A 72,089-nucleotide genomic window follows, 5' to 3' on the forward strand; every position below is an offset into this window, starting at 1 on the left:
TCATTTTCTTAACATTCACATTTTTCAATGGTTGCACATTTGGGGTAGGTAATAACAGTGGTAATGCATTTTTTGCATTGCTCTTATTTTGGTTCTGATTAACAGACAGTGATGACGACGAAATTGGAGAATAACATCGAACAGGTATAGAACTAGTTTTAGACACTGGAAAATATCTTTCTTCATACAACTTAGCCAAAGCGACAACCCTCAATAAAGAAGTAGGAGCTTGGGCAACCACGTCTCTTCTAATTTCAGTATGCAAACCACTCCAAAAACAATTCAGCAGAGCATCATCTTGAAGACCAGAAGATCGATTTGCTAGAGACATAAATTTGAGATAGTAATCAGAAACCGTAACCGTTTGTTGCAACTTAAAGAGGTCTGCCATAGGGCAATCGAAGGGAGATGGACCAAATTGTGATTCCAACGCCTTGGTCAATTCTGTCCAAGAATGAATCGCTGACATCCTCTGTAACACTTGAAACCAAGGGACTACCTCCTTCTCAAAATGCATCGTTGCAATTTCGACCCTATCAGCATCAGGTGTGCGATGGTAGTTAAAGAATTTTTCGGCCTTAAAGATCCATTCCAACACTGAAGAATGCCCGTCAAAATGAGGAAATCCAAGGGAAATGTCCTTAACCATAAGAGCTATAGATAACGGAATAGCTCCGCAAAAGGAAGAGTTTGATGCTGAACCACCATGGGAATGAGATTGCACTGGTGAATTTAGCAAGAGATCCAAGGATTTTTGTATCTTATCCATATGATTTTGAGCTTCAGCTTGAACCGATTGCATATGAGCCCTCTGTTCACAATCACGAAGCTCCAACAGATCCATCATCCTTTTCAGAGCATCAACTTGTCCTTTAATCTCCGCTTGTAAATCATTTAAACGTGTATTCTCAGCCATAGCGTCAACGAAAGCACCAATGAAACAATATAGGTATTTGTATCTTTATAGGTGAAACAAGAATATTATATTGCGAATGATTACAACTATAGAATTAGAAAAAATGACTTGATCAACAACTCAGCAACATTCAGATCCTGAAGCAGAAGAGAAGAGCAGAATAAAATCAAAATTGAGAAGGTCTGAGAGGATAGAGTCCAAAGAGAATCAAGAAGGAAGAATTTCAAAACAGAATCATACCACACGCATAATCCCCTCACCGCACGTAGTCCTTCAATAAAACATTCTCCTTCTTTTGCCTCACGCTTTTTCTTTGATCCTCATCTTGCGGATTGCTCTCCACGTGTCCCTTTGCTCTAACTAACTTTCTTTTTTTATCCAGCTCATAGTCATTTCACGCGCACGTTACACATACTTATCCTACAAAACCAAAACCCATACGTACCTGTACCTGTAGAATTTTGCAAATAACTATCCAGATCCAAATATTTACATATTTGACAAGTAAAAATTCTATTTATAAAGTATATTTAGTAAGTACCCATTGAAGTGGAGTATAATTATCATTCTGGTTGTTACTTCCTACTCCAAAAAATTGCTTCCTACATCATTTTTGGCTTCAAAATTGGCAAATCCAAAATGTAAAATTAAGTTGTTCTACATTCTGGATTTTTTTATCAGTAGGAGTAGGATTTGAATATAGTACTAGAGAATTTTCAACTCACACACCCTCTTCAACTAACTGAATTAAATTCCCTTGATTTCTACATTCTGTATTAATTACACTTTTTATTTACATTTCAAATTGACCAACCCAAAAGGTTAAAAACAAATTCCAGAAAGGTGCAGAAAACAATTTTTGAGATGCAGAAAAAAATTCCAGAAAGGTGCAGAAAACAATTGTCTATACTAAATGTTGCATACCGAACAGTACAATTACGAAAATAAGAAATGTTGAACAACCAATGTAAACATGATACGAAGGATTTGTTGATTCCGCACATGACATATTTGTTGTGCATATAACAAAATGAGACTTAATATTTTAAAGAAATTTTGAAGCTACAAAATCTTTATTTCTGTACTTACAGATAAATCTTGAACAAATAAAAGTGGGTTTATACGCTGAATCTATAACACTCATTTAACTAATAATGCAACTTTCCCCCCACATTCACAGGCATACATCGTTACATTGTAACTTAGAAAAAAAAAATGTTAACACACTATTTTCGATTTCTTCCCATGTTACACTTTCTTGGCCTCTACAAACTTTTGCTTTTACAACAGGACACTAGACATGGGATTCCAGATATTACTATATAAAAAAAAATTATAAATGAGACTAAATGTTTGCTCAGTAACTTATTTTCTTCCATTCATACAAAATCTGAGGTCATGCTCTCCCTTTCCTTTTGTCATCCAATGCCTGTGTCCAAAATGTTTTGTTAGAGAAACTGTTAACAAACCATTTTACAGAATTTATTTAAAATACTTTCCTATACATGTTAAAACAATATAAAACAAGTGTACAGATACTGACATGGGAAAACAAAAACAGCCAAAGCAAGAAAAACAAAAAACAAACAAAACACAATTGGACTTGCGATTGTTGTTTAAAAAAGAGTATCAGAATGGTTCCATTATGGTAAATTGGTAAATGAAGGACACAATAATATAATATGCTTCAATTCAGTCAAAGGCAAGAACAAAGTCACTGAACCATCCGTAACACGTTCATTAGGTTAAAATTGATCAACACCGTGCCGATGTGTTCGAAAAATAATAGATATTTAAATCATTACATGGTCACCTAATATTACCATTTTTTGTATGATCTCATAACATCTTTTAGGTGGAAACCGTAGTTTCCAAACTCTGAAGAATAAAATAATACTAACAAAAATCCTTATTTTGGTGGAATTAATTACAAAGATCAATTCCAGTGGAGAGACAATTAGACTAACAGGTGCAAGGGTGGTCCAGTGGGAAAAGTAGATTAAAAAGTAACCTAAGAGTAGATGAAGATGAAAGAAAACCCCAGGAGTGACCATTAGAAAAGACTGTGCTCTAATATGTACTGCTAAAAGTATGATTTTTGGAGTCCAATTGTGTAATAAGGCCTAGTTGTACCAGTCATTGCAATTCAAATTTTCTTGTAGTGCCAATGTTTTGCAAAGTACTTTAATATGAAACAGCCAATTTCTTCAATAGAGCAATAATTTGAATATACTATTTGGATGGCAACTTTCTTAAATATTTACAGCTACCATTGACAATATTATGATTAATATTACTAGTCATTGCTATTGGCAAGCAATTATTAGCAAATGACAAATACCTTACTCTGGAAGAGTCGCATGGTTAACACAAGTGTGTCTCGCATTCTACAAAGAAAAGGGTAAGGAACAATGTTAATCATGTTTGTAAAATACAGTAACATTCAGATTTATATTTGTCGTGTAGGAAATTGAAATCAAATAGTATGAGCAAGAAATTCAATGTTGGAATCACTGAGCAGAATAAATATCAAAGGATGAAAGTAAATAAACTTTGGAATAATTGGTATAGAGTGAAAAAGAACTATACCAGCTACACAAGGCGCTAGAAAGATGAAAGAGAATTATAAGTATATTTACATTGCATAATAATTGTATCTTTTTTCCAATGACATTACAGCAACAATAACTAGTACCATTTTACCTGATGACTCGTCCATGGATGCTAAATGCAAGTCAGGCATCATGAAGGGCATTTTTAGAGTGTGACCAATGATATATTTTTACCAATATCATTCTAGCATTCTAATGTCAAAGTGAAACACAGCCAATGTTATTACCTGACGCTATATGTGCTTAGAGGATGAGAAGACCCATTTGAGCTTGTTAACACAAATTGCGCAGAGAGACCACATGGAACCTTAATCTGAGGAAAATCCATAAAACAAGTGTGATGTAAGTCTAAAAAAGAAATAACATCTGGCTGAAGAATTTTCAAATAAAATAGTGTTATTTGAATAATGTAATGAACCAAATTGGCTCTCAACTAATGCACATGTCAAGGTATATTTCACAAACAATAATTTAATATCATATTTATGCAAATATTTTCACGAGTGTTTTCCAGACATGCTATTACTTTCATCAATCCAATGACATTATAACCAGAAAGCTTCTATCGAATTATAAGAGAGAAAGAGAACTTCTAGTCCTTTTATGCAAAGGTGAGGAGGTTAGTGTTCAGCCCAACTCCAAGTTAATATACAATGTCGTTCTTGAAAGTGACACCCTGTTTATCTTTAGTTCCTGGAAGTATTGGCATAAACAATTTGGTCCATGGATGTGTTAATTTGATCATATTTTAATCTTTTTAGAGACTAATTAGTCCTCAAAAGTGTAAATATGTACAATTTGATCTCTGAATGTACAATTTGATCCCTGAATGTCTAGAGTTTGAGGGAATGTAAAGGGTCAAGGCTCAAGGGAGAGAATCCTTCATGTATAAAGTACCATAAATAGTTATATGTTGTATTTATAGTTATACTAAAGGAATGCGCCATACATAGTGATGGATCCCTAATATTGGCACAAAGAAACCAACCCCAAAAACATAGATTTGGCTCCAGAGGGAGGATTGAACTTTAGAGAGTAAAGGAGCTAATACCAGTGATTTTCAAAGCAACAGTTAAGATTATGAAATAATATGTGCACATGAAATATTCTACTCCATTGATTTTTCGATCAACAGTTATAATACCACACTTTACTGCCAAAAATGCAGGAGTCAAATGCTAAAAACATTTTAGCAGGATTGCAAATAGCAAGATGATCATTTTGCTGAAGATTATGGATACAAAAATAATTTATACCACATGCATAAATGCACAAAAAAAAAACTAGAAGTGACTAACTAGCTTCCACTAGAAGCTAGAGGAGACTCCAGTTGAATTGCAGCTCCTTAAATACTCTAATACCCCCCCCCCCCCCCTCTCAAACTCAATGAGGTTGAAACTAGGACATTGAGTTTGGATCTCAAGAAAAGAAATCTGGTTGGAGATAGAGCTTTGGTCAAGGTATCTGCCCACTGAACAAAGAAAATATCGATTTCCATGTGCTTTGTCCTGGAGTGAAGAACAGGGTTATGAGTGATGGCAACAGCACTTTGATTGTCACAGAAGATTGCTGGAGTAGTGAAAGGAACAGATAGTTCAGTCAGCAGAGTTTGAATCCACACTACTTCAGCTGTGGCTTGCGCTAGACTTTGATACTCAGCCTCAGTACTTGATCTTGCAACAATCTGTTGTTTCTTAAAATAAGATTAGGGCCAAAATAAATAGCAGCTCCTGAAGTAGATCTGCGATCATCAGGGTCAGAAGCCCAGTCTGCATCACAAAGGACCTTAATGGGAATGGGAATTCCAGGAGTAGCAGCTTTGAGAAGTAGGCCACGGTGTAAAGAGCCTTTGAGATACCTGAGAATTCTTTTCACTGCTGTCCAGTGAGATTCAAGAGGGTTGGCCATGAATTGACAGACTTTGTTTACAGCAAAACTTACTTCAGGTCTGGTTATAGTGGAGTATTGAAGAGCTCCAACTACTGATCAAGAGTAGGATCTGAGAAGAGGTCTGCTCCTGTTTTAGTAAGCTTGCATCCAGAAACCATTGGGGAAGCAATAGATTGAGCCTCAGCCATTTTAGTTTTCTGTAGGAGATCTCTTATATATTTGCCTTGAGTTAGAAGAATAGAGCCATCAGTTAGGGTCTTGACTTCAACTTCCAAAAAATAATCCAGTTTCCCAAGTTGTTTAAGGGGAAAATTAGAGTGAAGTTTGACAGTGAACTGCTGGACTAAGTTGACAGAACTGCTGGTGATTATAATATCATCAACATACACCAATAGAAAGATGATATGAGAGGTATCTTTGAAGTCAAAAAGAGATGGATCACACTTGCTTGCAGAAAAGCCAAGATGCAAGAGTGTAGATTTTAGTCTATCAAACCACTGTCTTGGTTCTTGTTTAAGCCCATATAGAGGCCTTACTCAATTTACAAACAAGAGAAAGATCGGGATTTTCAAATCCAGGAGGCTACTGCATATAGATGGTTTCCTCTAGAAAGCCATTTAGGAAGGCATTGTTAACAGCAAGTTGAAAATGTTCCCACTTATTGGTAAGGGCCAAGGTGAGAATCAACCTTACTTTAACAGGTTTGATAACAGGGGAAAAGGTTTCATTGAAATTAGAACTAGCCACTTGATGAAATCTTTTTGCTAACAGTCTAGCTTTGTATTTATTAACAGTCCCATCTGCATTTTCTTTGACCGTGAATACCCATTTGCAACCCACTGCTTTCCTATTGGGTGGAAGAGAAAGCAAATCCCAGGTCTTGTTATTCATCAGTGCCTCATATTATTGTTTCATTGCATTAAACCATTTTGAATCAACCAAAGCCTGCTTTACAGATTTGGGTTCACAGTGAGCAAGTAACAAGGTTGGATTAAGTCTTGGTAAATGAATTCCAGACTTTGATCTGGTCTGCATAGGATGAGAATTTACTGTAGGAACAGTCTCCAATGCTGCACTGTGAGATACTTCAGAGGGAGACAAATCTGATGACTGAGGAGAATTGTCTTGCACAGAAGTGGATCCAGCATCAATAGTAGGACTAAGAACCTCAGATGCAACAGTAGGACTAGACTCAGCATGGACAGAAGAACTAGAACCAGAATTTCAATCAGCTGTAGGATTAACATAAGTAGGACTAGCAACAGAATTGCTAGAGGGGGGAAGAGGAGAACTAGGTTGAGGAACAATAGGGATGGAGGGAATAAAAGAGATGGGGTTATTAGGATGTGAATCAGATTTAGAGGAAGACAAAAACAGATCTGAATAAGGAAATTTGACTTCATTGAAAACAACATCCTTAGAGAGAAAGAGCTTGCCAGTAAGAGAAAGGCATTTGTAACCCTTATGAGATATGGAATACTCAAGAAACACACACTCATGAGACCTAAATTCAAGCTTGTGATGATTGTAAGGTCTAAGGAAAGGGAAACAGGAGCAACCAAAGGCTTTAAGAAAGATATAATCTGGATTTTTGTTGAACAAGACAGTATAGGGGACATTAAAATGCAAAGAAGCAGTAGGCAATCTATTTATCAAGTATACTGCTGTAGTGAAGGAAAAATCCCAGAACTTGAGAGGCAGGGAAGCTTGTTTAAGAAGAGTGAGTCCTAATTCCACAATACATCTGTGTTTCCTTTCCACTACACCATTTAGGTGATGAGTGTGAGGACATATCAATCTATGAGTGATACCTTGGCTTGCTAAAAAATTAGTTAGAGGTCTGAACTCCCCTCCCCAGTCTGTTTGAACACTCTTAATTTTGGAGTCAAACTGAAGTTCAGCCATTAGCTTGAACTGTTGAAAAATGGTGAAGGTTTCTGATTTATGTTTAGGCAAATAGATCCAGGTGAACCTAGAATAGGCATCAACAAAGGTTATGTAATAGTAAAAACCATTTTTGGAAGGAATGTAGGCAGGACCCCATAGATCGCTGTATATTAGTTCCAAAGGTTTATTATAAACTGTTTCAGATAATGAGGCAGGTAATCTGTGAACCAACACAGCAAGCAGTACAAAATTCAAAGACATTTTTATTAGAGATTGGTATCTTACAATGATTAAGAACAAGTCTCAAAACATTAGAACCAGGATGGCTCAGTCAGGTGCCAAAGAGTTTGAGAGCCTGTGCTAGTACATGCACTATCAACAGAAGTGGTTTTTACAGCAGAATTGAGAGTATTTACATCAGAACAGACATTGGTTACAGAATTTAAAACAAAGCAAGAGGCTGAACTGGCAGGAATTGAGCCTTGGAGATGAAAATTTGGGAAGACATATAAACCATCAGGTCCAAGGGAGCCTTTAAGCAAGATCTCATTGGCTCCCTGTGATTTGACAAGACAATAATTAGGACGAAATTCAAAATATTCACCATTGTCTAGAGCAAATTTACTGACACTGATAAGATTTTTTGTTATAGAAGGCACATGAAGCAGCTGATTCAAGTACAGAGACACTTTAGAATTAATAGGAGAAATAAAAGTGGAAGAACCAGTGGAATGAATGGGCAAACCTTGTCCATTACCAATATAAATTTGGTCTGGACCTTCAACGAGACTGAGTTGCTGTATGTTCTGTGATTCCCCTGTCACATGAAATGAGGCACCTGAATCTGATATCCAAGTTGTAGGAGTACTGGTCTGAAAATTAGAGTTGGAGTTTGCAATCATTGCACTTGGAGACTGTTGATTCTGATTCTTTTGCATTGATCTGTTCTGTGTTGTCCGTTCCAGTAACAGCATTCCCACTTTTATTATCACTTCCGGTACTGGCAGGGGCAATAACAATGTTATTAACCGATCAAAACTTTAATACAACCTTTTCTGATCCCGCAGGAGGGGGAGACCCCATCTTATACCAGCATCTCTTTCGGTTCTTCGGTCATCCAGAGGTGTATATTCCCATTCTGCCTGGATCCGGTATCATGAGTCATATTGTTTTGACTTTTTCGGGAAAACCGGTCTTCGGGTATCTAGGCATGGTTTATGCCATGATCAGTATAGGTGTTCTTGGATTTCTTGTTTGGAGTAAACCAGAAAAATATAGGTAAAGCCGGATCTAAATGTTGGCTAGGTAAGCGTCCTGTAGGAGGAGTAGTTATAAACCCCGTAGACCATCCGCATGGGGGTGGTGAAGGGAGGGCCCCAATTGGTAGAAAAACCCTGCAACTCCTTGGGGTTTTCCTGCACTTGGAAGAAGAAGTAGAAAAAGGAAGAAATATAGTGATAATTTGATTCTTCCTCATCGTACTAAATAGTAGAGAAAATAGAAATTGTTTCTTCGTCTTTACAAGAAAAAGGAGTAATTAACTGTGACACGCTCGCTAAAAAAAATCCTTTTGTAGCGAATCATTTATTAAGAAAAATAAATAAAATTAACACAAAAGCGGAAAAAGATATAATAATAACATGTCGGAGACAGCGGGGCAGTCATTACACCATTCGTGCAGGTCGCTACTTATGCGACACGGAATTTCACTACCTTAGGACATTTAAAGTTACTGCTGTCGTTTACCGGGGCTCCCACGACCACAACTGCCACCACCACCCCCACGATGGCCACCACTATTAAAATTTCTACAACCAGACGAATCATACTGTTGCGAGGACTTGTTCGGCGCTGCATAAGAGTCAGAACCAAATGATGAAGAGGAGTTAGGATTCACCTGAGTAAGGTTGATCGAAGGCAATTCAGAAGTGTGTTTTCGAAACTTCAGCAATCGAGCTTCGTGAGCTAGCAATAATGCTTCAACTTCTTCAATAGGTAGCAGTTGAAATTTACTCTCTATAGCTAAGATTACTGAATGATAGTCTTGCGGAAGTCCTTCAAGAATAGCATCAATGTGTTCCTGAAGAGAAACTGGACTTCTGACAGAAGCAAGTGCATCGGGAATGGCTTTGAAACTCGCACATGGACTTATCTTCGAGAATCGTAGTGCACAACTCAGTTCGAAGTTGCCTTGCTCTGGCTCGTGTCTGTTTGTACTTTGTCGAAATAATCATGGATCTGTTCCCAAACCTCATAAGAATGAACGCATCCAATGATCCAAGATAAGATCGATGTGGACAGAGTCGATTGCAACCAGGCAAGAAGAACCTGGTCTTGTTGTTCCCACGACTCATATGCGGGATTCTCAATTCCTGCATTGCGATATGCTTCAGTAAGGAATCGTAAGGGAATTTGCAGATTTGCGACAAACCTTTAAAGTTTGTGCAACTTGATGACAGGTTCAATTTTCTGTCACCAAAGAAGAAAATTTGAATCATCAAGCTTCTGTGAGATCAAATTCGGAAAAGCAGAAGCGGAAGAAGAGATAGAGTTTGTTGCCATTGATGATCGATAAGCTCTAAATACCATCATAGAGTTTCTAGACTAAGAGAATTGGGAGAGAGGGAGAGAGAGGGAGAGAGGGAGAGAGAGAGAGAGAGAGAAGAAGTAAAATATCATTTATTGACTCAATGAACTTCAGGTTTACAAACAGTATATATAGACAATTCTGTTCGTCTCTAACAGAATTGGCTAACAACTAACTAACTACTTACAATTGACTAGCTTCTACTAGAATTAACTAACTAGCTTCCACTAAAAGCTAGAGGAGACTGTAGTTGAATAACTGCAGCTCCTTATAATACTCTAATAATTAATAATAAAAATAAAGTAAAACTGTACCTTACAAAACCATAAAATAAAATTTATAATGATAACAGTAATAATACAGTGATAAACTCATATTGGTGTTACAGGAAATGTGGAACTAGAGGTAGATAATTACGCAATTCAATCTTGTATTCCTTTTGAGCCCAGACATGGAAATGAGGTGCAGAATCTTGATCAGCAAGATGATGCATAGAACCATGAAAATGTTTCTCATATACAATATCTGATGGGCAGAGGCATATTCAACTATCTCAGCGATATGGGTAAGCAGACCTAGTTGCACCGTGCCACAGCCAATATTGGCAGAAAACGGATGTGAATGATAGATCCTAGTATCTATATTGAAGCTATTTCATGTTCAGATGAAGATAAGTGGAATGGTGCCATGGGTTAACAGATTGAGTCTCTTCATGGGAATTAGACACGAGAAGTTACTGCTTCCCCCAGCTTCTCTTATTCTAGAGCTTGAGTAGAAGTAGTGAAGATTGCATTCTTACTTATTGAGCTAGAGCAGCAGATTTACCGAGTTAGGCAGAGAGATTTCCACTCTAGGTATTCCAATCACATTTGTTTGCATAAGTTGTTATATGACTTGAACAAGCTTTCTAGGAAGTGGTATAAATGATTTTATACATTTATGATTGGTAATTTATCCATTAATAGCGCTTATGTAGTTAATTGTACTACTAGAAGTTTGAATAACATACCGATAATTCCTTTGAGAATTTCTCATCAACTACTGTAGCTTCAGTACCATTAATCTTAATTTGATATCCTGATCGTCTTAAGAATAGAGTTGCTTGTTCCCAATTCTCGGAAGAATCCCTCTGTCAGAATTGATTAGGAAAAATGTAAGGATGCATATTAAGATGCAAGGAAAACATGGCATATTCTGTATGCTTGAGAAATGGTATTGAACACCGAATTAGAATATAAAACGAGAGAAGAGGCCAAGATTTTCAATATTAAAAAGGTTTAATGAGTTCATAAGCATGTGAAATGTCAAACCTATTTAACTGATATAGTTTCAGTTTATTTTCAAAGGAAATTTCCATCGTGCTAAGCGTGCAATTGAGTATTCTACCTATGCAATATTTGAAATTTTGCATTATGTCAGAGATGAACTCAGCAGGTTCATGAGATATATTGTATTGCTCTGAGAACTCTTCTTAATGTACATGAACCAGGTAGATTATGCATAAATGTAATGAATAAGATCTAACCATAAAAGGATTTTCCAAATCAAACCAGACCTACCAAAAGTAGAACACTGAATGTGGCTTCTCCTTTAGACAGATTTGTGCCAATCTCATGTTTCATTTCTGAGTCTACAAAGTCAATCGACAGAACATTATGATTAGAAAACATTAAAGGAGGAAATACTAAAATAATACAACAGACAAATATTATACCACACTTGCTTGAATATAAAGCAATTTTATTAACAAGAGTTGGTGACTATGACAGCCAAATATCCTCCTCCATATAAACAAGGCAGATTCCATATAACAATGGTGAGTTATACCCACTATTAACAATAAAAAAACTTCGTACCCCATTGCCCGGAGGCTCTTCGCTATGCGAAGGTATGGGGGAGGGATATTGTACGCAGCCTTACCCTTGCATATGCAAAGAGGCTGTTTCCGGACCCACTATTAACAATAACTTATGTAAAATGCGATTTTCAGGGATCCAATTGTTGAATTATAATTATATATTACCTAGAAGATCCGTGCCAAATCTTGTAAAAATTGAGCAATAATAAGAAGATAATCAAAATTTAAAAATTGAACGATCGTGGGAGATTGTTAAAGGGCCAAAATACAAAAGGCTGGTAGGGTGTAATCAGATATATGCCTTGAAATATTGATCTAATGGTACACTAGTTCAGTATAAAACCAAGATGAGGGTGAAGGGATACACTCAAACATACCCTAGGATTTTCTCATTCAAAATTCAAACAAAAAATAATCAACTCCCAATTTAACTGTTCAAGTTCTAAGCAGAAAAAGCGATAACCAAGTGAACCAATTTTTTAAATATTTTTCAACAATCATTATTTAGAAGCAGTAATCTAATTTAGGCCATCAAAATATTATTTAGCATCAAATAGATGAAAAAAGTGCCAAATTAGAGTTGAGTCTTCTAGATTCAGCAGCAAATAAACTTACCACACGTTATTTTGTTCTGATCATTAGCAAAAAGCTTCACCAGTTCCCCCTAACAAAGAACAAATTTGACAAAGTCAGGAAAAAATTCACCTGAACAGGAGATATATCTGTCATTTTCTACAATATATTTGTGTAAAGAAGACCAAATTCAAATATATCAAATCTTGAATGATCCATAATTAAATTCATAGAGTAGACTATTAAATTTATGCTCAAAAGGAGGAAAATAGAAGTCAAGGGAACACCTTTAAAGTTTATACTAAACAACTTAGACCTGTGGAAAAATTTCATTTTACTCCTTGTCTTATTCAATTTAGGTCATTTGCAGTCGCCAAAGTATCAAAAGCCCTCATTATATTGAAATTATCCTCACAACACCCTGATTTTATTTTATGGTATGTCAAATTGTTGTTAGAAGAAACAACGAATTTGTAAAGAAATAACATCAATTGGACCAGACAAATGTTTAAGGATACCTATGCACAAGGGTTTACAAAGATTTCTAAACATAAATTGGTCCACAACCACATCTCAATGTGCTTGCCTCAGCAAGGTCAGAAATTGACTATAACAATAACTGAGAAGGAAATATGAAGATGCATATATCTATGAGCTCAGACAGAGAAGGAGCTACTGAATAGTAATTAGGGGTGGGAATGCCAGGCCAGGCCAGGCTTTAAAAGGCCTGAGTCTAGCCTACGATGAATTTTTGAGGCCTAAGCCTGGCCTATAGCCTATCAAAGACTTTTATTTTGACTCGGCCTGACCTTTTTAAAAGCCTAGCCTGGCCTGATAGCATTTTTAAAAGCCTTTTTATATTTGTTTGCTTTGGGATAGAAAAACGTAATAGGAAAGTTAATGGAAAAGGAAACGTTAATCAGAATAGGAAAGCCAATAAAAATAATGAGTAATATAAAGGGGCACATGACTCATACCTAAATTATAATTAAAGTCTTACTTGATTATAGGAATGGAAGTTATGGAGCAGTAACGTGTAATCAAAGTTTGTTGGTTTCATAAAAAAATTAATTGTACCCAAAAAATAATATAAGTATAAATTGGTACCAAAAAGTAATATATATATATAGGCCGGCCTATCAGACTTATAAGACTTTTTAACAAGCTTAAGCCTGGTCTATTTAATTTAATAGGCTTTTAAAAAAGTCTGAGCCTAACCTTTTAATTAAATAGGCCAGTTCAGGCCAGACTTTATGTAGGCCCCTGTAGGCCGGCCTGGCCTATTCCCATCCCTAATAGTAATAGTTTCCTTTATTAATACTTTAATAGTTTAGCACATAAAATAAAAATTACTTCAAAGTTCAAACATATATTCCACATTTTACTTTTGCAAACTGATAGAGAAGTCTTATCTGGCTAGCATATCCTAAATTAAAATTGTAAAATAAGATAAACTAATGGATATTTGTGTGTAAACCATGTGTTAGAGTACACAGCAAATGCTCCTTTATATAGATTAATTATAGGAGACATTGTTCCTACAATTTTGATAAGATAATAAATCCATCAGCCTAAGAAAATTCAAAGCATGTTCCAATCTTAAAACCAAGATTTGGAAGCTTTGAATGAACAGAAGACCCATAATTATTCAAACTTGAAAATAGGAAATAGTGGCAGAAACGCACAACCAGTGTAGACAAAAGTCACCGAGAAACACACTGGAAATGTACAGCTACAAAGGCAACTAGAAAGTTTTTCGCTCAAAAATGAGTGGCGAGCTGAAGGTGGTTGCCGGAAAACACTCTAAAAAAGAGACGGTGGCAAGATGGGCGACAAAAATTCTTTGCAAGTAGGTGGCGGTGGCAAACCACTGTCTAAAATTCTCACAAGAACCCGAATCAGCCATGAGAATGCAAGAAAATGACAAACAAACAGTACCTGCAACAAAGGAAAGAAGCTGGAAAACAAACAAGTTACAAAAGAGAGACCACGTCAAATGAGGTCAGAATGGCCCCAGACTGCAGTGGTAGGTGTGCGAGGAAGGGACGTCGCCAAAGGTGGAAGCATGCTGGCAAAGGCACCGTCAGGCACCTTCACGCGTCCGAGAATAGTGATGCGTGAGTGCTGTTTGGCTTGTCAAGGAAAGAGCGCATGAAATGCCGGATGGGGAAGCGGTTGTCGGAAACATGTAGATCAGCGATCCAAACTGTGGGGTCGTTGATAGGAACGATAGTTGGACAGCAGCGGCTGTGGCCGAAAAATTCCCCGGAAAAGAAGGAAAATCTGTCGGGAATGATATTGCGAGGATAAAGGTCCACCGGAAACCGGAAAAGTCACAACAGCTGATGGTGGCTGGAAATGTCGTCGGAAAAGGAGAAATGGATCGTCGGAAAAGGAGAAATGGATCGTCGAAAAGCGAAACCAGGTTGCTGGAATAACTGTGATGACTAGAAAGGTCCACTGGGGACGGGAGACAACTTTCGTTATTCCCTCAACCTAGCTCTAATACCATGTAAGAGAATGTGGGTTTGGGCCTAACTCAACCCCAAAAGCTAGCTCACGGGGTGAGGGTTACCCCATACTTATATATTCTTTGTCTTATCTCTAGGAAGTGCGGGACTTTGATTTTCCCAATATACTCCCTCACGCCCAACACTTTTGGGCTTGATGCATGGATAATATATTGGGTGACCCGTTTAATGGATCTAGGATAGGTTTTGATACCATGTAAAATAAGATAAACATAGGGATATTTGTGTGTAAACCGTGTGTTAGAGTACACAATGGATGCTCCTTTATATAGATTAATTACAACTAATTATAGGAGATATTGTTCCTATAATTCTGATATGATAATAAAGATATAATCTGAAATTGATCTTATTTTGATTCTCAACAAAAATAATATAACTCAATGCAATTATAGCATCCATAGATATGGTCATAAGTATGTCATGAAACGTACACAACATATATATGATAGACCATGCATTTATAACTAATTTATGTCAAACCTGACGGCCTTTATCATCCATTGGAATACATTCAACTGCTATCAATTTATCAACATCATCAGCTGTAACAACATACTCTGGATTTGTAGCTCCTGATATAAGAAAAACATACAAAAAGGCAAATATCATGTTGAACTTCTATCAGACCACTCCACTCAGAAAACAGGCATAAAATTATTAAAAAAAAGATACACTCAGAAGTTCAAGTCCAATCTACCTTCAATGTATTGTCTAGTGCCATCCTCAAGATGCCGAACCCACTGATGTGAAGCCAAGAATAATAGTGATATCAGAAATAGAAGAGGGAAATGGATGATATGATAAGTTAAATATTGATGGAAAGAATATTCACCTGAAACATACAAAGAGAAGTTCCACGGACTGGATATCCACATCCAAGAAGCTTTTCTCCAGGAATAGCATCACCAGAAACTTGAAAATTCTCAATGCCAGGGCCGTCTAGAAAAATGTCACTCATTAGTATAAAAGGATATACTTTCTATTATGTCTATTACAAAGAAAAACCTGAGTTACCCTCAGAAACAGAGGAAGCAGTCTCATCCAAATCAGGTGGATGTTGATAAAAGTTGCCATTGCCAAAATTTCTTTCCATGTTTTTGTCCTGCACTCCAATTTTATCAATTGATGCGTGTGGGAAAGAAGATATCCCCCTGCACAAATTGTTTTACGAATCAGTAGATATATCCAAACAAAATATGCCTCACATTATAAGCACAACTTGCATTTCTGGTAAACATTTCAGATATTCTTATAGATATATATCAGGAGCATATCAAGTGAGAAGAATGCTTATTGTGAAAGAATAACAAATCCTAACCATAAGATCATACATGTATGGTCAAGATGAAAACATAAAGTCATGTGACTTCTATAAATAGTTGTCACCTTAAAAAAAAACAAAAACTTCTAATCTTAACAATTCAAGTGAGATCAAATAGTCAAGTCTATGGTTGCCTAATTCTTGCTGTACTGCATGTATTAGGTCACCATAGCTTTGCATAGTATGGTGCAAGGTTGTATATACAATAGTACCTCTAGTACTGTACTTAACATTATATATAATATAATCATATTTTTGTTGATAAAAAAAAAGTTGGTTCCTCTCATCTATTGTGTGTGTGAATGTGTGTTTGTCAAAAATTGAAAGAGCAGATAGATAAATGTTAATGCATAAAATAGAAGCAAATATTTCCCATCATATTAGATCAAACCACCAGTGGAAATTTCTTGACCATTTTTTCATTTCTGTTTTCAAACTGCGAATGGAATTAACTAGATCATGAGATGACCATGTGGGTTTTCAGAATGTGAAAGTATAGTTCAAACTTCAAGATGTAATATACTAATGATGGATAAAGTGTATTCACTTGCAAAAAACAGAAGTGGCTAAACAGTACCGACCTATCAGCGTTAGAAGTCTGCTGATAGTTGAATGTTTTTAATCCCCAGTTTACATCAGAATGAAGAGCTGGGTGCATATATCCTGCAACATTGCTCATTGGTTGATGGCTTTGTTCATTCCCAATAAGATTTTGCTGGGGGAAGTTATGCTGAAACTGAATATATAGTCAAAATGTAATTAATGAGGATGAAGGATAATCTATGATGATGAACACAATTTGAATACAAAGCATGAAAGAAGATTACATGCCAACAGTACCATGAAATCATTATGAGTGTGACTTGTCAAATTTCCAGAACCTGGACTTTCAACAACGTGATTACCATTATCAGCACGGCTTTCTAGAACAGAAGTTAACTCTCCCATTCTATCCTGTCCAAAAAAGTAGTCATTGATTTTTTAAATAATCAATCAACAATTGACTGCAATAATGACTAATCAAATAGAGACTTCACTTAAAAAAAAAACAAAAAGAAGCATAAACCAAAACAAGGTATAATATTAAAATGAATAACTTAATGGAAGACTAAATGAGAACACAGTAAAAACAACCTATAACAACACACAGGCATGTAAAGAAACCTCTGGGGATGAAGACTACCAAAAACTTATGAAGCAAGGAACATGTAATGAACATGTGACATCATAATTTTCAGTTAGATGTTTAACACCACTAGTTTCACAGATTTGGCAAAGATAGTGATTGAAATTAAAATGATGAACGACACAAGTGACTCATCAGAAGTGTAGAAACTTACATGTGAACTTCGAATCCTCCATTGTAATTGATCATGTAAATGCTGGACAAGGACCAATACAAAACTTTAGAATATCTACAAAATATTTAGAGGAAGAGAATGATGTGTAATATATTAAAATCATTTATGTTAATTTAGGGATAATTTTGTTTCCATATTTTAAGGAATTGTGCCTTGACGGTAACCTTATCTTATGCTTAAGAATTTTATCATAGTCTTGTTTGGCTAAATTTCTTAGTAAGCACTTATAAGAGAAGAAAATAAAAAGACAAAATTAAATTAAGCTTTGCTCATTAGTTAAAACTAGCTTATTTATAAATTGAAAAAAAAAAAACTTTTGGAGATGTAAATGAGAGAGATTCTGTAAAAGTTGAAGTGCATAAATTAATTTTAGCTTATGTATTTTAGCTTCTTATTTTCTTCTCCTGTAAGTAGTTTTTGAGAAGTTTATCTAAACAAGGCCCAATTTTTATCAAATCATTTTGTTCCTTTATTGTGGTTATTCAGTTGTGTCTGTCCCAACTTTTTTTGTGCTTCTCTTTGCCTTAAAAGGAGATGCTAGACTGAACACAATTATAAAGAAGTTCTAAAAACTAAAAGTAGCCTTTTATAAAAAGAAAAGTAAAAAAGTAGAGCTTCCACAAAAGCTAATTGTATGAGTTTCTACCTCTAAGAAGGAGAAGCAAAAATAAAAGACTGAGTCAAACATTACCTTAATTAAGAATAGAACTCTAGTATTAATATGACTTATGTCTGAAGAAATGTAATATGATATGAGACGAGATATGAATTGTTATCAATGATTTGAATTGCTAGTATACAGCAGTATATAATTTGTCTTGGCTCCTAACATAATCATTGTTCAAACTGCAAATGAGGACACCAAATTGTGTTTTTATTTCATTATGAAATTTTTTGAAAAGCAGAGTCTCAGGCCAAATTTAAATAAAAATGACCAAGTACAATGGAAGTAATCATCAAGAAGGTAACTGACTCAGGCTGGTGGCAAACGGGCAAAGACATTCCCAGAAGGATGTCATGACAAATTAAGATCAGATCAAATCGAGATACAATTTGTTGGATTTTCTCTCCATCGTTAACAAATAAATAGTGGAATCCACCTATTATAAAACCTGATACTGCACTAGCATATTAAATTCTGAAGCAAACAGCTCTTCACTACACCAACTATGTATGAACAACCCATGGATCAATGATTCAGTCTCTAAGGATCATTCAACCATAATCCATGTCCTTGAATTTGTTGTCAACTCAAACAAAAAATGGCATTCAAGGGCCACTTCACATTTCTTGTAACTAGTGACATGAGTGCAGGACATAGCAAAGATCAATGCATTATGATGTATAACCTATCATATATGTGAGTGTATACTCTGTAAGTTAACTCTACTAGTTAGAGTTAATCCTTAGTCAGTTAGTACAGCTGTCAGTTAGTTAGAATAGTTAGTTAGAGTATCTGCTCTATATATATCAGATTGTACACAGACTAATTGGCCAATTGTAATTTCTCTTTCTGATATCAATAATATCAGTTTATCATATTTCATACCTTTACACAGCTGATCCATTTTCATGGCTTCCCGAACACGAGGCCAAAGGCCATATTCAGCGAGCAACCCCAGCATAGATGACATGAAGATGTATCTCTCATCATCTACAGCCTAGAAGTACATCAATAACAGCAACCAGAAGTCCATGAGTAAAGAAAAGTTATACACACACACACAGTATTAATAGATTTGGTATAATTAAGGAAATAATCTCAATCAATATATGACTTTAATTACATATTTTTGAGAAAATATCCTTTTTAAATGAATTGATAGTTTCCTTTATTATTTTAGATCTCTAATAGCAGATTTGGCTCAATTAAGTGAAAACTGAATGGAACATTTGAAGAAAGTTTCCTAGAATAAATCCGTGTTGTTTCTGACCCTGCAGTAATAAAAGGGAACTTGAGCAACAAATGTGAATAAAGTGATTCTGGCTTCCATTAGAAAACTAAGAAAATGATATGACTTTCATGTTCAGCTTGAAAGCTAATTCCATCATTCAATGATGCAAATCAGCATAAAAAACCTCAGGCATACTATTTCCCAGTAACTAGCATTGCCTGGCCGGGCAATCAGCCATAAACAGAAAAACAGTGTCATACTACCAGTAGTTAGATAACCAACTATGCTTAAAAGAAGATGGCTCAATTGTCTAAGAAGACGCATCAAACATATATTTGGCCTTGGACTGTTCACAGAAACTAATGATCCAGTGCCTAAAGGACTCTGGGGAAATTTAATTGTAAATATAAGACAAATGAAATAAAGAAGGTTTTGCTTTGTAGGATAGTAATTATAGCCATCAAAGATAAAAACCTTTAGAGGAGCATTAGCTCAAAGGGGGAGAACCATCAATGAACCACAGTGATCAAAACTTTGAAGCAGAGGAAGATAATGGAGAGTCAAGACATGAAAACAAAATATTCCATTTTTCAATCCCTTGACTCCCTTTATTACTATGCTTAACTTTTTTTATCATTGGCAGAAGGAGAACAATTATTTTTCCAGCCATTCTCCTTCAACTAGCATCCATTCATCATATCTCATCTCCATATAATATAATAATTAGCTTTATATTTTATTTGCCTTGACACAATTGTAAGGTTAATGCCTTGTGACTCGGAGGTCACAGATTCAAATCTTGGAAATTGGCTCTTCACTTCTAAAGGTAAGACCACATAGTACATACATCTATCTTCCCAAACCACACTAGGTAGGAGCCTCATGCATTATGTTGCACTATTTTATTTTATCTTATCGTACTTTAATTTTTTTTTCTATATGCCTTCATTTATCTTACTTTTACTTTGTTTATTTTATTTTATCTTAATCTTATCTTTCTTTTTTCTAAGCCTTCATAAATCTTGGTTTTATAACTTGTTTAGTTTAACATCATTTTTTAGAGGAATGAACTGTACTGCCTACACTATACTATACTACGACTTTGGTAAGCTTTAAACTATGATTAATTCCCTATATAATGACATACTTTTAAGTTTTTCTCTTATTATCCAGGAGTGATAGTATGAGTGCCCTGTACTCATTAACATCAGCCAGTCACACAATCTACTGTCTAATCTATGGACACTGGTGACGAATCATGGTTCTATCAGTGGGATTCTGGCAGTTATATTTTAATGTCATCCTGTCTCTTAGGTTGATCATAATGCTCAATGCCCAAAAACTGCATAATTTTTTCAAAAGGTTACAAGTCATTGACATCCCCAAAACTGCCCAAGATAGTTTTGCATAATTTTTGTAGCAAATTTTCAAGTTAATTTTTTAAAGTTACAAGTCATTATTTAATCTTTCAAAAATCTTAACTAAACTAGTTTTGTTTAAAATCTCATTATATTAGTCATTTAAAAGTTTTATCAGCAAAATAGTTGTTGGAAAGTTGCCTTAATTGTGGTCACCCCTAGCCTACCTTAGTTGTGGCCCCTTTGGGGTTGCCTTAATTGCAACCTCAAGGTTGGTGGTTTAGTCCCAAATTGACTAGACATATAACCTAAATAGAGCTTATAAAACTTGGGCAATCCTTGTTTTACAAGTTGGTTTTGTGGGGTTAAGTTAGGCCCTATGCCAAAATTTCAAAATGGTATAAGATTAAGAGCCTATCCTCGACCTATGGTTGACCACTTGTATTTGTCATGCTCCAGGTCGGTAGCCATGGGCATGAGGGGGAGTGTTGTGGCCTCCTTGCGGGTTGCGTTAATTGCAGCCTCAAGAGTACTGTCTAGTCTCACATCGACTAAAGATATGACTTAAATAGAGTTTATAATGCTTGGACAATTCTCACCTTGCAAGTTGGTTTTGTGGCGTTGAGTTATGTCCTAAGCCCAAATTCTAAGAATAGTCTCTATATTTAATTTATATTAAATTAGATCTTTAAAAACTTAAAACCATCATACTCATCATTATGGAAAGAGGGAGAGCCTTGACATTGCGAGCAGCCTTTGGGAACTTGGGTACGTTAGTTTTTTATTCATCATTATGGACACAACTTTTGAAAAATTAATATAATAATAATTAGATCGTTATAAAACTATTTAATAGTCTTTTTTTGTAAAAAATATTATAGTGATGCATATAATATAATGAATATCATTTTGATTTTTATTTCTCTAATAAATGCTATCAAGAATATACTTGTTAATATTTTTAATTCAAAAACAGACCAACTTCAACATGACGTGTGATTGTGAGATGATAATAATAAACAACAAAATAAGGTGAGAGTGTAAAATTGGCAGCAATGGCTTGGCTTATAAGTCCCAAAACCCTAATTTATTGCTACAGCAGCTGCGTGAGATAGTGTGGGATACTGGAAGAGTAGCAAAGACGGGGAAAGAGAAAACGGCGTCTTTACTGTCATGGACGAGAAACCACTCCAGGAGCAGGATTATGGCCACTCTGTCAATCCGACTGCTTCACCAAACCTAGACGTGACAGTCTTGGTATAGTGGCACATGGCTGCTCCACACCGCTCCAGCATAATCATGCCAAAAACAGATCACAATTGACTACTATGGTCCTTTATCCATCGTTCAGGCCTAACAGGCTTTCACTTTTGTGAGTGTGTAATGTATAAATATATAATGATCAGTCCTAAGCAAATACCAATGGGTGTAAGCTTTTGGGATACTTCATAACTGAAATGCTATGATAATTAAATGGTTAAAATAATCATTAGGTCCCTATAGGTGACACTCATCAAGGAATCAGTGCCTATATGGAAAAAAAAAACGTACAGTTTAGTCGATATATGCCCTTGTTAGTACACATTGGTCCCTGCTGTAACTATGTTTCTTTAGTTTTAGCCCCTTAAATAATGAAGTTTTAGTCCCTATATGTCCTTACAGGAACTAAAAAGTTTTTTTTTTTTCATATAGGAACTGAATCCAAAATGAGTGTCACTGTAGGGACCAAATGGTTAGTTTAACCTGATTAAATCTTTCTTTATGTAAATTGTTTTTATATCAATTTTTCTTTCAATCTAACTCTTTCACGCATTTTAATAAAAAATTATAACTCACACCAACAGAAACAAAATAAGCATGCAAATTGCGAATATTAAGTTTAGCAAAGATTATTTTGGGTCCTTCCTAAAATGACCATTCCAATAATTCCAATAACACTAAGTCATCAGTCTATATCAACAACCTCAGTAGAGAGTAGAGACACCAGCTAACGACAATTGAGGTGAAGAACATTTCATCAACCAAATAACAAAAAGAGCCATAAAACTAGCAAAACAATAAAATAACAAAAAAGAAGGACAATAAAATACTGATATCATTATGAAACTAGACTTACTTTCAAATCATGAGCAAGTTTTAAATTTTCTTCAAGATAACCTTTTCTTTGAACCAAATCATTAGAAGCGGATGAGATGGCTTCATTTTGCTTCTCATCAACTGCCTAATAAAAAATGGAACATTCAAAGTTTAAAATTAATGTTATTTAAGTAAGATGCTAAAATATAACAATAACTTACAAAGACATTGACTAACCATTCTTAGTTCAGAGAATTGCCTCTCTAGTTTGCATTTCTCATTCAACAGCTGCAGTTCCTGCTGCCATTAGATTTAGTTAATTTCCTTAAAAGCTAAAGATGTAGATATTACTTTTATATACTTGTAAATTTCGTACCTTCATACAGGCAATGCCAATCTGTTCACGGAGGGAGAGGATCTCCTCTTCTTGCTCCCTTGCTCGTGAATAAAGTTCCTGCAAATGAACTTATAATCTGATGCAATTGTATGAAACACCTTGTATCTTTCAAAGAAAAAAATAAATGCAAGAATGCATAGTGATGCCTTCTAGCAACTTTTTCATGTACCAGAATGTCCTGTATAAAAAATACTGTTTTACTTTATTACCATGGTGTTTTGTTCCTGTATGTGATTCTGAGTATCATTGCTTTTGAAATTTCTTTGAGCCAGTTGTGTTTCATATTTGTTCCTACAATGCAAACATCAACAAATTTATTACATCACAATTTGAATATAACATGTTGCAAGTTTCAACATAGCTCAAGCAAAATACTGAACACACCCAAAGAATAAGCAAAACATCAGGGACCAAAATTTTCCAATAAAAAACACCACAATCACTATTCTTAAGATAGATCCCATATCCTCCAATAATTTATAAAATATATTCTCTTTTTATTGTTAAGAAAATGTCATTGAATATGCAAGACATTTGATGAGTCAAGATAGGTCATAAGAACATCTCCAATAAGGGTATTCTCTTAGCCTCAAGATCTGATCTTGCTAAGATCCATTATTGGAGCATTTTCTTGGATCTCCACGTGGAGATCCAGTTCTTCTACCTATTTCCTCTAAGGCCCATTTCCTCTCCCTATTTGCTGCAATAAGGCTCCGAGGAGCGGCGCGCGGAGGGAAGGGGCGCACGGAGAGGGGAGCGGCGGGCGGAGGGGGGTGGAGGTGGGTGGAGGAAGAAGGAAAGGGTGGGGGGAGGTTGAGGACCGGGAAAGAAAAAAGGGGACAGAGGGAGGAGAAAGTATCGGGGCGGAGAAGGAAGGGAAATAAAAAAAATGCTGATGGAGGAGACGGGGTGGGGGGACGCGTACGGGGAATAGATTTTTCAGTAGTAAACGTTGCTGGTCAATAATAGTTGTTTCAATGACGTTGGTTGAATTTTTTAAGTTTCCACACAATATAAATGTACTTGTAAATTTATTATTAGTCTGACTTTTGAAATAACTTTTCACATTACAATATTATAGTTGAATACTATAAATTAGAAGTCTTCTCAAATTGGATTTATGTAAACTCTCATTGAATCATAACAAAAAATATTGAGTTGAATTTGGGTGTTTTTCTTTTCAATTTCAACTCGATCAAGAATAAGTTAAGTCGAATTGAATGATCATTATCATATTATTTAAAAAAGATTCAAAAATAATTTTCTTACATTTTTTAGAATTTACAATATAATTACTTGCAATATAGTTACATAAAAAATTTAACCACCAATTTCAATGCACATATTAACTAAATCATAAAATCAAATTGAAAACAAGTAAACAATAAACATTTAATTTATAAAGCAAATAATACTAAATCAAATTTCTACCATAAAGCAAATAATAAACTGTCATGCAAACTTAGTGTAATCTTATAAAGTATACATAAGTATAAAATAAACTTAAAATCATCCCAAAAAGTAAATAATACTGCAAATAGAAACACTACAATATAGAGATAATGTTGAACAATTGCTCAACCAATCAACCTCACACATAGAAACACTACCAGCAAAAGAACAAAACCAATTATTATATTAATAATAAGTTTAAATTATGTTGTGTAAAAAAAATGCCAGAAAAGAAATCATATCATAAACTAAGTTAAAAATATTACCTTAAGAACTAATGGTCCTAATTCCCAATACTAACACTCTCAAGAATAGTCCCAACAATAGTAATATTTAAAGTTAAACCATGCAACTCTAAAAATTTAAAGAAAATTTCATTATAACATAATATCAATTCAGATTGATATTGTAACAAATGAAAAAAAAAAAACTATTGTTCAATACTTGATTCAATCTTTTCTATTTCATCTAATTCAACTTGTAAATCACTGACATTTTGCTTATTAGTTTTGAGCTAATTTTGGACACAAATCAAAGCTTCAACAGTAATGGGACCTAAGGAACTACGAAATGGATCAAGTACTTGACCTCTCATGCTAAATGCAGACTCAGATGACACAGTAGACACATAAATGATCAATATATCTTTAGTCATAAAAGAAATAACATGATATTTGGATGCTTTCATTTTCCACCAAGCCAAAATGTCAAATCCAGGGATTGTCATCTTCATTTTCATCCTCTAAATACTTATACAACTTACTCCCTTGCTCTTTACCATGTTTTTTTCTTCATTTTCAATCTAAATTGGTCATCACAATCCTCATCCTCATCACGGTTTGAAGCCAAAGTACTAGAATTGCTACTATCAATAGAAATGGGATGTTTCAAAGCATATTCAACAAAACAATTTCTTAAGAGATCATCCAATTTTTTAGCATCTCTTTGGTTTTGTTAACACCATAATTTTCTCAAAACAAAACTCAATATAATCAAATTTATAACATGGATCAAGAAAAATAACCACAAATAGAAGATAGCTAATCTCACCACTTTTCCAAACTTGTTAAACTTTAGTTGCGTATTAGTTGTCATCTTTCGTATCAATGGATGCCTCCAATTATGTAAGCATTTCTGAATAGTAACCAACTTCTTAAAGAAATTGTTAGTTGTAACATGAAGTGACCCAGAAAAAGAAAGAGTTGCAGCATAGAAAACTTTCAAAAAACTCACAAACACACGAGCAAGTTTCCAATCCATCTCTTTAGGACATCCTTCTTCACTAGTTAGAAGAGTGAGCACATATGCAGCTTCAACATACTCAAAATGATTGAAAGTTTGCTCAAAATTTTCAACAACATCTAACATCAAATAGGTGGAGTTCCACCAAGTTGGCACATCAAGTGTTAGCATTGCCTCCGAATTTACACTAACTTCCTCTGCACGCCTCTTAAAAGTAGCCAATCTACTTGGAGAAGACCTCACAAACTTACATGCAACCCTTATTTTACTAATTGAAGAGTCAATTTCCTTCAACCCATCACATACAATCAAATTCAAAATATGTGAGGAACACACTGCATATGCATTAACTCTCCATTCAACAAAGTATGACCATTCCAAACACTAAGACCTCTATTTAAATATGAAATGGCTACATTGCTAGCACTTGCATTATGAACTATTACACAACAAATTTTTTGAATACCTCATTCTTTCAAGCAATTCTCTAGGGTTATCCCTATGATTTCACCTTTGTGGTCTCCAGTCAAAAAAAATTTCAATATTTTCTTACATAACCTAAATGCTTCATCAATGTAATGACTTGTCACACACATGTAATTCACATTTTGGATTGATGTCCATGTATCAATTGCAAGTGAAACCATTTGCTTATTTGTAGACAATATGCATTTCAACTTCTCATTTTCATCATTAAACACTTAATGCAATATCTAGCAATAGTCACACGATAAGGAATTTTAAAATAAGGTTGAGCCACTTCCATAAACTTCCTAAACCCTTTTGTTCTTACCAAAATCTGGAACCTTGACACATCAGGGTGGACGTGGTTAAGTGAGGTTCCGAACTTCGCACGTTTTGAGGGTGCCTTAGGCAGGAGGGGGGACCTGTAAAACAAAGGACTCCAACGCTCAAGTAAGAATGTATGTTAGGTGAATAAAGCAAGTAATGTTGTAAAGTAGCTTGTGTGAGTAAGATAACGGGAGGGGGGCACAAGCTTGTTGCCGTGTGCTGAGTGTGTGAGCAGGTCGTGTAAATGGGTTCAATGGAACCTTTATTTAGAAGTTTGAGTGCGGATGTTGATCCTTGTTTGTAGGGTTTGTTATAGTCTTGTAGATAATTCCCGACTTATAGATAATAGCCAGGAGCTTAGAGATAATGTTAGAAATAAACATTTGAATTAAAGATAAAGGTAGAAGATAATCATACATTGTAGATAATGTGATGTTATAGATAATTTAATATCTGCCAATAGATAAGATATTCAAATATATTTGAATCCGGAAACAGCCTCTTTGCATATGCAAGGGTAAGGCTGCGTACAACATCCCTCCCCCATACCTTCGCATAGCGAAGAGCCTCTAGGTAATGGGGTACGAAGTTTTTTATTAGTTAGGTTAGAGATAACCTATCTGTTGGGGAGCCCGACGGCTAAGGGTCAAGCATCCGCACTCCTATAGCAGGACTGACGTGGAAGGTTGACACATGTTTGTAAGTGTCAAGTAGGATGTCACATAGAATTTGTGGGCCCTAAACAATACACCTTCATATTTAACAAATTAAAAAGGAAGTTCATATACAATGATCATATTTACAAGTTCTATAAAAGTTCTCTCTTGATTGAAATCAACAAGTTTCATACTAAAAACATTAGAATCACCCTCACATCCCTTTCCAACAACAATTGTTTTCTGTTTCTTACCAACCTGCCAAAATGGTTTTTCATAAATGAAGCTAAATGGTTGTTCAAGTTTGTGGTTCCATACTTAGGACTATTAGCCTTATAGCATTTTTTACAATACTTGCAAAAGGAATCATCATTTACCCTATCAAAATGATTTGACACTTCATAAGGGGATCTAAAATATTTTCTTTTTTGTTCCTTCGGTAGCTCAGATGGTCTAGATAGAGCTTGCAGCCCTTGTTATGTGGGAACCTCTGACACTTGTTCTAACTGTGATGGAGCACCAATTGCTACAGGTTCAATAGGACATTGAGAGGGAGTAAATGGTGGCAAAGGACTTTAGGCATTGACACTTCCAGTACAACCTCTATTTTCCATTTGTCAAATTTAATAATTTAACAACCATCAACTACAAGTCTACGACCTATATCATATAAAAATAATGAATAACAATAGAAATACAACTATATATATTTTCTTCAGTGAATAACATCTACAAATTATGCTCAAGTGAGTCACTTGAGCATAATTATTAAGAACATTGTACTTTGTTTAGAGTTGTACAAATATTTTCTTAGCAGTAGGCAAGTGACTAGGAATTTTATTACCAGTCTTCGGACATATTCCACAAATCCAGATTCCAAATTCATGTTCTAATCTCTAACAACTATATATATATATATATATATATATATATATATATATATATATATATATATATATATTGTTTTTGCTTGTCATTAGATGAGTATGTTTTGATTTCCTATGGAATCTCATCTTTGTCTCCAATTTGTATTCATTGAAACTCTCTTGAATTAGAAAAACTGCAAGTATGTACCTAGTATCATTTGATCATAATTCATATCCTTATGTGATCCAAATTTCCTCTCCTAATAATGTTATTTAAAACATGTATTGTCTCTTTATTTATGCATCAACCAAGAATGAATTTCTTGATATTCATACTAGATTTTTGTCACATTGTTCCCTATAGTGATAGTTTCCAAATATAATTTTTTTATGAGTCAAAGACAGATAAAAAAACCACATTTATAACAAGAAATATAAACAAGGTAGTCACAATATAGTAATTTATCATATGCTATAAGAGAATATCAAGCATAAAGGTAATCATAAAATGAGATAAAGGGTGAATAATTAGTAAAACATCTCCACCTAGAAAGTATAAGCACATATTTTAATAGCCACATCAAAAGAGTGACAAAAAGGTTGTGGCAGTGTCGCTGACGCAGCATAGTTGCACAGACTGATTGAGAAAGGATGGAAATGCAAAGTGCTGGAGAGCGAGGCGGAGCAAAGACTTGAGAGAGGACATAGTCACGCAATCGCGAGGGAGGAAGAGATCGAGGGATTGTTGTGGTACGTAGGGATGGAGATGCAAAGTATCAGAGAGTGAGGCGAAGCGGAGACCTTAAAGTTGTGACAATGACAGACAAAGAGGTCAAGCACAGTGGCGCAGAGGGAAGGTTGGACCGTCGATGAAAGATGCGGAGTCAGAGTAGTCAAGTAGACGTAATGGGGGCGTGGCCGCATGGGGGGCAATACCTCGATAGGGTTTCTCCTCTATGAGTTGAGTGAGTTTAGATTCAATAATTAATTAATTAGTAATATATTATTTTAATATTTTATTTATAATTTATTAATTTATTATATATTGGTTGGGTTAGGTTAGGTCATCGGGTAACTTGGACCTGTGAACACCCCTACTATAAAATGGGTCATTGTGGGAAGCAAGTTGCAATCAATTGGAATGGAAATGAGTGCGATTATTCTTTTTAAAGCTCTATAAAACATAAAAATAGAGAATGAGAAAGAACTTTAATGGAATAGTTTTAGAATATAGTGATAATCTTGAAAAGGAAAAATATACAACAATGAAGGATTTTTTTTATCAAAATCATATTATAAGCATCCATGTAAATGTATTGCATTCCTAGAATCTCATAGCCTTGACCAAGAATGCCATCATTTTTAAGCACATGCAAAGAATTTGTAATGGAAGACATAAAATTGCTTGCACAATGTCCTTTTGGAAATAACATGTAATTGAATGGTAGTTGATTTTTTTTCATTATTACCAATAAATTCCTTCATATTGTCTCATTTGACCATAAGGAGATAACAACTCATTCAATGCACAAAAGATATCTTATTAATTTCTAATACATTACTTAACATGTAATTACATGTTCATCATTTCAATTCATTTAAGGTAAATATCTTTTTTTTTCAAAAGCTCTCTCCCCAACCACAAAAAGAAGGTGGCTATTTTCCCACAATAAGCTAATCCAAACACACACACAACTAAATGTGCACACTTACACATAATAACATTTATTTTATGCCCAACATATCCTAGCCAAGAGTGTGACACCCTCTACCCCGACATATAAGTAAATAAAATATAAAAAAAATATCGGTAACCAAATTCACACGGGTAAAAGGTTCACATTCACTTCACTATTATCAATTAAAACTTATTAAAAAAATATATTCGGCTCGAAACAAGGCCGTCAAAATTTACAAAAATATTTTGTTAAATCAGTGAGATAAAATAAAATAGACTAACATTATGCAATTAATATAAAACTTATGCCCCATTGTCACATCCTATCAGAGCATTGTGTCCCGACGTCCTTCAGCACAAGGTTCCTTTAAGCACTTCACCTAGCCATCTGCTCCCCCGAACACAAGGTTTAAGATCATTACAGGATTCAAACACAAACAACAAACTGGGAGTAAGTTATCATATTCCTAACTACTAGAGAGAAACAAAACAACATATAGTAGCCAAATACAATTTACTTAGCATATCTCACATTATTTCATCACTTTGTCATTCAAAATTCACTTTTCAATCATCAATAAAACCTTTCAATCATCAATCACAATACACAAGAATCACACACTCCGATCAAGACATAATAACACATCAATTTCATAATGAACAATTAGCAAGTGCATTAGACAGTTATGCTAAGACTCAAGCCTATATGCAATGTGGTACCATGTCAGTGAAAAACCACCCTGAGGCGCTTAGGAGTACATAACAAGACACACCACACAATGGGTTTGTCAGGTCACTCTCACTAAGTAAGATCATAGGGAGACCAGTCAGGGTCACGATGTTTTGCGAGAATGCTCCAACCATATGGGATCAGCATAGGCTTAAAGGAGCACTCAAACCCGATTACCCCCAAGGCCTACACTCCGAAGAGTCCGTCAGGGCTTCTCCCTCCTGATTCAGGTCCAACCCCTAAAATCATGTTAGCACACAGACACTGCTAGTGAATTATACAATACTCACGACTTCACACTCGTGTCTTAAACACGTACAACATATTGCGCTATAATTTAACACTGGTTCCTAAATAGGAACCTACACTTTCTCTTTAACACTGGTTCCTAAATAGGAAACCTACACTTTCTCTTTAACACTACGCATTTACACTTTTCTCAAGATAGCACTGGTCGGGTTATTGTACAATTCACAGCTTAAAACACAAATAATGTCACATCAAGAATTAATCACACACTTATTCACAACCAAAACTCATTCACAATTTCACATCTCATAATGTCACAATCCACCATCACATGTTTTCACGTATCTCACAATTCAACACCTGTTCTACTTTACACTTTTACTCAATCTCAATAACAATATTATAATCTCAAGGCAACATATTATTCCACAATTCATCACATATTTCATTTATAAGCACTGCTCATGAATTATACAATACTAAGACCTCACACTCATGTTTCAAACAAGTTTAACACAATTGCGCTACAATTTAACACTGGTTCCTAACTAGGAACCTACACTTTCTCTGTAACACTGCTCATAAACACTAGTCGGGTTATTGTATAATTCATAGCTCACGATATAATTAATGTAACATCAAGTGTTAAACACATCCACTTATTTACAATCGAATATCATGTCCACACTTTAACATCTCATAACATCACATCAACCATCTCATAACATTCCTAATGATATTCATAAGGTACAACATACACATGTTCATCAAATTTAACCATAATATCCTCAAACTCCAACACTTAATAAAATCATACTATAACACTCTACAATATTATTTACATAAATTATTAATATAAATAACTACCTCTCTCTCTCTCTATATATATATATATATATAAACTAGCATACATCATATTGAATCAAAAATTACAAAGTAAGCTTTCAATGCACAAATTCTAAATAATTATACGAACACTCTGGTCAATTTCAATTATGATATTAACTTTTTAAATTATATATAAAAACCTAAACAACAAGAAAAAGAGAAAATACAAAATCAATATCTCTCTCTAAATTTTTCCTTTATTTCATCAATTTATATTAATTAGAAAAAGTACTTGATTTATAGGGTTCACGCTCAATACAATAGCATATCAATTCCACAACAATTGGTCTGTCAAACATATATAATTCATTGTAATAATTATAAGGATAAAATGAAAATTGTAAAAACACCCAAAAACTCATTCCAATTGATATCTCTAAGGATCCCTACACATGTTCTCACTAATTCCCAATTGTGAATAACCCATCCCTTATCTCTAAGTGGGCTCATGTGTCTTCAGCCAGCGATAGCAGCACCTCTAGCGGTTCCCTGAGATTCCTCCAATTTTTTTCCTCTAACTGCTCCGATAGAATTCCCAAACGTCAAAGAGACAGAGAAGGGATTAAGGCCTCCACTTGTACTATCATCATGCGATTTATTTTTCTCCCTCCACAAATATTATCTCCCAAATCCCAACGGTGAAAGCGTGTGAAATTTAATTTCGAACAAGATATCCAAATTTCATGAAAATCCAACGGTTAACGAAACCGGGATCGTAGTTTTATCTAGACAGCTCTGGGTTTCTGCGGGAAAGGAAAATGCTACAATGAGAGGGTTATTTATCTTAGCTTAGACAAAATATCGAAATTTCCAACGGTGAGAATGCTCGTAATTGGGTTGCGAACGTGGTTCTCAAATTTCACGATGATCCAACGGTGAATGAGTCTGAGATCGTCATTTTTCTGAGACAGGTTAGGTGGCCTGCGGGAAAAAAGAGAGGGTTTTGGGAGAAGAGAGAAAAAACGAAATTGTGAGACAGAGGAGGTTGAGGAGTCAGTTTGAAAACTGACCTAGCATGTTGCTATTTATAGCTAGGGGCATTTACGACCTATTATCTACTCTATTTATTTATTTATTATTTATTATTTTACAAAAATAAACTTTATTTTATTCTCTATCAAACAAATAAAAAAATATCCTTTTTATTTTCTCTCAAATCATTATTTTAATTAATAATTATATCTCCTTATTTATTTATTTATAAAATCTCATCATTATTTTTAAAATTCTATTTATTTATAAATAACAATCCTTTTTAATCTAGTTTACGAAAATTGGGAGGTTACAAAGAGCCAAAGACTAAGCTCTGAAACTACAAAGAACCATTTAAGGGATTGACTTCTACAAACATATGTTTTCCCACACACACGAACCTGGGGATCGAACCCCTAACTACATACATATACAATTATACACAATAACATATTATTCTACCAGCAAATGTTAAAGTAGTACATACAACATAGCAACTCACTGCACAAAGTTCATTTCAATATCCAAAGTAGCATGCATTCAAAAACAATTAAACCACACAACCATGACCACAGGAACTTGTAGAACCAACCAATTATCAACACCAACGCCACAAATTAAACTCAAATCCTAAAAAAAAATAACTCAATTTCATTTCACCACATCACTGGCAACTCATTCATGAGTATCCTATCACAATTTCCAAAGTTGGGAACTCTTTAAACGCTCTTTTTTTATCTATAGAAAAGCATACCAAAATGTAAAACAAGACAAAAAACTACAACAACTTTTAAAACATTGAAGCATCAAAGAACACGCCATTTAAACCAAATTAATTAATTAACATGAGTAATTACAAAAAATGAAATTAAGAAAGAAAAAAAAACCACATAATCAAAAGCATGAACTCACTAACAGCAAGTACAACATTGGGAACCTTCAACAAAATGAGATGTGAGGAAAATAGAGAGAGAGGGGAACTAAGAAGAGAAGTTATATATGACGGTGGCAGAGAGAAAGTGCAAGAAAATGTGGGTTTGTGATGCACGAGTCAAAGGGAGTTAGAGAAAAATGGTAAAATGTCAAAATGAAGCATTTTCAGAGAAAATCTATATAAAATGTAAAATAAATAAATAATTTGGTTATGCAAAAAACTACATGGAAAGGAATAATTAGGTTGAAGAAATTATGAGAAAATAGAGAGTGAGAACATGGAAACAGAACAATGAATGAAGTTTTGGTACACCAAGATTCAAACCTATCCACTATCATGACATATATTCTCTCTACATGAATTATTAGGTGGCTTCTAGGTAATGGCTTTTCTCTATATATATTAACAAAAATATATTAGATTTTTCTTAATTATTTTAATCTTTTTCAATTTATTATTTTCAATATGGTTTGAATTAATTCTTTTGATTATCTAAGCGATTTATATTTTATAGAATAAAGGTAAGATTTAGTCCTTATATCTGTCATGAATTCTCAATTTAGTCTCTACACTTTTGATAGCAACGTACTTATATTATTTCCAAAGCAACTTGTTTAGCAATAAAATTAGGAGGGTTATGGAAAACCCAGTGATTAGCATGAAAAATTGTTGTCCTAGCAAGACCATGGACAACTAAATTTGTTAAGCTCCTCAATAAACAAACCTTAAGGTTTGGTCAAACTTGAAGTAAACTACGACAATGATAAAAAAATAACATCATATTGTGAGTTATCTGGGCAACTACTATTAGCATTGTTCACTACTTGTTGGAAATCTATTTCTATGATGGCATCTTCAATTTCAAAGTCATGCAACCAATATAAGGCATCCCATAATGAATGTCATTGCTTCCCCCTTAATCACTTGGGGAAGTAAATGATATTTCTTTGTGGCTGCCAAGATGAAATGACCTGAATCATCTATAATGCACATGTCAACGCTAAAGTTGTCTCTTCTTGGAAAAGTGTAGCATCAATGTTGCACTTGAGCAGTTCATTTGGCGGAGGCTGCCATCTCTCCTGGTGTTGTCTTGTGTTTGTGTCCTCACGAGAAGATCTTGAATCTCTAACATTCCTACACTCCTACGAAACCACTAGTCCTATGTACCACATTATTGGCCACAAGGTTCATGTTCTCCCACACCACTTCATTCCTACTATGCCAAATACTCCACAAAATCATAATAAACCTTGTTTTCTCCTCATCAGATAACTCTTACACGCCATGTAACAACAATGAGCCATTCTTTCAAACCTATTCGTAGTTCTTTCAACTTTAAGCCAAAGTTCCTCTTCCCTCCAAACTTGTTCAACAAAGGTACAACATAGAAGAATATGCCAACTACTTTCGAGATTAGTCTCACAAAAAGGGCAGATTTATCCAAAAGCATGACTACCAGAAAGAGAGTTATCCAGAAGCTGGAAAATCAATCATGTTTTTATGGTCAAAGTACAAATATTGGAAGCTGCATATGATCAAAGGCATGACGTTTGGGGTAGCTTAGGTCAAGGGATAGGTAATAGAAGATACACATGACTCAAGGTTCATTAAAAGTTACACTACAAAGATGGATAATGAAGACATACATGTCTCGCCATCCAAAAGCATACACACTAGTCAAGACGTGCATTAGTGTTAGGACGTACTAATTATAAAGTTATGAGTTTCTTATTATCCTTGATGATTCTCAATCAAAGGAACTCCATGAAGACAATGTGTCCTAATCAAAGAACAAAAATCAGTAGAATAAATATTAAAGCCTATTACACTATAGTAGCAAAGCATCTACAAAAGACATGTTCTAGAACAATCTTCAAAAAACTTACCAGGATTCAAATTAAAAAATAATGAGGAACCTCTAAGACCAACAACTAGAACTCAACAGATCGCTCAATGAATAAATTTCAAAATCAAAGAAATGCAAGTTGGTTGATAGTGGAGAAGAGCAAAGATGAAGAAGGCAACTCATCAAGTTGCAGAAGACAAAAGTTAAAGATGCACTAAATGACTAGTTGCAGAAACTTGGATAACTTATGCAAAAATTTGAAAGTTAAATTCAACCTCCAACAACCACAAAACAACTAGCTCCAAATCTCTTTCTATATTGATCAAATTCAAAGTAGCAATTTGCATACAAAGAGTGCCAAAAAAGGGAATAATGTTAGGCGAGCGAACCCGTTATTAGAAGGAACTTTCTTAGCCAAAAAACACTCTAGGTGGAGTCAATAGAGCCAAATTCATAGGAGTGCCTGTAAAGACCTTCATATAAGGAGCCTCAGTAGAAGGCATTTCAAAAAGTGTAGTATCCATCCCTTAGGTTAGAGGAAAAGAACTCAAAAGAGTAGTTAGGGGGATTGCTACTTTTGAAGTTCAGAGTGAGCATAATAGTTGTTGTGTGAGTCCAGTAGTAGTTACTACAGTGGGTGTTATGTAGAAGCAAAGACTTTGCCTTTGATGTTTTGATGATGCCTTATGAAAATGAGCTTCTCAAGTTTAAATTCAAGACAAAAATCCAAGAATGCAAGATACAACATCAAGAAGATCTCTAGTGTTTTAGGAAGGGAATTCCAAATTGAAACTGCAAAAGGTTTGGCCAAGAAATTTAAGCAAAAATGTCTTTTTCAAGAGATTTACTCTCTGGTAATCAATTACTAGAGGATGTAATCGATTACCAGTGGCCAAAATGACTTATAAAAGCTATTAGAAATTTGAATTCAAACTTTACACTGTGTAATCAATTACACATGAATGGTAATCGATTACCAGTAGTTACTGAACGTTTTGATTTAAATTTTGAAGCCTGTAATCGATTACACAAGTCTTGTAATCGATTACCAGAGGAGATTTTTAGAAAATTATTTCCAAGGGTCACATCTTTTCAAATGGTTTTTATATGGCCATCAAAGGTCTATTTATATGTGACTTGGAACACGAATTTGTAGAGAGTTTTTCAGAACAAAAAGTCTTATCCTCTCAAAAAGCAAAATTAGTTTATCCTATTAAGAATTCCTTGGCCAAAACACTAGCAATTCAATAAGGAATTAATTGAGTGCTCAAATTGTTCAATCTATCTCTTTCAAGAGAGATTTCTTCTTCTCTTCTTTCTATTTCTTAAAAGGGATTAAGAGACCGATGGTCTCTTGTTGTAAAGAAATCTGAACACAAAGGAAGGGTTGTCCTTGTGTGGTTCAGAACTTGTAAATGGATTTTACAAGATAGTGAAACTCTCAAGCGGGTTGCTTGGGGACTGGACGTAGGCACAAGGGTGTGGCCGAACCCGTATAAATCTGAGTTTGCATTTTCTCTTCCCTTAAACTCCTTTATTGCTTATTGCTTATTATTTCTATTTAGTAAGATTAATTTTCATTATTATGTAGGAGTTCTTGTTTAAAAGAAATCCTGGGTTGTAGGGTTAAATTAAAAGTAGAATTTTTTAATTGGGGAATAGTCTGTGATATCTTAATTTAACCTCCCTTCTTAAGATATCTAAGGTCACTTGTCCAACATGTTAAGCTTGGAAAGGCTTTTTGAAATAATACTTGAGTGTAGCCTGTAGAGGCTTAAAGAATAGTCACGAGGAAGCCAAAATAGGCTTTTAGAAAGAATAATTGAAGGAAGCTTGGAGAGACTTTGAGAAAGAATACTTGAGTGAAGCTTGGAGAGGGACTTTTCGAAAGAATACCCTGGTGAAGCCTGCAAAGGCTTAGAAAATACTTAGTGAAATCTACAACGTTTTAGAATACTGGTTGTAGGAGCCTATGAAGACTTTAGGAAAGAAAGAATACCACAATTGGGTGCATGATCTTACTGGAGAAACCTATAAGTGAGGACATGTCACTCACTGCCTTAAGGAAAACAATTTTTGACGCCAATGGAAACTGCACAATTTTAATAAATGTTTTTTTACCATCAACCAAACTACGTAGGTGATGATTGTGTTGCATAAAACTGAATAGAGCTCAAACATGATGATGATGTTGGAAAAATGTTTTTCAACTATTCAGAGTATAATACCAAAGGTCTGATTGAGTTGAATGCAATTTTTGGGTGTTCTTCAGAGGAAATCCTAGCCCAGCTATGCAAACTAAAAATAGTTGATGATATAATTGCTCTTATGTGTGATAAATCTGTGTAGTCATTATGCAAAGTATTTGCCGTCACTTTTTTGAATAAACTTGCAATTCATAATTGGAATTTTGTTGTTGGTTTTTTTAAAACATTTTAATCATGTTAGTCCTAGAGGATTATGATGCTTAGCTAAGTTTCATCATTAGAATTCTGTTGTTATAATTCATCATTTGTCTTCTTCAAACTCGATAAATCTGGTTTCATTTAAGGATTAATTATTTAAAAAAAATACTTTTTATGTAATAATAGTTTTATATGAATTAATGCATACTATAAAATTTTCTATTTTTTTAGGTAAATGTATGTATTTTTTTATAAATATTTAACTAAATTATATTTATATTGAGTATTCAAATATATGTATTTATTGTTCACTCGTTAGGAATCCTACAATGCTTTGTCCTTTGTGCCAGAAAAGGAATGATCAAGATTGCACCAGTGACAATCAATAGCCCATAACACATTCACGCAAACAAGGTTATTGTTTACCCATCAGGAATCCTGTCCTTTGTGCCAGAAAAAGGATGTGACCCCACCTTGCTTTTTCCCATACGATTTTTACCTCATATTGCTTATTTCGAGACGATGTGGCTAAACAATGCTCTCTACGAGATGATTATACTAAATACTAATTTTTTTTCAAATAGCGCAAACCAAACATAGTTAACTAATACTCAATATAAACTATTTATATTGTCGATGTGATCTTACCTGTTGGTATTATTCACATGAAAACAGTAGATCACCTATTATATATAGAGCAGGGGGTTAGCTGCAACTCAACACCTTTGTCTGCTACTCACCCTATCCCATCATCCTTAAAACATTTATTTTTTCTCACAAAGTCTCATTCATAATGAACAACAATCCATGGAAGTTTCTCGACATTAATGACTCAAACCTCCCATCCTTTGTTTGCCCAACTAATCAGTCATCCTCAGTTCAACAAGACTTATTCCTGGTCTAGCTGCAACTGTACAAGCTGTCATGATGAATTGACAATTTAGGGAGCCACTCCCAACTCAAGAATTCATAATGCACGCCCACCAAGTAATCCAACGTGAATGTAATAGAAATCCATAGTTGTGTGCTTTAGATTTCTTTTGATCACAAGGTCAATTACCGTAAAACATTTACTGTATTTGATACACTTAAACATTCAATTGACTATTGAATTCATATAATTGTAGGACTGACAAATGCTGATGACACACCTCGAGACACTGTTTGGGTCTATTAATTATACCTTTGATCATGTACCCCCAACATTTTGTCGACATGAGAGTTACGCTCAAGGTAGTCGACTTTAATTTGTTATCTAACAATTACATTGCTCTTTTTTGGATATTCATTCATAAGAGTTTTAATTTCAGGATCCTACGGGGACTATTGATGCCACCATGAAATGGACAATCATAGAAGGTCAAGATTTGTAGCCTATATATGACGGGCATTCACATTGGTTTTGTCTTAGTTCTCTAAGACGTAATTTTCTTACTCTTGTTAATTTCTTACTTTCTGTGTCGTATAGACTTTATTTTTTGTTGAACTAAATGATATACTCTACAAGCGGTTGTGTTTTGTCCCTTTCCTCCCCACATCAAATGTTATTTGAATATTACACTACACAATATTGTCAAGGTCATGTATTTGCATTTTAGGTTATCAATAAGTTTGGTATTAACAAATTTACATTGGATACCCATATGTTGTTCATATTTGACGCAAGTGTTTATGAAGGAGAATTGACCTCTTGTGAAGTAGTATGTGTTTCGTGCATGCAACATGTCATCAACTTTCTTTCATCAATGGCTTTATTGCTTATGTTTCTTTTTATGTGTAATGTTTTATCTTGTGTGTAATGTTGTTTCATTTTATGGATTATCATTTATGTACTAAGGATTTGGAAAAAATATTTACATAAGTAAATTTGTCTAGTTTCATTTAAGGATTAATTAATTTTTTTAAATACTAATGTAGATTAACTCATATTTAACTACTCATAGTTTTACAATAATGCAAATTATCAAAATTGAACATGTTTTATTTATTTAATTTATTTTTGTAAAATAATTAGATCACTTAAATATATGCATTTTTCATAAATATTTAACTAAATTATATTTATATTAAGTATTTAAATATATGCATTATTCTTAAATGCTATTGTACATAAATTCTATTTTTTAAAATTCAATATATATATATATATATATATATAGATTAATGAACTATATAAAAAATTAAAACTAATAAAGATAATTTTTAAATAAAAAATTAAAATAAAAACAAAAATAAAATAAATAAAAAACCAAACAAAAATAGTTAATTTTTAAATAAAAACAAACAAAATAATTTTTTTAAAATAAAAAACCAAAGAAACTCAAATAAATAAACAAATAAAATTAAAAAACAGTTAATTTTAAAATAAAAACAAACAAAATAATTTTTTTACATAAACAAAAACAAAAAAAACTCAAATAAATAAATAAATCCAAAGAAACTATTTGAAAATCCTTACTATTTTATTTGAAATTCTATTTTATCCTTTTATTCAATTTAAAAATCCTCTTATCCTTTTTTATTTGTTGTCTCTCCAAATTCTTACCAAATTTTATATTTTTACCAAATTTTATATTCTTACATGCACATATCACCCAATGACAACTCATTATTTGTGATCACTACACGGCTTCTTAAGGTTAGAAATCCTTTAAATCATATCAATTCTAACAATTATTTTGTTGCCATGGAAGTGAAAGACATTCACATTGAAATTCTTATTGTTTAAAATAAAAAATAAATGGTTAAGAAAAATTATAAAGAAAAAAACTTTCTTATTTTTTGTTTTAAAATAATATTATCAATAAAGTATTTAAATATTAAACACTATAATTCTAATAAATTTTATTTCTTTTAATTTCACTTTTTCAAATTTTTTTACCATTTTGTTATAATACAAAATATAAAAAGTTATTATTGATAACTTATTAGAATATAATTCAAATATTAGAAATATTAATTATTTCCTTTTACATCATTTGATATTTATCAATTAATTTATTAGTTAATATTATCAAATATTTCCAATTAAATAAGCTAGATTATAAATTTTCAATCTTTCAACCATCTTCTTATTTTTTTAACTCTTAGTTAGTAGCTTACGAGCTTTCATATAGTTTTGCACTAGTTGTTGGACCCGCGCAATGCACAGGTTTTTAAAAATATTATATAAGAATTACTATGAATATAGATATTTCATAAAAAAATAATGTCATGATATCTTATAGAATAAATAAGTTGGAGAACAAATCAAATTTACTAAATTAAAGAAACAAACAAAATTTATCTAAAAACTATCTAATAGATGGACAACAAATCAAAAAATGATATCTAAGTTTTGTGTTTATTTGTTATTCATGAACACATTTGTTTACAATAAATACAGGACATATTTCATATTTTAATATATAATTTCTATTTTTGGTGAAAAAGTTCTTCCCCTAAAATTGAGTGTAAGTTTTCTGACTTGCTTTTAAAAAAATCATATTTTATATTTTATATGTTATTTCTATTTTTAGGAAAAATTTTATAAGATAAATTTTAAAATTACCTGGGTAAAAATAGTAATTTGTTATTAAAACATTTGTTTAAGAAAATAATAAATAATAAAAGAATAATAAGAAAAAAGGGACAAATTATAGAAATGTAAAATAAATTTGATTTTTTTGTAAGACATGTATAGTCTCACCACTTAAAATGATTAATCATTCCATTACCTGGCCAATAACCATGGCGGATAGATTTTTTTTTTTTTATAAAAAAAATAAGACTTTGAAAATTACATATTGAGAGAGTTTTTAATAATAAGTTTATAAAACTTTGTTACGTAACTTAAACATGGTTTGTTTTCAATCCTTTCATACAATAACATTATAAGCCTAACTTTTATAATTACTTCAATGTTATCTCTGACGTACTTTCCTCCTTCTGAATCTACCTTTTGTCATATTTTTCTTGGATCTGTTTACTCTTTGGTTTCAAGTTTTACTCTTTGATTTTCAGATATATAATTTCTATTTTTACTAAAAAAAATTCTCCCCATAAATTATGTATAGATTTTGTTATTTGCTTTAAAAAATCATCATATTTGATAATTTTTATCATTAATAAAAAAATTCCTCCCCATAAGTTAAGTAAATTTTTTTACCTCCTTTAAAAAAATAATTTTCATATTTTATTTTTTCTATGTAATTAATATCTTTAGGAAAAAAGATCCTTCTAACAAATCAAGTATAAATTTTCTTACTTTCTTTTAAAAAATTGATTTTCGTATTTTGTATATAATTTCTGACTTTAGTAAAAAAGTTCATTCTTGTATATTAAGTATCAATCTTTATACTTGTTTTTAATCAATCATCTTTATATTTTATATTTATTTTTTATCTTTAGTAAAAAAGTTACTCTTCATAAATTAATATAAATTTTGCTACTTGTTTTAGAAAAATCATCTTTCGGTTAGTACTCGAGTTCAATCCTTGATGAAAATAATTATTGACTAGGTTTTACTTACTCCGGTTGAACTTTATTGATTAGGGTCCCTTCCCCCTAAAGAATGGGAGGATTAAGACCATAAAAAATCATCTTCATATTTTATATTTAAATTATAATTTTATTGATTTAAATTACTTTTTTTGTAATTAAATATATATTAATTAGATTGAATAGATTTTAATTTTAATAGAAACAATCTTTAGTAAAAAATTTCATCTCCATTGAGTATAAACTCTCCTATTTGTTTTTAAAAAAATAGTACATCTCCATGTGTTATATTTATATATTTTATATTTTAAGAAAAGTTTAAATTTCACTTCATATCTTCATGAAATTATTCATCTTCATTTTGAATAATACAAATGATTAATAAATCATTATGAAGTAAAATTAAATTTTCTTGCTTCATATTTTATATTTTAAGAAAAGTATAAATTTAAATTCAAATTTTATATATAATAATTTCTATCTTAGAAAATATATAATTTTTTATTTTCTTTGACTGATAAAAAATTATAAATTCTATCATTACTAAAAAAAGGTGCTTTCTCCCCATAAATTAAATGTATATTTTCTTACTTGATTTTAAAAAAATTATCTTCATATTTATATTTTAAATATAATTTATATTTCTTTGAATAATAAGAAAAACATATAATTTTTATCTTTGGTAAAAGAAAAAAGTTCCTCCCTCTAATTAAGCATAGACTTTCAAATGTATAATTTAAATCTTTACTAAAAAAAGTTTTTTTTTTCATAAATTAATTATAGATTTTCTTAGTTGCTCTTAAAATATCATCTTCACATTTTATGTTTTAAATATAATTTCTATTTTTTTCTGACTAATAACAAAAATGTATAATTTTTATCTTTAGTAAAAAAAAGTTTCTCCCAATTAAGGATATTTTTTGTTACTTGCTTTAAAATATCATGTTCACATTTTATATTTTATTCATAATTTTTATCTTTAGTTAAAAAAACTTTCTCCCCATAAATTAAATATATATTTTCTTACTTGATTTAAAAAAATATCTTCATATTTATATTTTAAATATAATTTATAATTTTTTTGAATAATAAGAAAACCATATAATTTTTATCTTTAGTAAAAGAAAAAAGTTTCTCCCTGTACTTAAGTATAGATTTTCAAATATATAATTTCCATCTTTACTTTAAAAAAGCTTCTCTCCATAAATTGAATATAGATTTTCTTACTTGCTTTTAAAAAAATCATCTTAACATTTTATATTTTCAATATAATTTCTATTTTTTCTGACTAATAACAAAAATATATAATTTTTATGTTTAGTAAAAAAAAAATCATCCTCATAAATTAGTTATAGTTTTTGTTACTTGTTTTAAAAAAGTCATCCTCGTATTTTATACATAATTTTTATCTTTGCCAATTTTTTTTCCCGGAAAATTAAGTAAATTTTTTACTTGCTTTAAAAAAATTACTTATATTTTATATTTTACTTTTTTCTATGTAATTACTATCTTTAGGAAAAAAAGTTCCTCCTCACAAATAAAATATAAAATTTCTTATTTTCTTTAAAAATAATTATCCCTATTTTGTATTTTATGTATAATTTCTATCTTTTGTAAAAAAGTTTTTCTCATAGTATTGTCATTCTTGCATACTTTTAAATAATCATCTTTATATTTTATATTTATTATCTATCTTTAGTAAAAAAGTTACTATCCTTAAATTAAGTATAAATTTTGTTACTTGTTTTTAAAAATAGTCATTTTTCAAGTAGTATCCAAGTTTGATCCTTGATCAAAATAATTTTTTACTAGACTTTACTTATCTCCCATCGAAATCTAGATTAATCAAGGTTTCATTCTCGTGACGAACTAGAAGATTAAGGCCATAAAAAATATCTTATATTTTGTATTTAAATTATAATTTTATTGATTTAAATTACTTTTTGTTTTGTAACTAAATATATATTAATTAGATTGAGATTGAATAAATTTCAATTTTAATAAAAAGAATCTTTAATAAAAAAGTTCATCTCCATGAATTGAGTATGAATTCTCCTATTTGTTTTCATAAAATAGTGCATCCCCATGTGTTATATTTATATGTTTTATATTTTGAGAAAAATCTAAATTTCACTTTATATCTTCATAAAATTATTGATCTCCATTTTGAATAATTCAAATGATCAATAAATCATTATAAAGTAAAATTACATTTTCTTGCTTCATATTTTATCTTTTAAGAAAAGTATATATTTAAATTCATATGTTATATATAATAATGTCTATCTTAGTTAATATATAATTTAAATATAATTATATTTTTTCTAATTGATAAAGAAATATATTATTTCTATCATTATTAAAAAAAAGTTCCTCCCCATAAATTAAATATAGATTTTCTTACTTGATTTTAAAAAAATCATCTTCATATTTATATTTTAAATATAATTTATATTTTTTTGAATGATAATAAAAATATATAATTTTTATCTTTAGTAAAAGAAAAAAAGTCTCTCCCTGTACTTAAGTATAGATTTTCAAATATATAATTTCTATCTTTACTAAAAAAGTTTCTCTCCGTAAATTGAATATAGATTTTCTTATATGCTATTAAAAAAGTCATGTTAACATTTTATATTTTAAATATAATTTCTATTTTATTCTGACCAATAACAAAAATATACAATTTTTACCTTTAGTAAAAAAAAATTCCTCTTCATAAATTAGGTATAATTTTTGTTACTTACTTTAAAAAGTCATCTTCATATTTTATACATAATTTTTATCTTTAGCAAAAAAGTTTCTCTCCGCAAATTAAGTAAATTTTTTACTTGCTTTAAAAAAATAACTTATATTTTATATTTTATTTTTTCTATGTAATAACTATCTTTAGGAAAAAAGTTCCTCCTCACAAATAAAATATAAATTTTCTTACTTAAAAAAATCATTTTTTGTATTTTGTATGCTGTCTATGATCATTCTAGAATTTAATTCTAACAGATTTTGGCTTCTTCTGGGCCTTGAAGGAATTGAGAAATTGAGAAATGCACTGCGTGATTGCCTTGGGGTTGAGGTACAACTTTTCTAACGACAAATTTCTAGAGCCTTGCTAACGTGGCTGCTGTCATTTGGGTGTGTAGTCATCCAGGTACCTTGGTCTGATGATTCTCCTTTTTGCCCCTGCTTCTTCTTCCTTGTGTTGCTCTGTTCTTGGTGTTCGTTCTGTGTTCATAACATCTTCCTAGGAAAGAATTGCATTATTAGTTGTGCCTCTGTTGGGTATGAAACTACTCTGAAGCGGACCAATAATGGAGTCCATGTGTGGACGGATTTTGTGCACTAACACCTTGGGGATAATTTTGAAGAAGACGTTACATAAGCTGATGGGGAGAAACTCCTTCAAGGTAGTTGGGTTATCAACCTTGGGGATGGGGATGATTAGCGTCTCTGCCAAAGTTGGTGGGAAAGTGTCAAAATCAAAAGCAGTGCGGACTATATCCCAAACATCATATGCAGCAGTGTCTCAGTATGTCTTATAGAAAAAAGGCTGGAAGCCATTAGGCCCTGGGGCTTTGTAAAGGCTCATGGAGAAAACTATGTGCTTCACTTCCTCTATGGAGACAGGCTTAATAAGATACTTAACCATATCAATACTAATAGGGCAAATATTATCAAGCTGAAGGCTATGGGGTTCACAATGATAATTGGAAATGAATAGCTTCTTAAAGAAAGATTGTGCCTCTGCTTTAAGTAAATCTACATCCGTGCACCATGTATCAATAATCGAAAGGGCCGTAATAGAATTCTTCCTAATAGAGGAAACATATAATCCTAGCTTAAATGCTACATAATAGAGGAAACATATAATCCTAGCTTAAATAAGGAAACATATAATCCTAGCTTAAATTATTTGACAACAGAACATTATTTTCCTTTCCTTATTTTTCCTTCCATATATTTATGAGCATATATATTACATTTATGAGAATATGATTTGATTCCATTTTATCCTCCTAGGTTTTAGGTCATTCTATTCCCATTACTATAAATAATGTAATCATTGATATATTGAATGAAGAATTTTATACCAATTTTATTTGTCTCATTTCTTTTAGTTTTCTATTATGGTATCAAGAGCCTTTTAAGTTTCCAGTCGCCATCTTCCTATGGCTACTTCCGGCTCATCTAGTGAGGACGATCTTACTCCACCACCACCACCACCTTCCTTGTCTCACATCACAATGGCCCAATACCAACAATTGATGAATCTTCTCAGCAAATTCTCTGGACCTGGTGGTGCAAGCTCAGAGACTACTCTTACACGAGCCAACCTCACTCATTCTAACCCAAATCAAATTCACAATTCTGGTTTTGGTAGTCATTTTGTTTTTTCTATTCCTACCACACACACACCTAACACTCTTAGTTCACACACGACACCATGGATAATTGATTCTGGAGCCACAGACCATATAACTTGTTCCTTAGATTGTTTTTATACATATTTTACCATTGCACCAGTAAAGATTCATTTACCCAATGGATCAACTGTCCAAGCCCACATTTCGGGCAGCATAAAATTCACTCCAGATTTTATCATCCATAATATTCTTTTTGTCCCTGATTTTAGCTTCAATCTTTTGTCTATCCCAAAGTTATTATATACTTTCCTATGTCGTATTATTTTTTCTAGTGATCTTTCTAAAATTTCTTGTGAAATACAGGACATGAGCACTTTGAAGACGATTAGTTTGGTTGACTTGAAGGAAGACCTTTTTCACTTGATAGTTGGAAAGGATAAAAGCCCATCTACCAATAATATCACTACCACCAACACCAATACCTCTAAGCTTTGGCATTTTAGATTAGGTCATTTATCTGGTAATCGTCTTAATGTCTTAAATCAACAATTCCCTTTTATTTCAAAAGATTCTAATGAAATTTGTGACATTTGTCATTTAGCTAAACAAAAACGATTGCCCTATTCTCTTAGTTCGAGTAGAAACTCTAAAATTTTTGAGTTGATTCATATGGATATTTGGGGACCATTTTCTAAATCATCAATTCATGGACATAGATATTTTTTAACTATACTTGATGATTTTAGTAGATATACTTGGGTGGTTTTATTAAAATCAAAAAGTGAAGTGAAAACAAATGTTCAAAATTTTATTAATTTGATTGAAAATCAATTTGAAACAAAAATTAAATGCATTCGATCCGATAATAGTCTTGAATTTTTTCTTAAAGATTTTTTTTCAAAGGGTATAATTCACCAAACTAGTTATGTGTATACCCCTCAACAAAATGGAAGAGTGGAACACAAACATCAACATATCCTTAACGTAGCTAGGGCCCTTATGTTTCAATCTGAACTTCCAACAAATTTTTGGTCCTATGCTATAAAACATGCCGTTTTCCTCATAAATCGTGTTCCCTCTCCTGTTATTTCTTATAAAACACCATTTGAGCTTTTATACAAAACTCACCTAGATTTTTCTATGATCAAAGTTTTTGGTTGCTTATGCTATGCATGAACTCATAATCAAACTCACAAGTTTCAACCTCGTTCAAGAAAAGGGGCATTCTTAGGTTTTCAAAATGGTACCAAGGGATATGTTGTTTTAGACATTAACACGAGAAATATTCATTTCCAGAAATGTTGTTTTCCATGAATCTTTCTTTCCCTTCCACACAAACCAAAACCTCTCTACTAGCAAAGCCCAACCACATTCACATATAGACCCAATTTCACATACAATACATATAGACCCAATTTCATATACGCTACCTACACCACCCCAATTTACCCCATCCACACCTATCACAACAAACACTGAACCAACAATTCCTCAACCCAATGGCTCACCATCACCTTTCCCAAATCCTTCAACTCCTCCTACAATCGACACACCAAATCCCAACATCATTGATCAACACATCCAAGAACCACCATCTAACCATGCTTTACCACGTCGCTCCAACCGCGACACTCATCCTCCTTCTTACCTTTCTGATTATCAGTTTCAAATTCCTTCCCTCAATTCTGCTCAATCATCATCAACATGCACATATCCAATTCAGAGTTTCCTCTCATACACTCATGTCTCTCCTTCTCATCGCCATTTCCTTATGACTCTGTCATCTGAGCACGAACCCACCAGTTTTCATGAAGCTGTGAAACATCAATGTTGGCGTGATGCCATGAAATGTGAGATCAAGGCTCTACAGTTAAATCAAACCTGGGACATTGTTCAAACCCCTTCTCATGTACGACCAATTGGGTGCAAGTGGGTATATAAAATCAAACGACTACCGAATGGATGTGTCGAGCGTCACAAGGCTCGTCTTGTTGCAAAAGGATACTCTCAAATTGAGGGCATAAATTACTTTGAAACCTTCTCCCCTGTTGTTAAGATGGCCACTATTAGAGTTTTTCTTGCTCTAACATAGATTAATCGAAGGCACCTCCATCAATTAGATGTTAGCAACGCTTTCTTACACGAGGACCTCAGGGAGGACGTTTACATGGAGATCTCTCCTGGCTTGCTTGGTTACACATCAAGTCAGAGTTGCAAATTGAAGAAATCACTTTATGGATTAAAGCAATCCAGCAACCAATGGTATGAAAAATTATCTAATCTATTGCTGATTTGTGGTTATTCACATGCCCATGCTGATCATAGTCTATTCATCAAGGCTCATAATTCTGAATTTACTGCTTTAATTGTATATGTTGATGACATTGTGTTGACCGGTAATTCCCTTGCTGAGATTGAACGCATTAAGCATGTTCTTCACACTAATTTTCACATTAAGGATTTGGGGAAACTGAAATATTTTTTGGGGATTGAAGTTGCACATTCTGATAAAGGAATTTCATTATGCCAACGTAAGTATTGTTTGGATTTACTGAAAGATTCAGGTATGCTTGGGCGTAAGCCATCCTCCACTCCTATGGATAGTTCTCTTTGACTCCATAATGATTCCTCTGGTTTTCTTGATGATCCCCTATCTTATAAACGCATAGTTGGAAGACTAGTCTATTTGGCAAGCACACGCCCTGATATATTGCCTTTGCTACACAACAACCAAGTCAATTTATGTCCAAACCAACAAAAGCCCATCATGCTGCAGCTATCCGTGTTCTTCGATATCTCAAAGGTTGTCCAGGAAAAGGCTTATTTTTTCCAAGGACTTGCTCTCCTCATCTACTTGGGTTTAGTGATGCTGATTGGGCAACATGTATTGACTCTAGGCGCTTTATTACTGGTTATTGCTTCTTTATAGGCAATTCGCTTGTTTCATGGAAAACCAAGAAGCAAACTACAGTATCACGTTCCTCTTCTGAGGCTGAATATTGAGCACTTGCTTTTGCAACTTGTGAATTACAATAGCTTTCTTACCTTCTAAGAGATCTACGAATTCCCCTTTCCAAGACTCCCGTACTTTACTGTGATAATCATAGTGCTCTTCACATTGCTGTCAATCCAGTCTTTCATGAACGCACCAAACACTTGGACATTGATTGTCATCTAGTCCGTGAAAAGTCCCAAGCTGGACTCATGTTACTGCTCCCAGTCCCTTCTTCAAATCAACTTGTGGATATATTCACAAAGGCTCTCCCTCCTCAATCTTTCAACACCAATCTTTCCAAGCTGCAGTTACAAAACATTTTTGCACCTCCAACTTGTGGAGGGCTAATAGAGGAAACATATAATCCTAGCTTAAATAAGGAAACATATAATCCTAGCTTAAATTATTTGACAGCAGAACATTATTTTCCTTTCCTTATTTTTCCTTCCATATATTTATGAGCATATATATTACATTTATGAGAATATGATTTGATTCCATTTTATTCACCTAGGTTCTAGGTCATTCTATTCCCATTACTATAAATAATGTAATAATTGATATATTGAATGAAGAATTTTATACCAATTTTATTTGTCTCATTTTCTTTAGTTTTCTGTTACTTCATTCTCCTTATGATAGTTTGGGTGTGAAAGAACTTGGTAGTTTTATTACCAAATTTTACCCAACTTTCCTATGATTTTTGGAACCAAAGGATCTCCTCCTAGGCTAGGACATCCCTACACTACTTCTAAAGAGTCTTTTCAAGTTGAATCATATCAGACGTGACTATGGTGCAAAGAATTTTGTGAACCCCCTTAATCCTAGCTTCTAACTCCCTTTTCTTCTAGAAGATGTTACCAAAACTTTCCCTGTTGAAGATAATCACCTTCTCCTTAACCCTATCCAGCTTGTTAATCGCATTGCCCAAAGTATTAGACCACGTTTGTGACACAAGATCCTGAAACTCTGGGTGGGTCTTCCATGCTACTTAAAAGTGGAATGTTTTCCATCTGACACTAGGAGATTTATAACAATGCACCATGATTAGGTTGTGATTCGAACCAAAGGGGTTAAGTAGTTTAGCGAGCCCATGCGGGAAGTGTACCTGCCATGTGGGATTAGCTAAACATCTATCGAGTTTTTTCCTCACATGACCATCCTGATGAATATTCTTGCGCCAAGTGAAGCAACCACCAATAGTTTCCATGTCTATGAGGCCACATTCAGAGAACACATATTAGCTAGGGCAAAAGCATGAGAGGGTTAGAAGATACCTTCAGACACCTCTAAAGAGAGAATAATGTCATTAAAGTCACCCAACATCAACCACCGGCCCTGAACGGTGGACTCCGATTGAATGAGATATTCCCAAAAGACTGAGCGAGCAATAGGAATAGGGGGCATATACAACTTTACAGAACCACTGAGAATTGGGTTTCTAGGTAGAAATGGTAATAGCATATGCCATAGAGTCAATGAGATCGCATGTGAGATCCTGTCTGGACGTAAGAATCCAAATGCCCCCTGAGTGGCGCTGAGCTTCTTGGATATATCCTGGTTTATGCCAAGATTATCCCAAAATTTTTCTATCCGCATGACTAAAGAGTGAGTCTCAAATAAAAGAAGGAAAAATGGTTTGTAATTTTGAACTATTTGATGAATATGGCGCTTCCGTTCACGCACAACTACACCTTGTACATTCCATGCAATTAACGGAATGTCGTTGAAGCTAGCAATTCATGGAAAACAAAGACGAGGAGGGAGGAAGGGTAGCTATACCCCTATGTTACCATTGTGGGATCACCATCAGTCACTAATATTTCCTTTGAAGGAATCGCAATGTCCATGTCTGCCTCATGCGAAAAGGAAACCTGTGCCAGTAATAGTATCCTCTAGAGACATTGTTGTGATAATATGTTGCGTGGTGGGGTCACCTCCAATCATAGGGTCTTGTCCCACATCCTTTTTAGAAGTGGTTGCCAAATTCAGACTAGGTGGGTGACGTTAATGTTTTGCACTATAGTCTTACTCTTCTGTGCATTAGCAATTAATTGCTAAAGAGGGGGTGGGGGGGGTGGGGGGGTCTCAATACTTACGTTAGTCTCATGTGCCATCTTGTTCTTGGTGGAGTAAAAGGCCATGCCTGACTTCGTAGCACCTCAAATTGGTGGTCTCGTACTCCTATTAAGAGGATATTTGCCTGTTTTCCTTGTTTTAGAATTCGATGGGCCTAGATTCTGCTTCCCGTCAATTTGTTTGTTGTTGGGATTCTGTTTGGAATTACGGTGCCAGACAACAAGCCAATCACTATGTAACGAATCTTGGTCAATAATGCTCTTATCATTAGCCATAATGACTTGATCTCCCTTGTTATGATTCCCTTGATTTTTTGCGATCCTCATTAATTGCCCCTCCCCTAACTCAAATTGCCTCTGCCGCAGTGGTTGCTTGCGACGATAGTTGCACTTCCGTCTCTATCGGTGTTGAGACTGGGACCTCTGAATTCGTTGGCTTCAACGCACAATCTCGAGTGAGGTGTTCGTAGCACCCACAAGTAGAGCAAATGCGATGGAGCCCCTTATACTCTACCTTGTACTAGAAGTTCTTCAGCCACACTCGACTGATCACGGGTTTCGTTAGATCAATTTCAACACAGATTCTTGCGAAGCACCCCCGACGTACATTTTTCATATGACCATCAACCTTAATGGGTTTGCCTATGGCCACCGCTAGGGCAAGGAGAATACTCTCATCATAATAGTATAGATTCAAGCCAGGGAAACAAATCCACACCATGGTTTTCCAAATCTTCGTTGTCGGGGAAATGAACTCAGGAGACCATGTTTGAACAATCAAATGGTGATAAAAAACGAGCCAGGGCCCCTTGTCTATAACCTTTATGCGGTCCTCCTTCGTGTCAAACTTAATCATGAAATAACCATTACTGATGTTGTCAAGCATGTCAAACCCAGTTAGCAATTTCCACATACGAACCGGCTTTTCTTTCAGCACAGGAAAAGCTACCCTCTTCCTAAGTAGTTTAACCACCACGGCGTCCTGCCAAGGGGCACAAAGGCCTTCGAAAACGGAGTCATGAATACGCACCATAGACCATTCACAGATTCTGTAGAGAACGTAAAACCCCGCGTAGGAGTCATTATATTACGTCATCTCCTTTTAGTCAAAAGAGTTTATAAACTTCTCAAGAGTCTACATAATTGAGGGACTTAAAAAGAAATTTATAGGGAACAAAAATAAAAAAAAACCCAACTTGGAGAAATTTTTTCATATTGAAAACCCTAAAAAGAATATTATAATGTGAATTTGCACATTGGTTTATTATGATTTTCTTAAAGATACAGATTTTTTTTTTTTTACTTAAAGATACTGTTTGTTAAAAGTTAATAAATATTTTTATTGTTATTTTTAACTATCTTCTTTATATATATACCCCTTTCTTTAAAAAAAAAACCTATATTATTAATTTCTCTTTCTTTCTTCTCTATCCGTTAACATAAAAGGTGGTTTTTCTTTTTTCTTTTTTTTTTCTTTTACAAACTTAAAAGGTAGTTTTGGAGAATTGAAGAAAGTTTACAAAATATCCTTAAGCATGGAAAATGAGTGATAATAACATCCTCATTATGGTGGTTCCTTATTGCTCATTAATTTCTTTGTAGGAATGAAAATGGAGAATTGAGATTGGGAATCCAAAGAGCTGCTCGACCAAGAATGGTCTTTCTGAATCAGTTGTTGGCTTTGCTTGGGGATGAAGCTATTATTATTATTATTATTATTATTATTATTATTATTATTATTATTATTATTATTATTATTATTATTATTATTATTATTATTGTTATTATTATTGTTATTGTTATTATTATTGTTATTATTGTTATTATTATTATTATTATTATTATTATTAATTATTATTATTATTATTATTATTATTAATTAGTTAATTAATTAAATTGTTATTAATAATATAGTAGTAATAATAACCCATTTACCTTATTTTACATTTAGCAAAAAAAATTATATTCCTTCCCCCAAAAAGTAAGAAACATAGTATGGCATGCGTAAATTAAAATCGTAGTCGTAGGTACGAGTGAACACAACCCTTCAGCATCATGAATTCATGATTGCCTACAATGACGAAGAAAAACGTAGTAAATAAATGAAAGTTGTATCTTGACTTTCTTTAAAAAATACATTACTCATTTGATATTAAAAAAAAATGTTTGGAAAGTGTTTTATGTAATTTTTCTTCCCATAATCTTGATAAATTTGGAAAGATTCTTGAATCTTTTGACAAAATAATAATTTTATTATTGCTTGATCCCCAAGCCAAGCCAACAAGTGTGCAGAATAGTGTGCTCATCGTTGTTCTTGTCCACAAATTAAAAGCCAAAATAACTTTTTCAGATATTTATTAGGCCATTGACCAATTCACCGCTTTACCTTTCGAGAAACGAGGTGAGTGAGTATGACTAATAAGCTTTATTTAAGGGCAACGTGTTTATTCAAAAACAAAACATATTTGATAAATAAAAAATATGAAACATTAATTCTTCTTCAATATAAATAAGAAACAATTGTATAAAGGAATTTTAAAATAATTAGAAGTAGATTTTTTAATTTTTATTTTATTCATACAGTTTTTTCTTATATTAAAATTTTATACATCACATGAAAACCTTTTAAAAAACTAATGAAGTAATATTTTGTAATTTAAAATAAATGAAAAATTTAATAAACGTATTATATTTTTATATAATAAATATAAATAAGTTATATTTTAATATTTTAGTAGATTACATGTGTATTGTAATTTTTTAATTATTATATATTTAAAAATTAAATAGAAAGTTAGTTAGCCTGATACACGACTAAATACATTTTAAAAAAAAATTAAATCTTATCATATTTAATTGAATTATTTTAAAACCAGAATATTTTTTTCGTTAAATAACTTAAGTTAAAGTAAGTCGAGAAAAAAATTAGATTAAAAACTCCTTAAAAACATTTTTTCTACATATTTTTATACATATTGACTATAGCTACAAAATTTAATTTATTGTCTTAAAAAACTAATTTATACTAGTATTATTTATAGTCTAAAAAATTATTTATTTCATGACACAAGGAGCGAGGACTAGAAAGCAAATAAAAATAGTTAAGGATGACACGAAAAACTAAGAGTTCCTTGGTGACCAAGCATTTGACTTTTATCTCACTATCTGAAAATTGACCTCTGATTAAAAATCATATATGCTCAATTAATAAACTATCAATATTCTAAATTACTGGAGTATCTATAATGAATCAGTGAGTATATAGTTTTAGTACAAAATTAAAAGAGAAAAACTAAAATTATTGGTAGTTCTAACAGCTTATACCAAATAAAACATTTCCCTTAAAAAAACAGCTTATACTAAATAATGAATTTTGGTGCTGTTCAAAGCTTTTTTAAAGTCATTAACAAATTTGAAAAGCTTCTTCTAATTTATTAGGAAATTAAGGCAATGGTATTTATGAATATTTAATTCACTAATATTTACAGGAAAAATAAAAACAAATAAACAGACAACTGAAATTAGAAACAGAACATGCTATAAAACAGGGATTCTCTTCCAAAAATTCTCAATATCTGATTCTCTTTCTTTCTTGGCCTTTGGCTTTTTTGCAGCAATGGAGTACCAGAGAAAAACCATCATCACAAAACTTGTGAAATCATCCAAATTTCTCCCCAAAGTTATTCGCATTTCGGTGACGGATCAAGACGCCACAGACTCTTCTAGTGATGAAGAAGGAGAACATGCAAGAGTGAAGAAAGTGATTAATGAGATAAAGATTGTTTGTGTCAACAACAAGAAAAATCACAAAAATCACGACAACGACAGTAGTTGTTGCTATGCAAATGCAACCAAAGAGAATGAAAGTCTCAGACCACAACAACAAAACATTAATCCATTAAATAAGGTGGGCTACATGAATCAGAATCAAAATCTCAAACAGCACAAGTTTCGTGGCGTGCGGCAACGGCCCTGGGGCCGGTGGGCAGCCGAGATAAGAGACCCTACGCGGCGGACGCGAGTGTGGCTTGGCACGTTCGACACGGCTGAAGAGGCTGCCATGGTTTACGACAAAGCCGCTATTAAATTCAGAGGCGCTGAAGCCGTCACCAATTTCATCAAACCGCGGTTGAAAGATCACGAGTCAGTGTCCCTTGAATGTGACAGTGTTGTCAACGGAACGAGTTCTGCGTGTGCTTCACCCACTTCTGTTCTCGTGTTTCAGCCTTGGATAGAACCACCGTTATTGGAAGAAACGTTCAAAGAAGAAGAAGTGTTTAATGGGTTAACTACTGATGTTTATTGTGATGATGGGTTCTTGTTTTCCAATGAAGCACTCTGTGATCAACCTCTTCCTACGACGTTTTGTAATGTTGATTGCATTGATATTCCGTTGGATGAAGATCTTGAGTCATGTAAATGGGACGTAGATAATTATTTCAGTGATGATGCTTCATGGAAACAATGAATTAAAGATGTGGATTTCTAACAAACCGTTTGGAAGTGAGTGAGAATTTTCTTAGTCTGATTGAGGGGACTGAGTGAGTAAGTGTTAATTTATGACTTTAGTTTTTTGAGGAAAAAGTTGCATCTTTGTGTTTAGTATATTCAAAAAGATGTTTGTTTATCTATGTTCAATGAAGGAATTTGTAAATAAGAAGACTACAGTGTTCTTAACTGTCAACTCCCAAGTTTTGAATTTTTTTTTTGTGGGATATTTTTCTTGAGGCATTGTGATACATTTTTTCTTTAATTTACATTGTGCCCAAGATTTTGAGCCAACCATATTGCACTAAGCTTAAAGTGAGTCTATGTGTCAAGTTCAATGGTTGGCCACCTTAGGCACTTCATGGCCACACATATTGCATCTTTTTTTGTGTTGGGTGATGACCAACAAATAGCATTTTCATAGGCAATTAAAAAAGTCCAATGCTTTAGTTTTACAAAAATATGTTAGCAACACATTTTTTAACATGTTAATACTCTTTTGTTATTGTTAACTTAGTTAACATGCTAACACTCTTTTGTTATTGTTAACTTAGTTATGTTGAAGTCACTTTCTAAAGTACCTACCTTATTTGAAGGACCACACATAAGCCTCAATTAAAGGCTTGCATTGTCAATTTGATTTTGGTACTTTCGAACATCGCATCTTGAAACAGAGGCATGTTAGTGGGTGTGATTCACATGGAACTTATCTTGAGTTTTTTTTTTTTTTTTTTATGTGGTTATCTTGAGTTTAAATATAAGGTCGAAATCCCTAAAAGTGTAATGACCCTTTTGAAACTTAAATTATTACCAACTACTTAAAAGCTTCATAAAATCATGGTTAAAACTAGTAGAGTATAGTAAATATTTAGAAGCTTAATTGGTTCAAGTGACGAAAATTTTGCTTTTCTTTAGATAAGGTTACGAATTCATCCTACTCAATTCAAAATAGTGAAAATTCAATGTGTTGTATGAAACTATGAATAATTAGCCTTTTCCTTCTTGAAATCTCCTCACATGAACAAAGTATTGGGGTTTCACGTTCACCCAATTGACAAATTCTAATTCTGCGTCTGTACTGAAAAGGTGTTTACTAAAAGGACCAATAACATGCTTCCATCATTAATTTGGGTTTGATATTTGTTATTTTTTAACATTACCTTTTTAGAACACAGGCATGCAAGTTGGTCTGATTTGGATATCATTCCTTCACAGTTCACACATATGACAGGAAAAGTTTCCCTCTTTGCAATTCTTGCACTCCAATCTATTTTGTTGGCAGAAAGTTGACCTGGCTTTGAAACACCACAGTCCCTTTGTCCATTACAAGCAAGTTGTTGCAGTTTCATGAAGAAAGCAACTTAAGACACTCTTTCAATATAAAAACAAATAAAGACAATAGCTACTTCTAGGATCCTCCCTCTTAGCTCACCCTTACCAATGAGTTTTTGTCTGAAAAATTTAAGATTTTGTGGTTTCTAGAGTCTTGGACAGAACACAGATATATGTATTCAAGCAGCAGGTACAGTCACTATTTAAGGGTCAAGGCAATAAGTTATAATTTTTTTCTATAATGTTTTTCAATTAAGGACTTTTACCAAAGGTCGTGTGTAGACATCATAGTGTGTTGATCCAAATGATTCGTTAATATTACAATAAATTCCTATTTGCGAGGTTGGTATGGTTCTTATTCACATAATATACCTTTTATATCTAGTAGTACTTCACTTACTACCTTCCATACTTTGTCTTTTGTAAAGACCATGCACATGGAATTCTTCAAAAGGTCACACGCATAATAGCAAAGCTGATACCTTTATCTTTTTTAACACCATTAGAAATACGTACATTCTACCATGTGTAGAGGGCTTAGTTCCAAAAGAATTGCTAATGCACACCAACGACTCAAATATGTTAAGAAGCTTGAGAAAGTGGGTTTAACATTTCCTTTTAATAATCACCCAAATTAAACTTATGGAGTCAAATTTCAGGTATCTCTAAAAGTTTTGGTCTTTTGGACAGAGATTAACTTTTGAGGATTTAATCACAATTTAAACTGTTCACCCTATTTTAACATGCTTAAGTTAATATTGCAAACAAAACATTTGACTTATTTAAATGCCAATGAAAATGCTATTTGTTGACATTTACACACTACAAACATTGTACCCGAAAAAGCTAAAAGTCCAACATTCAGTGTGTATTTGTGGCTGTGAAGTGCCTACGGTGGCCAACATTTGAACTTGAAACGTGGACTCAACTTTAAGCTTAGTGCTTTGGTTGGTCCAAAATTGCATAACGTATGTCAATGCCTAGTAAAAAATATCCCACAAAAATATCGAAACATGGGAGTTAAAAATCCCATAGTTTGCTTTGTTACAAATTTATCCATCGTGAAGAAGGATATAGAAACAATTTTTTGAATAAACTAAATAAAATTTTATTTTTTCCGTATAAAGCCATAAATTAACCCACAGTCCTCTGAAGGAGACTGAAACACTAACCCAGAAACATAAAAATGAATCATTTGATAATCTAGGCAAAAGAATTTCACCCTTGTTAGAACTCAACAGTCGAACTCCAATTCCACGCCCCCTGTCAAAAAGGAAAATAATCATATCAATTTACCCTCAAAGTACAAGAAATTATTAGTGGTGTTTTTGGAACCGCTTTGAGAGTCCCATTTGACGTGAAAATGATGGAATATTAAATTAATGATAGGAAAATTTTGATATATGATGATGGAAGGTTTACTTAGATTGTTTTGTTCTTCACGTGATGAAGATGATTTACAGGCATACACATGGGAGCATTTCTTTATGGACAAAATATCTTTCTTGTTTTTATCAATTTTTCATGTATAAACAGAATTTTTTTTTTAGAAGACTTCCCAGATTCTGATGCCAAAGGTTAAAGGTTCCTGAATTAGAGGTCAGGATTCCTCCATAAAAAAGGTGAGAAAGAGAATTCTGCTGAATATTCCTTGCCTTCCTCTTATTTCCATACATATATTTATAGTATTCGAAATAGAAATGGATAGCTATTGTCCTAATGGTCCAGCTACACTATTAGAAAATATACTTTCAATATCGGTTATTTACGGCATTCTACATCGATTTTAAAACCGAAGTTGAAAGTACCGATGTTGAATGTATTATTGTTAACATCGGTTGATGTTAACATAAAAATGTTAACATCGGTTATTTATAACCAATGTTATATCACTACTAAAATAATAGTATTCTACATCGCGCATTCAACATCGGTGGTTCCAAAAACGATGTTGTTTTAGAGGCGGTGGTATTTTAGTAAATAAGTGATTTATTTTAACAACGTTCTTGCAAGAAATGATGTTATTTGCGCATTACAACATCGTTTTTGGAACACCATTGTTGTTGAACAAAACACGGTGGCAATATTGTAATTAATATGAATTGAGCAACATCATTTTTGTTAAAAAATGATGTAATTTATTCTATTCAACAACGTTTTTAAACAAACCCGTTGTGGTCTTGTGTTTTTTTTTGTTTTTTTATTCTTTCTCGCTCTTAGAATATGGAAAGGCACGAACCTAAATTCCAAGAGCAGCGCCATTTCTCTCTCAGGGATCATGAGCCTCACTCCAAGCATGGGTGATGGAAGGCTATCGTGCGCTAGGTTTGTTGGTTGTTATCCTCTTTGGCGTCTTGACTCCGCGAGGGCTCCGACATGCCGTTGATGAGATCAAGAAGAGAAGGACAGCGGCGGCGCGGCGACACGTGGCTGGTGTCGGTATTCGTGATAATCCAAATCGGGGTTTTCATCGCCACCATGCTCGTCAACGATTGTTGGAACAATTCTCACGACGATTGCGTTCTTCAAGCCCTTAGAAGGTTCTTGTTTCAGCCTCTCCCCAAGACGTGCATTTTTTTGTGTGTTTTTTTGTAGAGGTAGGAATTCACGCTCCTGTATTCTCTGACCGTTAGGATTCCAATTGTGGTTTGTGAATTTATTCTGTGTTGTTTGAATTTTTAATCGATGATGAACTTGTTTGTTTAGGGTTTGGCATGATTTTAGGTTTGTGTTTGATTAGCTTAGTTTTTGTAATCAAATTAGCTCAGCCTTTCCCCATGTTGTTTATCGTTGATAATATCTTATGGCTTTGTTTTTTATGATAATATTTTGCAACTGCTGAAATGTTATTGTGGAGGAACAAGAAAATTTCTGCTGGCGCACTTGGCAGAGCCACTGCTGTTTGGGTTCTTTTTGAGTTGCTTGAGTATCACCTTCTTACTCTGGTGTGTGACATTTTGATACTGTTGCTCGCAGTTCTATTCTTGTGATCCAATGCCCATACTTTCATCCACAAGTAAGCCTCTAAAACTTTGTAGTTTGTTGAACAGAGGGGTAGTATAGTTAAGATGAATCATTGATTGGATTGAGCCTGTTTGCAACCCAAACCACAGTTTGAATAGGGATTTTCCTGTACCAAATTCCCAGGTAACGTTTGTGGGAGTTTCCCAGGGTGAAAAATCCAAGTTCAAAGGTTCCATCTTTAGAAACCAAGGTGGTGTTTTTACCATCATCACTTAGGGACAGGTCTAGAGAAATTGAGTCAAGTGCCAAGGAAATTCCAGAAAGATAGACAAGTATGTGATAACAAAGGAAAATAATTCTCATAAAAGGCATAATATGGTTCTTCATGTTGTAACTTTTCAAGAGAACTATGGTACTTCAGCTACATACATATATGGTGATTCATGATATACCAAAGGCAAAAACAACCTGGATTGTAAATTGCTTAGGTCTTTGCAGCGATGTTCTGGGTGAGTCTCTGCTTACAATCCCAACATGTTATTGACCCCTTGTCTAGTAGTAGTGGGGTGTCACCATTTTATCACTTCAAAAAAAAAAAAAAACTGGATTGTGTGAAGTGTGAACACAAGAATGACCATGATGTTTTACGGGTAAACAAATCAGTGAAAAACATTCATTTAGTAACAAATAAATGCAACTTGTGAGGTTGGTTGTAGAAACAACGTCGAACACTCGTGGACACGTTATTGGAGAGAAGAAAAGTAGAAAGAAATAGTTTTAGGTGGGCATAGTGAGAGTGGGAAAGAACAATTTGCTAGGGTGGTTTCCTTTGAAACATTGCTTAAGCAAAGTTTAGTGATTGGAAATGTGAGACTCCCAAGTCAAAGAACCTGCTCAATTGGTCCATAAGAAAATGGCTATGTATCATCACGCATAGAACACTTTTCTTGTGGGCCAAAACTTTGGAAAGAAATATCTGTATCTGTTTGTTAAGTTAGAATATTATACTCCATAGTATTTAGTTGGAAATAATTTATTTATATGTTCTATCTAATTTTTAAGGGACACATGCGTGAATTAATTTACTCCATATGTTAGTTACTTTCAATTCTTTTTAGGAGCCTCAGATTACTTCTGTGTTTTGTCTACACAAATCAAATCATTATCAATCAATTGTTTTTATTTCTTTTTAATACATAATGGACCATAAGGCTTTCACATAGTAAGGTCACCTTTATTATAATCCTCAGTTAACAGCTACTAATAGAGAAGGTGAGGAGTGGGAAGGGAGTGGGAAGGGAATAAAATAAAAAGCATATATATCCTCTCTTGTTTGAGAGAAGGGGGAGGGAGCAAAAAAGGGTCTCTTCATCTATTTTGTTTGGAGAGAAAAAAAAAAACCAAACAACTTGTTGTAAAACCTTTATAATTGAAAAGGTAAAATATATAAAGAGGAAGGGACTCTTTATTTAGATTGTCTCTTTTTTTATGATTTAAAAATAACTTTGAAGTTTTAATAATCATAAAGTTATCAAATAGAGATTTAATTTTATGTGTGACAGAATTATTTTTAATCACAGTATTTTTTAATTTCAAGTAGGATCAATGAATCGAGTTCCATAACAACAATTCACTCTTCTTTGATTCTTGTTTACACTTGCTCGTATGTAACATTAGTACATCATTATTCTAAAAGTTATATATAAGAAGATATAAGGATTTTACTCATTTAAATGTGAAATAGGTAGCTTCTCCTATTGGTGTTGAACTGTTGATCAATATATAGCTTCCAAAAGCAGTGAAGGGACATAATCTTTTAGTAATTCTCTTACTGGTGGAATGATCAAGTACTCTCCTTCCCTTTTTCTCATATGTGATCTGGTTAATGCATATTGGGACATTGGGGTTGCTTGACATTTTTTAGTTAGATAATATCATGCATCTTAGTTTTCTAGATTATTTTCTTATTTCATTTTATTTTTTTGGCAGGGAACTTCTTATATGTTTTAGGAGAGCTACAGGACAAAAGCCCCAACACATCATATTCAACATCGTTGCTTTCTGTAAAATGATGTAGAAAGTGCACCTTACTACATCAGTGCCTACGTCACCACTGATGTAGAAGTTCCCATATTCAACATCGTTGCTTTCTGTAAAACGATGTAAAAAGCGCAGCTTACTACATCGTTGCTTAATTTAAAAACGATGTAGAAAATAAGAGATCAACATCATTGCTTAATTTAAAAACGATGTAGAAAATCCGCCTTCAAAGTCGTTGTTCACATCAGCAGCGTATTTGAAACTAAGGTTTCTACATCAGTCATTAGTATAGCACCGATTTAGAAAAAAAAAAGCTTACTACAACATTCGCTTATGAACTGTTGTTGAAATTTTTAAGTTTCAACATTATTATAATAAAAAACGGTCAAACACCATTGTTGAATCGCGATTCTGACCGATATAGAATATGCATTTTCTAGTAGTTTATATAACTAACTACAACAAAATAAGTGTATAGATGATGGACGTTGACATCGATTTTCTAGAAAAACCGATGTTAATGAATATATTAACATCAGTTTTTCTAGAAAACCGATGTCAACATCCATCATCTATACACTTATTTTGCTGTAGTTAGTTATATATAACATCGATTATTTATACATAACCGATGTTAACGTTTGTATGTTAACATCGGTTATGTATAAATAAATGTTAACATTGGTTATGTATAAATAACCGATGTTACTAGAAATAACCAACATCGATTTTTTGAAAACCGATGTTAATGTGCATGTTGACATCGGTTTTTCTAAATAATCGATGTTGTTTACTATATTAACATCGGTTTTTCTTAATAACCGATGTTATTTTCAAGTTTTTTTTATATAAACTTTCTGTTTTTATAATAAACCCAAAATTGTACCTGTAAAATGCAATTTTAGACCCAATTCACAGTAAATAAACATTTTATTCTGCTTTCAAGCAATTTTAATGGCAATAAACATTGAATAATTGATTTATTATTAACAACTATCAACAAATGAATTCAATGTTCAAATTACATAGGAAATAGCAAAAATGTTAAACCAAAGTAAACTAAGCTAAATTTAATGTCCCTAAATCCTAGCTATGAACTCTAACTCGAAGATAATACTGTTCCCATTGGATCCACATTGCCTTTAATCTCTCTGGCTCCAATGGTCTAGGATTGTTAAAATACTGCATCATGAAATAAATGATAATAAGTTAATAATGTAATACAAATTATAAAAAAATTGAATTTGTTTGAAATAAACATACCGCTTTCTAGTTATTCCTGAAACTTCCTAAAATGATGGTGGACATCCAGTGCATGACATCATAGCCGCACTCAATACTTCCTTTTTGTCTATTACACTAAATACATAATGAAATTTGGATATTAATTAAACAATTAGTGTACAGACACATAAGAAGTATATATAAGTATCGGTTTTATGTAAATGACGTACCTTGACGACAATCCACCTAGTAGGAGCCTTTGATTTAGGTTGTGGAGCATCATCAAGACCTTTTAAAGCACTGTTCCAAACGAGTAACAATTAAAAAGTGGTGTTGTTGAGGTATTTGAATATAAAAACATTGAAAAGAACATTGACTTTTTAATTATCCCCTTAAGGTAGTTGTCTGACCTGTTATGTAATGAACAAAACCAGAAAACTAGGTGTTCCTTGGGCACGATGACCACCATCTGCCTGTGTCCGCTACAGTGGAGATGAATATGGGTTAGTATATTAGTAAACATTAAATAAATTAATTTATTTTGTGTGACTTACCCATTCAAGTAGGCTCCAAGGTAGACATCGTGTTTTGAACCCTGCATCCAACTCTTTATGTAACTTTCAGTCTGAAACTGCGTTTGCCCAAACCTCTGAATAGACTGTGGCTCGAGGAATCCATAGATATCAGAATTCCCCGCTTGCATACTTGTTTCAGTCATATGCCTGTTTATGTTAAATCAAAGTTAAATATTTATGAATTGAAAGCAATAAGTTAGGTAATTAAAAGTAATCTAAAATGACTTACATAATCCACAACCGTAACACTGATATGCTGAGACATTGACCACCGTGTGCGATTTTGGAGAGGTCTTCGTGCTTTATGTAGAGCGGGAAGTCTGGATTAAAGACCCCGAACACGGTGGCATCCCATGTAACATGGTAAGGCCTCAAGAAAAGCTCTGGGATGGTCAATGTCATCAGATAAAGCGGATCATCGACCTCCGGATTCGGCTTTTGAGGTGGTTTTGCCGGAGACACAATTGGCTGTTCATGAAACAAAGTTAAATGGGTTAATTTGAGGCACACTGAATGAATTAATTCAAAAAGAAGAAACATATAGTAAGAGTAAAGTACCTGTTGTGATAAAGACTTGACCAGATGTGTCGGCCAAGCAAGAAAGGTGTGAATTGCCTATCCCACTAAGGAAACCTCATCAGTGGGTACAGGAACTGGAACATCTGGATCTTTAACCTCCTCCACACCCACCTTTACTTGGCCAGACAACAAAGAAGTGTTATGAACAATAGTTGATCCCTCATAAACTCTGCCCAGGGCAACCAAGTGGGCATGATTTACTTCGATGTACAAGCCGCACCTATCTGAGTCACCCATCTCAGGATCGTTTCCTAAGGGATCAAAACAACTCTCCTTTGTGCTTACTCGAGGACCTGAGGGACTAACCAGATACTCCGGAGGCAGTGCAAGTCCCTGAGATTGCATCTGGGACTGAAACTGGGACTGCATTTGGCTGAACGATGCCATGAGCTACCTAGTCACTTTTTCTGTGATCGACTCCTCTAGCTGTTCCCTGATTTGCTAGGTCAGCTGCTGCAATTCTTCAGGAGGCAACAAGGAAGAGCTGTGGGACGTCCATGGAACCGATCCAAAGTATTTCTTGATGGTGACACCAGATCCAGTAGCACGGACACGTCCAGGGTGCTCTGGACGTCCAATAGCAATGGTGAGAACATCCTGATGTCCACGGGGGACGAAGGATCCCTATGTCACCTACTCCTCAAAGGAATCCTGCATAGAAAATACAGTTGTACATGACATTCACAAAATATTGAAATATAATTGTAATGGTTAGTTGAAAATGACTTACGATCTTCTCAGTGATTTCCTTTGCAGCCTCAGTCGTCATCTCCCCTGTTTTCTTGGTGCGGACCATCTTCGACTTCATGTGGCGTCTGACGGGGGATGGAGGGTCGATGACATCATCAACGCTTCCTGACTGTGCATCTTCCTCCAACTTCTTCCTGGTCTTCTCAGTCAGGAGCTTCTGCTCCAAATATTCATAACCCCCACGAGACAAAATGTGGGGGGCAGTGTTCTATTTCTGGATTGCCTGTGCCTTTTTCTGCACATCCTGCAAAAATAAAACAATAATCTTTCAAATTGCTAGAATGAATTATAACAAGTTAATGTTTTTTGAAAAACAACTTAAATGACAAGGTACATACCTCCCAAGAAGGGTCTCAGCGAGTCTGGCAAAACTGGGCCGTATTTCAAATTATGTTGTATTTCTCACATACAGTGTCATCCACACCGTCCTAATCAGCTGCAAGGGCCCATTTCCTCGTGAGGTCTGATTTAAACTGCCTTCATCTCTCGCCGACAGTCTGAAGTAACTTCCTTTTCATCCTACTGTCAGAAGCCTCTGGGATTTCAAATTCCGCCTGATAATAACAAATAAGGTTTATTTGTTACAATAATGTATTTTTTGGTTATTAATTAAACAACATCAAATAAGAAAAGAAAAATACCTGAATATCCTCCCAAATCAAGTCCTTCTAAGCAGTAGGGACCTCCTTCCAGCTCTTGTATGTGATGTCCACCTTATCACGTTCCACAATCCCCAAATATATTCTTAATTTCTTCCTGTGGGGACTGTCGGCCTTGCCGATAGTAGGATCAACGTGGACCACTAGTCTTTCAGCACCAGGTGGTCTAGTAGACAAGGATCGTAGACGTGAGGCTTTGCGTGTCCGCTTCACGGCAGACGACGAAGCCGATGTGTCGGAAGAAGGAGGAGGAGGAGAAGGAGGAGGAGGAGGAGGAGGGGAGGTAGGTGGAGAAGCCATGATCCTTCATACAACAACATACAAAATGTAAATTTCGATTACAGACAAATATCGACATCAACAGTTCTTTATGTAACTAATTTGGAATTGTGGGGTTCAAGGGTGCTGATGCTTTATTATTGTAGGGGTGTGGGTGTGTGTGTCTCTCTCTGTGTGTGTGGGTGGGTGAGTGTCTCTCTCTGTCTCTGTGTGTGTGTGTATGTGTGTGTGTGTGGCATGGACTTGAGCTGTGGCCTGTGGTGTGTGCAGCCTTACAAAGACCACAATGAGTTGTTTTATGACCAAATGCCTGAGGCACGTAGGAGTTTGCGTGTGCGCGTGTGTGTGTGTGGCATGGACTTGAGCTGTGGCCTGTGGTGTGTGCAGCCTTACAAAGACCAAAATGAGTTGTTTTATGACCAAATGCTTGAGGCACGTAGGAGTTTGGGGGCTGCAACATATATAGGAGTTTTGAGGATATGAGAAGTACCCTATGGGTGGGATTTCACTTATTCATTTTCAGTTTGGTAGGTGTTGTTGTAGTTATTGCTGGTTTATATGTTGTGCTTTGGGGTAAAGCCAAAGAGTTTGCTGAGAATAAACAAACTTGGCTTAGTTCCTTTCACCACTATTTAATAAGCTTAAACAAATTTTGGCAGACATGACTTAAGTGTACCTTCATTATCTGGTTGGAGAAACACTACTTATGATTCCTGCTACAATGGTGCCATTCTCTTCTGAAATTTAATTAAGTAGATGCATGATGTTAATTATTAATGGTTTAAGGTATATAAATGTTATGTTATTAGGCTGCAGTTCTTGATATAGGACCTATCGAGGGATATAAATTGTTTCTTAGAATTTTGGTTGTTGGACGGCTATAAAACACAGGATAGGACATAACAGGTGTTGAACCTAGAATAACAAACCATAATAAGCTTGAACCAGCAGCAGAGAATGACACTCAACCCAAATTTTGCTCAATTGTCTGCTGACAACAATCTCAATTGCTAAAATAAAATACATCAGCTTTGAAAAAATCAATTTCTTAAGAGGATAAGTCATAAGTGAGTGGCTAATTACCTCAGTGTAGGGTACAAAGAAAGCTTTCAAAAAAGGATAAATCAAAAGAGGATAAGAGGATAAGTCATAAGTGATTTAATTGTGGTTTTTAATTGTGATTCAAAAGAGGATAAGATGTAATAGTAATGAAAATGACTAAGGAGACTTGAATTAAGAAGATGATGATTGGTGTTTCCTATCTATGAAACTTGTATTTGACTTTTGTTGGTATTTAACACACCTATGACTTTCTATTGTTAATTATGATCATGAATTCAGAATAATTTTTTTTATCATTTTTGAGAATTTGTATGCATACAATATACATTGATAAACTATAAAAATTTCAGAATAACAGCTATCTTGCTATAGCGTTTTATGGGGTCAGTCGCTACTCACTGCCATCTGGTATTCAGAACTCTAATTCTGTTATTTGAACCACACCAAAAGCATCTAAGGAAATACAAAGATTTATCCATAGTTATGTTAGTTTTTTGTTTTGGTCTTGTAGAATTGAGGAGTTTGTTTACTTATTTTCTTGTTAAGAATGACAATTATGATGATAATGTCTGGTATCTTTTTACACATCTCTATACGATTGACAGGTATCACCTAGACAAGAATGCCAACAATCCTGAAGCTTCGGAGCTATTTAAAGAGGTTGCATATTCTTATAGTGTCTTGTCTGACCCAGAAAAGAGAAGGCAATATGACAGTGTTGGATTTGAGGTCCATTTCTTATTGTCCTTTTCGTGTTTTCTCTTTTTTTTTTTGTTTTTCATTTTCAACTCTTCCTACAGTGTGAAAACATAAATATGGTTTTTGACATGGATCTCGTGTTTTACTTTGTCTTCCCAGCAAGACAAACAAAACTGACGTAAAAATCTTGTTAGCAATAAAGTATAACATTTCAAACATAACAAAGGTTCAAATAACTAACCAGCAAATTGAAAGAGCATAAATTCAATTACTTGTAGAATAACTTGTGCTACAAATAACTATCTACAAATGGAATTTGAGGTGGGACTGTGAGCTCTAGTTGGAAGACGCTAATATCATATATTTCTCATAACCAAGAATGACCACATGTAACAAGATGTCTACCAAATGTAAGCATGATGTACGAATGTAACAACATGTACAAATGTAACAAGATGTACAAATAACAAGAACTTCTGTTGGAGCTTCATGGAAAGAGATTAGATAATCTCGAAAACATTGAGGTGCAGAAAGCTCTGTTGTATGTTTTTAATTTAAATGCACTTATTTTCTATTTGTCTTAGCATAGTCTATGATCAGTAGCCCCAACTGTCAAGTAGTTATTCAATTAGTGGTTAAGAAAAACCAGTTATCACTCAATTAGTTGGGTTTTTGTTACTGTTGTAACTGATTAACAACCAGAAATTATTGTATATAAATCCCTGGGTGTACAAAACAGATTTAGTGAAAATATCATTAATTCCTCAGATCTTCTTTAAATTCCTCTCTCTCTCTCTACTTCTCTTACTTTATCTGTATCCAATAGTTTAGGTTGCTTAAATTAGAATGGAATAGATCAAAATGAAATGGATTCCAATCCATTGCATCCAAACCTTCAATTTGTATTCCCTCTCAATTTGGGGGATACAGGACAAAATTAGGCTACTTTTTATTGTTTTTATTAAATTATGTTCTATCACATCTCTGCAATGCATCTGCAGCAGGTAAAACTCCTTATTCCATCCCAACCTTGTTCCTCTTGGTAAGGTAAGTCCATGCTCTGTCATATCTTGACCATGAATGCACCCCTCCAACAGTGAATAATGACATAGCCACCAGCAGTAACTTTATTCATATTAGAAGTCCAATGTTTCAGACTATGACACAAGCTGACTCCACAAACATGATTCACATTTCTTCCAATCAAACTAAAGTTGTCTGAACCATTATATTGGATATATAATATGATATATAACTCCAAGTAAAATTATTTCATTTTTTTTTTTTACATTTTTGGTTCCTTTCCCTTTTCTCTACATCCTAGCATGTCTAATTATAATGTTTAGTTGAAACAAATTGTAGATTTTGTTTAATCCAGTTAACTTGTAGTTATTTTCTTTTTAATACTTACACTGGTCATTCCAATTTGATCAATGCAGAGCTTACTTATACTAGGGTTGCGAGTGAGAAGTGTGATATCTATAGGCTTCAGAGTACTATCATTGCTTCAATTAGCACTACTCATGGCATCACATTATGTATCTCAATATTTTGTTACTAAGTTAACACCATTAAAAAGGGTATAATAAAAACTATCATACACTTTTTTAATATTAGCCATCTCTCTATCATACACTTTTTAATCCATTGGCCAATGTTAAGGTCATGCTCACTAGGCCTAATAAATAATAATAAAAACTGAGACAAACACAAAACTTGATCATAGTCTTCACTTTCAAAGGATGCTAAATGGTATTCTGTAGATGCAACGAGTTCAAACAAAACCAATAGAATGGCTTAGATTCATGCAGTATGTCATGTTCCTTCTTAGTTCTTCCCATTGTTAAAATCACTAATCATTACTAACTTAAAACTACTGGATCAATCAACATTCAATAACAAAATATAATTAGAACAACCACACCAGTAAATTAGTTTACTATTATCTTTGTACCCTAAAATATCTAGAACGGAAAAACAATTAGTAGAGGATCTAGATGCCTATACAAAGTACAAACAACCAATACTTTACCTTTCCAAAAATGGGATACTCAGCCTTGTACCCTGTACAGGCAAATTCCTCTGCCTCCGTGCTACTCCCGGGCTCTTCTTTCAGAAACTGGTTGCATGGAAATGCCAGTATCTCAAGACCTGAGATCAACCAACAATACCTTCTCAAGTGAGATCAATTTAATAATTTCTTTTAATCCTTCAGTTTAACTAAAAGTATTCGGTCACTCAAAAGGCACAAATTTGAAATCCTTCATGTCTTAATGCACTTATTTTAATACTAAATGCACTTCTTTTAGAGCTTGGCATGTCTACTTTCTGCATATGCAATTGCTTTCAATTATACAAGTAACAAGTTTAACATAAATGTGTAGTAATTCTCTGCCATTTCTCTGCTGAAAGATATATTCACATTTAGTGTTTGATTGTGTCTTAAACAGGATTGCTTCCGAAGGATGAGAGATGAGTTCTATATTTATACTGAATGTTTTCTGGTCACGAAGCTGACCACAACCTATTTTTGATAAGTAAACGTAGTAGTATGCCTAAATATGTAGTGAAAGATAAGAAGCCGAGGACAAGCTGTTTTTGTCTTTTGTGGGATACGAACGTTGACTACCACGCCCGTGCGTACCATTGGTTCTTCCATTTCGGAAGTTTCTGGATTAAGCAAGTGGATTTTTTTTTGAGCTGATGGATCACAATAAAACCTAATATTTGTGTTTTTGGGTTTGTGGAAAATACCCAGGATTTGAGGTGTTGAAGAAGAAGGGATAAAGTGTATGGTATGGGGGCGTGGTGACCGAGGGCACGAAAGGAGGAAACTATTGGCTACAGAAAGTCATTTCTTTAACCGGGTTTCTTTCAAAAAATGATGCAGAGTCTTTGTTTGATGGCTTCTCAGGGTTACTCTCCTGGCCTTGTCTTGCACCCATAAGTACTGGGCTTGCCCTGCGCTACCATGAAGGTAACATCAAAAAGTTGAGATTTTGCTGGTTTTAGCAATATTAATGGATGCAATGGTGTTATATTGGAAAAAGGGTGTGTTGATTATATTCATATTAAGTATTAACAAAGGGATTGTGACTATGTGACCTTGGTATGATCACTCTTGGGTATGTTTAGCAATGCAGGGAATGGGTGTGAATTTTTCATTTTTGGTAAATGTTCTCTAATTTTCACTTGTATATTTTATTTTTATAATGAAAGGAATAGAATTAGACATTCTTGTGTTACTTTTAATAATTCTTATTCATAATTGATCAATCTTTGGAGGAAGGAGGTTGGACTGGGGAGGGTTAATATTTCATTTCTTAATCTATGGAAATAAAAAATGTTTAAGTAAATGAATAATGGTGATTTGAAGGTTACAAATAGTCTATCATTTCATTAGTCTGAATTGTAAATTTCTTAAACTAGGAGATGTTCACCTATAATAAAGAAATTCCCCTCCAAAACTCTTCATCTTAACTCACCCTTGGTTTTGACAGTGTTAAGAAGTGTATATGAACATGTAATGGATCACAATTAAACTCATAGT

The 72,089-nt window shown here is 33.7% G+C and overlaps 2 protein-coding genes across 2 annotated transcripts; one reads left to right on the forward strand and one right to left on the reverse strand.

Moving 5' to 3' along the window:
• Nucleotides 1-1,953: 1,953 nt before the first annotated feature.
• LOC100813936 (uncharacterized) lies at nucleotides 1,954-23,921 on the reverse strand. Its single transcript, XM_041013929.1, has 20 exons — nucleotides 23,650-23,921; nucleotides 23,475-23,556; nucleotides 23,245-23,322; nucleotides 23,106-23,165; nucleotides 22,909-23,013; nucleotides 19,089-19,200; nucleotides 18,961-18,962; nucleotides 17,519-17,560; nucleotides 17,019-17,132; nucleotides 16,760-16,914; nucleotides 15,872-16,008; nucleotides 15,690-15,796; nucleotides 15,555-15,597; nucleotides 15,338-15,429; nucleotides 12,366-12,414; nucleotides 11,452-11,522; nucleotides 10,902-11,021; nucleotides 3,756-3,841; nucleotides 3,258-3,303; nucleotides 1,954-2,345 (listed from the first exon to the last, which is right to left on the reverse strand). The coding sequence occupies exons 1-20, from the start codon at nucleotides 23,727-23,729 to the stop codon at nucleotides 2,313-2,315; spliced, it is 1,614 nt and encodes a 537-aa protein (XP_040869863.1). The 5' UTR covers nucleotides 23,730-23,921; the 3' UTR covers nucleotides 1,954-2,312.
• Nucleotides 23,922-55,324: 31,403 nt separating this feature from the next.
• LOC100815537 (pathogenesis-related genes transcriptional activator PTI6) lies at nucleotides 55,325-56,574 on the forward strand. Its single transcript, XM_003520314.5, has one exon. It carries the CDS (start codon nucleotides 55,505-55,507, stop codon nucleotides 56,354-56,356), a length of 852 nt encoding a protein of 283 aa, XP_003520362.1. The 5' UTR covers nucleotides 55,325-55,504; the 3' UTR covers nucleotides 56,357-56,574.
• The last annotated feature ends 15,515 nt before the right edge of the window (nucleotides 56,575-72,089 follow it).

The sequence above is a fragment of the Glycine max genome, chromosome 3 (genome assembly GCF_000004515.6).
Source record: "Glycine max cultivar Williams 82 chromosome 3, Glycine_max_v4.0, whole genome shotgun sequence".
NCBI lineage: Eukaryota > Viridiplantae > Streptophyta > Magnoliopsida > Fabales > Fabaceae > Glycine > Glycine max.

Bases quoted from the DNA above. Each gene is read 5' to 3' on its own strand.
- LOC100813936 (XM_041013929.1), bottom strand. From the start codon at position 23,729: ATGGGATCTATCTTAAGAATAGTGATTGTGGTGTTTTTTATTGGAAAA. The intron at 19,201-22,908 runs GTAAGTCTAGTT...ATGTACTTCTAG, and splicing joins AACTTGCTCATGATTTGAAA to GCTGTAGATGATGAGAGATA. The intron at 3,304-3,755 runs GTAATAACATTG...TTTTCTTTGTAG, and splicing joins CTAAGCACATATAGCGTCAG to AATGCGAGACACACTTGTGT.
- LOC100815537 (XM_003520314.5), top strand. From the start codon at position 55,505: ATGGAGTACCAGAGAAAAACCATCATCACAAAACTTGTGAAATCATCC.